Below are 72089 nucleotides of genomic sequence, written 5' to 3' on the forward strand. Positions count from 1 at the left end.
GATCACCGAGCGTGTTTTCACAATAAGATGTCCAAATGGGTCAGATTTGTTCTCCAGTCCTTCAATGCAACTTTCGCAGTGAAACTGCGTCTCGCTCGGAACGGGCAATTGCGGAATCAGATAGTGGAACACGCGTGGAGATAATTTTTCTGGAATGTTTAGTTATAAACCGTAAACCGTTGCTAAGAACGGGCTGTGTGAGGGCAGATACTAATAAATTATTTACTCTGCAAAATGTGTATAAATAATGGTTTATCTGCAAGCCAGTAACATTGTACTGGCACTGTATAAATGTCCAAATAGGCTGACAAAAATCGTTAAAAAAAAGTGCAAATGCACCCACACATACCTATTAGAATGCAGCCATCAATAGATCTACACATGCAGACATTAATATGTGTGTGCGTGCAGACACACTTAAAACACACAAGACCCGAGCATGTAGACGAATGTGTGCATGTGTGCCTATGATTTTACACATTCAATCTGAGTGACCTCAGATGTTCCTTCAACAATTAATAAGGCCCAAATGCATGACTTTAACTGTAGCGAAGATATGGGATGACAAAAGTTCAGCGATTCTCACAGCTCGCTTTCCAGTGTTCCTTTATTTCGTAATATTCTGAAGAATAAAGAGAAAAACAACACAAGTCTCTATTGTTGCGCGTTGCATTAGACGGGAAATGTAAACCTTGATTTTATTTCCCTTGACAAGTATTTAAGACATTTTCATGGTGTGTGTGTGTAACGGTGTATTTTTGAAAGATGAAGGGTCAGGTAAGACGGTTGGAGGGGTTGCACTTTCGATCTGTTTTCACTGTGTTGAGGCTAGTTACCGTTCTAATGAAGGTATCCAGCCAGAAGCAGAAAGTTGATTTTTCTACCTGACTGAACCCATTCAATAAACAGAACCGAGAACCAATGGATCAATGTTTACTTTATTGGTGACTTCGGACTAAATCACGGAGAGACGGGCCGTAGACCTGAGGTGAATGATAAATTATATCAAGCAATTACTAGTCCTGGCAAATGTTTTCCCACTTAATGTCAGGCAGTGGGATTTAATTGCGTGAATAATTGTTATATGAGGTCTGGTGTCTAATACTTCACACCAGATAAACATCACTTTCTTTGCACTGTTGTACATGTATACCACAAAACACCCTCAGAAATATTAAATAGGACAATATACTGAGAGAAAAGAATCGGCTGTTGGAGAATTGCAGTATTACTTTAAATTGTACGATTCTTGCAGAATAAATGCAGGATTCAGTACACACGGTGCCTATCATTGAAATATCGCCATGGTGTAATTTTGCAAAATTAGCTGCTCCCGTTTATATGATCTATCAGATATAGATTTTGAGACATATTTGCATATTCATATATTTATATAATGATGACTGAATCCATTATGCTGCCGCTGTGCCATCAACACCAATCTGAGTCAGAACTATGAAAACTTTATTGGAGTCTACTTGCAATGTTGCTTTAGGATAAATAGCCATATAAGGAAAACAACACGAGGCCACTCTTTTCTTAAAGGGGGCATTATAAGTTTGGCATAAAATAATACTCAATGTTCACTGAGTGCTTCCGGTCTTTCTATATTTCACAACACAGCGCTTCTTTAACGGGAGGAGGGTGAGTGAGGGGGGTGAGGGGGAATGAGGGGGTGGGGGGGGGGACCATTTCAAAACATAAGGAAATCTCCACTTGAAATGAGGCCGGCGCTAGGCCCGGCGTTAAGTGCAGCCCCTGTGTTTGCACAGGGTGTCATTGCGTCACGCAGTCGCCTGGCCCAATCAGCGCCGAGCTGGCACTGATATTAAGGGGGAAAGTTTGTGTTTGAACGAAAAGCCGTCCCATAGTCCCGGTGACATTTAAACTCTGAGTGAGAGCCCAATGTGAAAATAAGGCGACCAAAACCTCCCAGGGTTCTTTCTCAGCGACCGGACTGGGAGACATAAATTAATGTGTTGAATCAGCAACAGAGTGCGGCTTAAATCAGGTACTGTAGCTCCCGCTTCGTTCTTACCTTACCGCTGCTCTCCGTTGTAGCTTACCTTCTCTATCTGTTTGCCTCTCCTTATTCACCTTGTGTGAGCAGAATCTCTGCCAATTTGCGTTTTATCCTTTTATCCCTATTTCCCTTTTCTCCCCTAACATTTTTGCTGTACAGTGACATGTCTGCACCCGGTTTATTTGTGTGGCTCATAGACCTCTTTTGAGAGAATCTTTGCCTTTTGAGGTCGCTTCGACGAATCGCACTGGTTCGTACCTATTGCATCTATTGCAACGGGCAGCCAATTGTCATTACATAATTAAAAACTATACTGCCACAGGGAGCCACAACTGCTCATTTTTGTGTGGTGGGGGTAAAGGGGAAGACGGTCTGTGGGATTGCAGGAAAGTTGCTGTCCGCATCTGTTAACAGGTGGCGCGGGAACAGACCAAACCTTTTTGTAGTTGTCAGCTGCCTATCTGGGATAGGGAGAAATGAAAAGACGGTGAGTTAGTAATTTTGTATCCCCGCCCCCACCCCATCACCCAGGAAATGTTGATTGTGGTGTGAGGGAGAAGTGGATGGCTATGTTTCTCTTTCGAAGTTGCCCGCGTTTAGCTCATCTCTAAAAAATGTCAGTGCAGAACAATGTGCTTCACGCCATATTACAGTCGTGTCAAATCCCAGGAACTTGTTTGATTTTTGCTCGCCGTTTGAACGGCGTATAATTAACGCTATTCAGCAAGGTAAAGCATCGGCTTCATGTTACACCAATCCCTGTCACACCCTTGTGTGCGTCAGGAGGCTGCAGAAGTCGGGGCGATCTTAGGGGAGATTAAGTATTAAGTTTACTCACGGACATCAAGCATGGTCGTGTCACATTAAGAATGCATAAAAAAAAGGAAATTCAAAGGAAACTTCTCAGAGGGGAAACCATCAGCGGGTATATTAAGGAGGGATTTCTTCCTTTTCACTAGTCGGGGTAATTGCACTGTAGTCACCGACCCAGAGCTACCTGTGTGGGAATCAAGGTTAGAATTTAGAAACCCTTTTTAAGAATCTTGATGGAAATATGGTTTCGTTTTTAAAATTTAAAGACCAACTCACCTTAAGCGGCTCCACTTTGCATTGTGCATTCCATTTTCTCCCTCGTCTAAGGATCAGTGTAATATTCCGAGCTAGCTCTTCTGGGTATGGCTGGAGCTAGGTATTAGGTGGAGGTACTACTGTACATGGGGCACACCGGTAGTGGACCATACCTCGGGAATAAATCAAGCGCCTTGCAATACAGACCCTCCTCCCTAATTAGAGATGTTTATCAGAGATAGTGTTTATTCAGCTGTCATGTCGAGATAGGCCTGTAACATAATTGCCCTGACTAGAAGCCCTTTGCCTGATTAACCCCCATTCCAGACCAATGTACGTTTAAATCTAATACATTTCGCCTAGAATATTTTAAAAACCGATTCTCATATTAACCTTTTGAGACGACTGCTAATCTAGCAGAGTTTTCTAGGTGTTTATAAAACACATGTATCCTCCACCTGTGATAAGATTGAGAGGTTGGTAAAATGGTGGACCATTTCCGCTCAGAGGTGCTTATATAGATTTAGTTTTTTTTTTGTAGCCTAGTCTGAGTGACACTAGAAAATTAACGAGCAAGGAGACACTGCGAAGACTCTCCCAGAGTGCAGACGGAGAGTATTATCTCAGTTTGTGTCGGTATGATAGCTTAAAATACATTTTGTGTTCAATACACAGACAGGCATAAAGTATCCGCAAGGCACGGGCGCTGGGATAAGTTGTCAGAAATCGTGCATCTCCACCATCTACCGACTGGACTAGACAAGAGGACTTTAAGTATTCTGTGGATTGTGAAAGGTTCTTGGTAGTTTGGTTGGCTAATACAAGAAGACGGGGTCAGTTTTTGCACTAGGTGCGGTTAAGTGATTTAGACTTCTTGAGGCTGAGTAGGGTGTTTGTGTGTTGGGGGGTGGGGGGGGGGGGGTGGTCAGGTTTAAAACGTTAATTTGCCAACTTATTAGCTCTTCTGAAATCGAATATATTCAACGCGGCCTTGGGAGAGCAAGTTCTCGAAATCAGGCGACCTTACAATGTACGCCAATGATACGGAATCCGAGACAGACATAAACTGTGATTGTCATAAGACCTGTTCAAACGAATTGCACAGATGGTTTAATATACTTTTCGACAAGGTAATTTTCGGGGTTTTGTATACAGTCTATGAGCTGACACAACCTCTGCCATTATGCCTGTACAAATAAACGAAGCATGTTTTATAGTAATTGCTTTAATTGAGTGATTTTGCGCGTTATTTTCCAGGCAGCAAGTATTTTAATGGTACAGTACTGCACCAACCTGTGTTAACGGTAACGATTAATTTCATTAAACCACAGGCAAGAGATTCCTGGTGTGGAGCCATTGGCTCTTGTCATCTAATTCCTTATTGATTTTTTTTAAAAAGCAAAAAAAAATAATTTAAACTGCCACAGTAAAACAAAGTTTAGTTTAGCAAGTTTATATAAGGAACATGAGCGAGTAGTTTTAAGCGGGGCACGCACATTGTTCTAGATATTATTTGATGTTCCTTGTGGACAATATAAATAGGAACATGTGTGTGTCTGTACTGGGGGTTTTATTCTCCCTTGGGGACGGATAAGATTTAAGATCTGGTAATTTTCTCAGTCTTGTCTGAGCAAGAAACGAGGTTTTATTTTATTCCAGATAGAAGAACAGAGAAAGTTTCAGAACATAGTATAACCCCGCAATAAAATGCAAACCTCATATCACTTAATTGTGCGTCCAAAATTATTACGGTAACAACAAGCATTGCACAAAATATCCTTTCACCATATTGCTGTCATTTTCATTCAGATATGACGCAAGCTTTTGTTCAAACGCTTTAATTTTGAAATGTTGGATAAAGTTTATTTCAGCTTCCGGATTTCAGTAATTGGTTTTCTCTGTTTTGTGCAGTCTCGTCCAATATCAACTTTCCAATGTTCATTTTCCTTCATTTTGTATCCTGGAGATGGAGGGTTGGAGAAAGCCTTTTGGGTTCATCGCTCATAACAACACAGGAGCTTTGGACAAGTTCATTGTCCATTTTTTTCTCCAAGTTATTCTATTTCACACAACACGTTTGATATTCAAATTTAAAAGTCCACCAATTAATTCGGCCCTGCTGCCTAAAAATCACAGCAGCAATCGCCAAACCCCCGTTCCTTCTGCTGTGAGTTTGTGCCCGTGGTAAATAAAACAAAACTTGAGCGTGAAATTCCCATTTTAATTATTTTATAAAAAGCCCCCCTGTGCTTTGCATAAATTTGAATCCAAACTCGGATCATACTGGTACCTATCAGTTGTATTTTTAAAAAAATGTCATTTCGCACAATGCAATCCGGCAGCAGGATAGCCCTGAACAGTACAAGTTAAAAGACTCATTAAAGCTCACTTTTCTCTCTTTGAAAGGCTGGGGAGAGCAATGTTCATTAAAAATGGCGTCACTCCGTTCCTCTTACCAAACTCAAGAGAGAGAGTGGGAGGGAATTTTTTTTTCTTTTGTAGGGACCCCCTAACCCCTCCCCCGATAGGAAAAGCTGTCGATCAGGTGAGCCCCTGATAACTTTTCCTGTAAATATTTTAGAGAGTGAACTTGGGCAGAGAAAGTAACAGAACTTCCAAACAGGTCATTTTGTTTTCTTTGAATATATATATATTAACCGTGCAATGGGTTCTCAAGTCTTAAACTTCAACGAGGAATTGTAGACCCCGAACAATTAGGGAATTATTGTAATGATAAACCTTGGCTGGTGCGCTTCCCCATTGGCTACAGGCGCCTGTTCCTAACTCCTTGATAAATCAATGGCAGCCAATGTATCTCAGTCTCTTTTGGCGATGCGCTTTAATAAACCCCTTTCGCTCGGAGCATGACGTCAGTTGCATTCAGTATTTCCCTCTCTTCGCATGATTTTTTTTTTGTGTGTGTTGTGTGTGTTTAAAACTTTTTTTTTCGCGGGGCCCACAAAGAACACTTTGCCCCGGGGGGAAATAGCGACAAGATTAAGGTCTTCTGGCCCGTATTAGTGGGTGCTAATCCGAAGTGCGCTAATTGATCTTGCAGCGAAAGAGAGAGAAAAAAATTCACCATCGCCGCCTGCGGATTTATGAAGGCACCCAACTTTACTGCTTCAAATTTTGTTTGTTGAGAAGAAGCGCTTTTATTTCCAAAAAAAAAACTACAATCCAACTAGTTACAGAGAGAATTGATCCGAAGAGCCGAGCATACGTTAAACCGCCCACAAAAAAAGTGGAGATTCATTTTAAATTGCCTTCTTTAAAAAAAGAACGGCGGGGCGGATTCTCTCATAAATAAGCAGACTAATGCACAATTGTTTCTAGCTAATTTGCAAAGCTTTTCGAGGCCACACCTTCCGTCAGCCAAAGGACAAGGAAACGGGTTTGTACATTTAAAAAAAAATCAAGTACATTAATTTTGCTGCGACTGTGGAATTTCTGCTTGAAGTGCAGTGCGAAACTTGGAAGAGTTTTTTGTTGTTGTGTGTATTTCTCTCCTCGTTTGGAATAAATTACCAACTCGACAAGTTTCTGTGCGGTGTAGTCAAGGCCTTTTTATTTCATCGCTGACTATTCCCAGACGTGCTCACGGTTAGCGAGGAAATAGTTACAGATTTGAATTGTGAGAGTTCATTTTAATACAAGACCAACTTTTTTTTAAACTCCTGCAGTTTACCGAATCTAGTTGCAGACGTTAATATATTCACTGCGTCTATATCCTCCTTCTGTTTTAGTGGTTGTTTGCGATTTAAAGCCGCACTTTAGGAAAGCAAGAGGCGATGCTCCCGCTCCGCGCCGTGTGATACAAGCGCTATTTTTGCAACAGAAAAGGAGCCTTTTTTCTTGTGTATGTGGAACTGTAAGGCGAGCGATGTCCTCTTCGCCATAATAGAGCGGACAAAACTCTCGACTTTAAGCAGTTAAAAGCGACCCCCACCCAGCACCATCTCTCTTTAGACAGTTGCTGTAATAGGGCCACGTTCCCATGCTAACTCTGTACTCGGTCACAGCGTGACCTGTAACTCCCCTTAAAAAAATGCATTTTTTTTCCTATTTCCCACCGCCCACCCCCTCTCCCGAAGTGCAAATCTCCTGGAATATATCAAGATAGACGTTCAAAAAAATATACCAGTAGGATCCAGGAATATTGACGCTAGGTGAAGGGAAAAGATAGAAGTGAGTTGGATGGATATGAAGAGAGTGGCAGCTCTCGCCAGGACTCGAGATGACAGTGCATGACGGTCTGGGCAGCTCATTATCCAGCTCCTATTGAGGCGTCCTTTTCAGTCAGATGCAAAGTATTTGGCAGAGTCGTTTGTCTCCGCATTGTACTTTAGTTAGGAATGCAATGGTTGTCAGTGCTCTTATTCACTTTCAAGATACTTTATTGATGAGCTCTGACTTTTAGCACTTTTCACATGTCAAGAGAAGTCAAGTGTATGCATCCACGACTTCATTTTATGCTTTGCGCGTTTCTGAGACAACCCCCCCCCCCCTCCCACACACACACACACACCCGCCCCTCCCCCCCCCCCCCCAACACACACACACACACACAACCAACCCCCACCCCGCCGCCCTTTTTTCCCTTCTGGTTGTTTTTTTTTTCTCTCTCTCTCACACACACATACGCTCTATTCCAATGGGATAAATAATGGAGACACCCTGAGCCGAGACTGGTGCTACCTATGTAACCTCAAACCAGGCGCTGAGGGGTTGCTTTGGAGTTTACTGAGGTGTGCATTAATAGTCGGGCATTCAACAAATGTAGTTCTGGTGTGTGGTCAGCTGCGAGTTCATTTTCTTCCTTTCCCTGCGATTTTCTGGCAGCCAGTGAAGTGGCACAGCCTATTGGAAATGATCAATTAAAATTAATAGAGCTTGCACTAAGCTGCCGTAAAACAGGCGCACAAGCTGCTTGCGGAGGATGTTAAATATGCTTTCTCTTTCTCTCTCTGTCTCTCTCTCCAAACGTTGGCGCATCTCCTTCAGAAAAGTTGAGGTTTAACTTATTACTGCCTCAAGAAAAGCTAATAACAGACATCGGGCAAACAAAGGGCGCGTGGGAGAGGTTTGTGAATGTTTTCTGTGCAGACACTTCAGGCCTATTTACCAGAGCCTCGAATCCACAAAGTAAATGTGTATTTAATCAGCGCTGTCAAGAGGATGGAAGCTCTCCTCTTTACTTAGAACATTACTAGAGATAGGTAATTTGTATAAATTCATCATAGACCTAATTGTCTGTGAATTTCCCTAAAAATAAAGTTTAAATAATGGAATATATATTATATACCGTAGTTATTTAAAGTGACTACTTTCCAAAGGTCATCTTAATGTGGAGATGAAAAATCAATTTAAATTAGTTCCATCCATCTCATAACTATGATTGTCAAAGCCATTGGTTCCTGAAATTTTAATATTTTAGTCATTTCCAACTCCGGCAAAATCTTCTCCTGAATGAGCAAAACGATTCTTAAAGTGTTCAATTGACGTACAATTACACTGCGAAATTTGGGAGCATTTTATCATATGTATATATAGCCTACATGGCCAGGAACATTACCCTGGAGTTATTTTACCGAATCCTGCGATAAAACTTTTATACACGCTAGTGTATCAGTAAAATCTTCCCTTGCAGGCACGGAAGGCGAATGCAGCAGTGAGGAATGTCGCTTGTGCCCGGTTGCCCGGCATGCTCGCCATCCCCCTTGCTTTGCATAAGGAAATATTTATTTGTGTGTATTTGCATGTGGTGCATAAAACCGTGTGGAGTGATTAGTGAGTTTGAAAGAGTGGATTTCCCGCGCTGCTGAGGCGCAGGGAGGAAGTGTTTTTGCTTGCGGATGATGACAAAGGTCACCCTCTGCTAATGGGCCAGTGAAGTGAAGTGGAGGCGAGGCGAACGCACCTCCTGAATTCAGACATACATTAATACAACTAGCACCATCAGCAATCAACTAGGTGTGCTCTCTCGCTCTCTCTGTCTCTCCTCTCTTGTCTTTCTCCCCTCTCTCTTGTCTCTCCCCTCTCCGCGTGTTTCAACAACTCCTCTCCTTAGTGACAGCAGATTTTATTGTCAATCTCTGTCTCCTTCGCAGGAATTTGCCCTATCTCTCTCTCTGTGTGGAGAAACTATAATTCACTGGCAAGACTAAAAAAAAGTCGCGCATCATATCCCATCTTTACTGTTTGCTGGACGTGTTGACAGCGACGCAGAATGCCCCATAAAGGTGAGTTTATTTGCTTTTCCTATATTTTATTTAGTGCAATTTTGGGCACCTTATTTAACATTTCTTAATCGCAAGGGAAAGATAAGTTTCGTAAGCTTCCATTTATGATTTATTGCCTAACTCCGATTTAGTGCAACACGATTATACATTTTAACGAGATTTTCATCATTTGTGGGTTATTTTAAAATACTGCATTGAACAAACGGCTAATTCTTAAGAGGGCACATATATAGTTGGACAATCTTTAGGAAATTCAATGGAAATCAACTAAATTCTCGGCCGTTGTATTAAACCATTCGCCAGTTTTAACTTGTGGATTGCTTTTTTATTCCTATCAAGCCGTTTACTCTCTGCTTGACTTGTATTAATGGCCACAGATTAATTTTAATCGGATTCCGCGGACACGCATCAGTTTATTTTAACATTAAGATAAATAATTTTCTGAACGATGCACCAGAGAATTTAGTAAAACCCCATTATTTGCCCTCCAGGCAAATGTAACTCTGGCGTTTCTGGGAGACGACGTGAAATGTGTTTGAGATGCTGTAACGTGGGCTTGTCTAATGTCATTTCTTCTGCATGTTTATAAGTAGTTGATGTTTATTAATGATAAGAAAGAGTAAAATAAGTCACTTTAGGCCAAAGCTTGCTGTTTGATGAAGATGCAATGACCCGATGATGCATAGTGTCAGTTTGAATTAAGCAATCAGCCGATTCATTAGTGCCGTTTGCACAGTGTTTCTAACTCATCATAACTCTGTACAAGCGTTAGGGCTTTTTTCAAAAAAAAAAATCCCAGCTCTTAAGGTGCTTTACCGTCTCGAGAATTCATGGGTTTCAGCGATTTCGAACCAAACTGTATGGTGTCCCTGTTAAAACGGAGATTAATTGAAAGGAGAGCTCCTTACTCGGCTCCAGTTCCAAGCATTCATCCCATCAATATTTTCCCTCCGCTTCAAACCGGATTCTTCTGTTTTTTAAATTTTATAGAAACATTAAATTTATAGCCAAGGCCTGACGAGAAAACCAAGCATTGCAGTCTGTGATGTATATATATATATATATATATTTAGATTGGGGGAGGGGAAGAACATAATACGCATTCGCAATTTAGAGCGAAAATATTGCACCAAATTCCGCTTCAACTAGAAACATTAATAAGACATTTAACATTTAAGAACAGACGTATACAGATCTGTCTCTGTAAGATTTAAACTGCCTACTCGATTTTACAGTAAATTATTGAGCGCTCAGTCGAGCTGTTCCCCGCCTCACCTTGTTCTAAATAGCTCTTCAAATTCTGGTCGTAAAAAAGAAATCAATGCAGATTTCTCCCTATTATGGGTATAAGTGTTCTTAACGCAGACTGCACGCATCTTAACAGTCAGAAACTGGGAAATATCCGCGCAGGTGGGAATAATATATAATTCCTACATTTGTTTAAATGCACAGAAGTTTTTTTTTGTAGAAATTCCGAATGTGGAAGTTAAAAGATAGAAAAATATAAAAGCCAGAAAATGAAATATGTAATGGCCGCTTTATTGTGAGATTTACGGGTGTGTTTTAATATATAATCCAATACTTCATAAACATGTACTCTCGGCCAACGTTGAGAGAAGGCTGGGCAGTGCAAAAGGGAAACAGTTTGACTTGAAATCGGCAGTAAGATACAATAAGATAACATTCGGCGAATTTGACGTCCGCTGTTAGACTATATATTTATATCTATATATGTATATATATAAAGGGCGGTACAGTATCCTCTCCCAGGCTGGGCCTTTGAGAAACAATTGCTAGTTCAGCACTTGTTTTTATCTCTGTGCCGAGCAGACAATAGTAAACAGTGTGTTTAAAATTCTAGCCCTGAAATATATCAGGACGCTATCAGCTGCTGATTTCTTTTTTTAATTATTGCAAAAAGACATCTTAATAAGGCAGTAAAACGACATGTGAACTTTTCAGAAAGTGATAAATTGCTTTTTGCAATCCGAGTAATTTGGAAAACATTTCCGATGGCGCGGTTAAAAAAAAGTCACAGACAAAAGAAAGCATTTTTGAAATTTAAAAAAAAAAGATGGTGCAAATGTTACGGTCCTTTCTTAAAGTGAAAAAGCACAAATTATCTCACGAACAGCGATGGCTTCCTCTGGCTGCAATTAAACGCGCGGCCATCTCCTGCTCTCTCAGTTCTCTGGATAATCAGGTAGCCACCCTTGGCTGTTGTAAATATTTACGCAGGGAAGTCTGCATGCTGGGAGAAAGTGTTTGTTTGAAGTTTATTTTTTGTGTGTGCAGGAATAGATAACAAAGCTAGTCTATAAATTATTTTCCGGTGGTGTGTGATGAATAGAAAGAAGAGGGGAGGGAGGGAAAGCGAGAGTCCTGGAATTTAGGTTCAGATGTAATAGTGAGGTGAGGTGGGGAGGGGGGGGGGGTGCATTATGCGTTATACTTATGGTGGCAAAAGGGAACAGAATGAAGTATTTCGAGAAAGAGGTAAAAAGAAAATGAAAGCTGGTCCATTTCGTTATTGTACCCCTCTTTTGCTAAACCCCGTGAATAGACTCTTTATTGTAATTGTCTCCTCGCAATTGAGCGCCCCACGGAGCTGTTGTGTCTTTTTACAACCCTTAACAATCCAATACCAGCAACATAATTACCTCCAGATACTCATAACAGAAATTACTTGTTTTATTTCGGGAGTGAGGTGGGTGAGTGAAGGAGAAAAATAGCAAAACAAAACTAAAGAAAAATTCTACACAGTCACTGTTCGATGTTGAAGAAAGTTTTTTTCCCCCCTCTACCTTGAATGAGTGTGAGTTGAAGAGTGCGCTGCGTTTAGCTGGGCGCTGTGTTGCTGGTTGGGGAGCCTGGGGAGGGGGGGGGGGGGGGGCGGTGGTGGTGTGGGGGGGTGGGGGGGGGGGGTTGGTGCTTTCTGGGTTTGGGCTGTAAGCAGAATAGAAAGCATTGTTCACTTTCTGTAGCCTTTGTCGATCAGTTCTGACCCCCTCCCGTTAGTACTTTTTAAGCACTGAGGCGAGCTAGACAGCGTGTGTCAGAATACCTAAGTATAAAAGAAGATCTAAAGACCAGGGAAAAAAGTTAATCAAGAGTAACTAAGTTCAAAAGTACGTTATAGAGTACAGTGCGCTAAGAAGTTCTTTTTGGGAGAAAACCAAGTCTGTTGATGGCCCCATAAAACCCCTACTGAAGTCCTGAGCTATCCAAATTATGCAGTGCAGAATAATATACAGTATTTTCAACGGTGAAACACCACGGAGCTTTCCAACAAGGCGCGTCCACCCAAACCAAACACGAAATATCTGAGTTTAAATATATTTACCAAGTGTTAAAAATGAGACCAATTCTTGCGCGTACTCGCGGCATTCTGAGACAGTAATCTGCACTGGGCAGAATCACCAGTAAGAATCTGAAGTTATAAAACCGGCGAGCGCTACAGTCACTTTACAACGTGAGAAACAGGAAAGCCGTGCGAGTAGGCAACGCACTTTTGGATGAGGATCTGTCGAAGTTCCTGAGTTCAATAAAATGGGTGTTTTCACTGTGGGCGATGTGAGATAGAATTCGAGTGAAAATTCTTAGCGCCTCGTCAAAGCATGTGATAGGGGGGAAAAAACACTTTGCACAAGATGGGTACACTGATTTAAAAGGACCGGCCCCGTTGTTATGCTTGTGCAACCTTTACGCGACCCATAAGCAAGGCCAAATACCTTTAAACGGTCAGATTGTTACCGAGTCATCTGATGCATATTCTGGTCTAAATAGGGTAATTTAAGAAACTGCGCCAATAATATATATATAAAACTCCCACCAGGTTGCCATAATAAACTTTTTTGTTTGCTTTTTCCATAGAGGGAAGACTTTAACTAGTGTCAAACAGATGTCTGTGGTCACAGACTGTCAACACAGGTTTCAGGCAAGTTTCAAATATTATTGCATTCGGGCAGCATTTAAATATCCAAAATTCCAACCAGCTTTTAACACCAGAAAGCCATAGGTTTGCCTTAAAGGTACATATAATTTGGCCGCCTACGGCTTCTGCGTAACATACATGTTTTGTTTTTAATCAATTCTTTTAAAATAGTTCCCTTTAAAGAATATTTTAGAGTCAGATTTCTCAGAGATTGTAGATGTATCCATGGTTGTCTGTGACTGCCCTGATTAACGCATAGTTTTATTACTATTAGAATACAATAAACAAGCCACGTGGGACTCTGGTGTAACAATTCAACATGCAGAACAGTAAGTGATGCTTCGTGTACTTTCTGAATCATCGAGAAATGTCAAATATTAACGTGTGTCAGGAATAGCTCGCTCTCCCCAAATAAGGCCAAATATTGCAGGTTCCAGAATTAATTATAAAAACATGTTTGCTTTCGCTGCGCAGTCAGACCTTCGCTGGGAATTTGTGTAAGATTAGAATTGCTGGGATGTAACCGTTGTGACTGTCAGACAGGGACCGTGTAAGAAGTGTTACAGCAATTTGTTGTTAATAAATGTGGTGCTAAACACCAACAAAAACGTCTACCTGAATTTACTAACTACTTGAATGGAAAAGAATACACGATCACCTCAATTACCTATGTTTCCTTATTTTGTAAATGCACTTCATTATCTCTTGTATCTCCGGACTCCACTGCAACATTGAGTCTGGAGCTTTATGAACGCACAAGTTCTTTGTTCCTTTCTAATCACTGTTGCTTTCTACCTGATTATTTATAATATTTAATCTCAGGCATTTGCTCCAAATTTTACGCCCCCAAAATTAAAAAAATCTCCGATTATTTTCGTCTTTTGGAAAATACATTTAGTTGCTAAAGCAAATTAAAACCTCCCCAAAGTAGATCACTGAGAAAGAAAGATGTAAATAAAAGTTCGGATACTTGCACTTAATCTTAATGGGATTAATTGAAATGGGATGTGTGTGTGTGTGTGTGTGTATGATCGAGTAAGCTGTGATGCGAATTGCTGAGGAGATATCATTCGGGTGAAGCCTTTAGTTTGTTTAAAGGTCGTGGCGGGCTCTGCGGGCTTTGTGCTAATAACTCCTGGGTGTATATGCTGCATAACATCCAAATTGCCACCATATGTTTTCGTATTAGATGACTCGCAATAGAATACAGGGCGCATAATCATTGCCACTGGGCGATTCCTCCACGCCTCAGTATAGAGACTCATACAGTGATTAAGATGTACCTCATTTCCTAAAAGAAAGTGTTGCTTCTACATATCCCTCTCCTAAAAAAAAATTGCACCCGGAAATCTGCACGTGGAAGTGTGGGGGAGGGGCGGTCTGGGGTGCAGTAATGGCCCTTGCATTTGTTAGCCAGTGTAAGGTGTACTGCTAAACGTACAGTGAGTCTTTTGATAGGGAACTCGATACTCCCACACGTAGCTGGGCGTCAATGCTCCAGCTACCTGGTCTGACGGTTTTGTTTAAAAGATTCACACCTATTGCTGCTGTTTGAGAATGCCAAGCTTCTTTCAGAACTGATGTCCTGTTTGGGTGTGTGGTATGTGAATTAATGCTTTTCTTAAAAAAAAATCATACTTGAACAATCATATTTCACATTTGTGAGAAAGTGGGTCCTAGACTTTAATAGATTATCCAAAAAACTGCGTATGTCTCATTAGTTTGTTTTTTACATGAATGCCCAGGTGTAAAGTGGGATTAAGAGAGTTAAAGTGGAATTGTATACTCGTGGTGCTAATCAACAAATAACTTCTAAAACACACAAAAGATAATGGGCTATAAATATGTACTGCATGTGTTTTTAAAATGTTAAATGGCCTAGCATTTGATTTGAAAAAAAAAACATTAAATGACTGGCGTTTTTGCATCTTGAAACAGGATTGAATTAAGTAGGGCGCGCGTCCCCGGTATCGTGATCGCGCCTAGCCCCCAGGCAACCTTAAAATGAAGCCTTCCTTTAAGGGTAATGAGTATAGTGCACGGCAGTATGAATGATATACAAATGCGGACAGAAAGGGACGTTTTATCATGCTACTATTTGTCGTGACGATGCGATTTTCAAAATAGAACAGTGTCATAAAGTGACATGTCTGCCACAAGTGTTTGGGACTGATCTTTTCAATTATCCTTCCGTGCTCTATCCAGGGAGACTTCCGCTTATTTCTCGAAATTAAGCTCAAAGTTGACGTGCAGCTAGCTTGATTTTCAAGACAAATGTCAGCAAAGCTCATCATTTTCCCTCCTTCTATATTCGGAGCTTATTTATGGCTAAGTGGCTGGGCTTTTTGGAGCCAATTTAGCAGGCGCTCCTAGGGAGAGGAGAACAGGTTCTCTAGAAGCTGGGAGCTTCCTCCAGGGACACGGTTTAACAGCCTGAGTTTCAGGTTCGGAGTCTCCATAAGATAACAATTACTGCCCTTTTCCTGTTTTTAATAAGGAAAGAGAATGACTTGTTTTGGTGTATTGGACATCTGTTGTAATTTCGGGATGATAACGTGTTATTTGTAATATTGGATTCAGTTGGTTTTGCATTTGTCAGTTCAAGAGGAATTGTTAGTTGCTCGATTAAGGCGAGCTCTCATTCGGTTTAGCGAAACAAAAATCTTGCTTTTTGTTGGCCTTCTGTGCTTCAATGTCCAGGTCGAGTGCTCGATTGCATTAATTTCGGTTTGGAGATTTGTTAGCGCACCGACGCTCTGGTTGCTCGAAAGGTACTCTGTTTTGATTGGCAGTTTTCGTGTTTAGAGCAAAAGAGCACGTTTATGGGTCAATTTCTGTTTTGCATTTGGGATCTCGAGCGGGATTAACGACCTGCGCTGTGAGCAGCGGACTTAGCTGAATTTACCACTTCGCCTCGGCCCTTGAATATGTTCGCTGTTGCTTTACCCCTAGGTCACAGTGGAGTGAACCAGCTCGGCGGTGTGTTTGTTAATGGTCGACCGTTGCCTGATTCGACCAGACAAAAAATCGTGGAACTTGCTCACAGTGGTGCCAGACCCTGCGATATTTCCAGGATCCTTCAGGTAACATTATACCAGCCCGTCGTTAATAAGTATATCTTTATATCATAGCAAATCGACCTAAAACGCATGTAAGATGTCACAGTGTGTTACTATTGCATATGCAATCAGCTTATTGAATCATTTTCTAGAAGGGGTTTTCTACAATCCAAAAATGCTTCCTAAAAATTGCATTCGTACCTTCAAAGTAATTTCTTTCAAAATTGGCAAAAAAAAAAGCAAGAAATTATCTTGAAATGATTGAGAAATGGTAAGATTTCCCCCTGCCATTTAAGGGTTTATTTTTGTATTGTAGACCCAATGTTGATGCAAAAATAAAATTAAGTTTGAAACTTTTTAAAATAACTTTGGCACGCGCCAGAAATTCTCTTGAAATCGATGCAATATTGGTACCTTTCCCATTGCCATTTAAGGTATATTTTTGTATTGTAGACCCATGCTGATGCAAAAGTCCAAGTAGTGGATAATCGAAAAGTAAGCTCAACATTGTTTAACTATATTTATATACTTATATAAATATATATTATCAAACAAAAAGAGCCATTTTATTTGTAAAACGTTTTTTGATAGAATTGCTTTCTTTTTATATACGTATAGGTTTCCAACGGTTGTGTCAGTAAAATCCTGGGCAGGTATTATGAAACTGGATCCATTAGACCCAGGGCAATCGGAGGGAGTAAACCAAGGGTAGCGACTCCTGAAGTTGTGTCCAAGATCGCTCAGTACAAACGCGAGTGCCCGTCGATCTTCGCTTGGGAAATTCGAGACAGATTGCTCTCCGAGGGGGTCTGTACTAACGACAATATACCAAGTGTGAGTAAAACATTTAATTAACTTTTAACGGAAGGAAGGGTTTATTTATTAGCACTAACGACTGCACACAGAAAGAACGCCCTATTTACTCATACATTTTTTTAAAAACCATATGTGTGATTTCATTAACAAGACCGCAGCGAAGGAGACAAAAAGTATTTGCCGCAGACATCGACTTTTCATCAAGTTAACACTTCCTGCGAATTTTAACTCATAGATACTGGCCATTTAGGAAGGAATTTAAAATAAATGCTGCTATCTTCTCCGATAGATGAATATGCAATGATATAAAGTGAAATTATTTAACTCCAGCGGAAATGTGAATCTTTTGTCATCCTGATTGCAGTGATTATTTTAAAGATTATTTTTGAATTTGGCAGTGATTGAAGCAGGTGTGTAAAAACCTGGCTGTTCACCATTTAACTTAGTGCAGTGCACGGAATCAATTAGTGTAGATTCAGTCACAACGTGTATATGTATTAATTCAACCAGATCATTGACGTTTGCGATTAATTTTATTTTGCGCTGTTTATTGATATAAATGCAGGTGAAAGGATATATAGTCAAATCTTTACGTATATGCTTCACTTAACAAACATAGAGACTGAACATTATATAAAATGTATCTCATAGATCAAATTAATATCAATTAGGTACGCATAGTTCACGTATATTTAGTTAGACTTTATCTCAGCTAGACCACTTTATGGCCTAATCGCGCACATTTGTGAATTTCAACATTCAACTGTTCACTTTAAGAGCGGAAAGATATTTAAGAAGACTGGCTGATTGGCTTTCAGGTGTCATCGATTAACCGAGTCCTTCGCAACCTGGCGAGCGAAAAGCAACAGATGGGAGCAGATGGGATGTATGATAAGTTGAGGATGCTGAATGGTCAGACAGGTGCATGGGGTACCCGGCCAGGCTGGTATCCGGGCAGTTCGGTGCCAGGGCAGCCAAACCAAGGTAAGGGCTACACTTACAAAGGCCAGCCTTTAACTGGCCGACGGATAACTCAATCTAATACGTTCCTGAATGTGTAGATAGATGGATGGATAGAGGTGCTCAGATACAGGGCTATATTGGGCAGGTGTTCAGCAAGTGGTCCACACCACGTTGTGAACATTTAAGTAAATGGCAGTTCAGGTACATCTCTTATCCAACATGATCATTTTATGATAGATCAATGGTATATTTGGTATTTGTCAACTGTTCCCAAAGCCAAGAGTCAGTGGCCTTCTGCTATCACTGCCTTTTTCTTTCTTTTTCGTTCAAGAGGCCAATTTATTGCAGTCGACAATTATGTTCAGTGTAATGTCTAAAAACAGTAAAACAGTTTCAGAAAATCATTGTGAGAGGAGAAAGTCAGGCCATCAAGCAATAGAGATGAAATTAAAGGATGCCTTTTCTGTGCGAAGTACCCAATGGCGTTACGCAGAGGAACGCTTGAAGGCATTTTGCCTATTTCAAGATTTAATTCGTGTCAGAACGTTTTGAGCACAAACAGCCCAATGCGTATAGCGGGCAAATCACCTACGTGCCCACTATAAGCGGTAGGAACTGCATCACTATAAAGACATTAAGGCCAACAAGAACTTGAATTTATATTTCACATTTAACGGGAAACCCATCCCCAGGTACTTAGCAGATTAACAGTTAATTCCTTTAAGGTGAATTGCTCAAATCATCTCACTCATGCTGTCCTGTTGCATCATTCCCATCTCCAAGTTCAGACAAGAAGTGTGGACGTTCATGCATGTTGCTATTATATTGGTCCGGAACACTACAGAGTGGGTGTGAGGCCAGTGTTCGAATTGTCTTTCCATTCAGTTGGCCAAATTATTACTCCCACTGCCCTGATTTTTAAATACGACTATGTTAGCCATTATACATACCTACACATTTATAATGAAACTTCATCATTGTGCTAAATGCTAATATTAAGGAACCAGTTAATTAGAAGAGTATCTTAAGTTTCATCTTTTTATATATCAATGGAAAAACAATCACCTGCAATTAAAACCAAGCTTAAACTGTGTGGCGGCGCTGATCTTATGTCAGAAAATCGCATGTGGCTTAAATAGTACGGCCTTTATCTACCCATCGGTAGAATAATGAATGTAAACGGGTTAAACGGCGCAGTGAAACTTTCAGATGCGAAGCCCCGGAGAGGTATATAGAAAGTACTAATTCTTGAAAAATACATTCTGATCATTGGTCAATGGCTTTTTCCTTGAACTCTTTGGCTGAAGGTTAGAAAAGGCCCCAAGTATGGTTAGCGAGGGCAAGAGAAAGGAGGCCCGGCGCAAATTTATTTAAGTGACCTTTTCTGTTAACTACACAACTACTCTGTTGACAGCACGAGAACCAAACAGCTCAGAACACATATAATTCCAGCGTCAGTCATTTTGAGAAATAAATCTATATTCCTATCTAGTTAAAAAAACACAGTGCTTGGTATAATATACTTTTATGTAAACCATATTCCAATAATACAAGAATACAAGTGGAAGTGGTTCTAAGACCTTACATTATTATGTATAATCTTCGCTTTATATTAACTGACTAGCTGACGTCGTACATGTTTAAGGTTAGCCCATGTTTATTATCGCGATAGCAGCGAGATAATTTGCAGTGTAATTGGATGTGATGTTACTGGCTGGGGTGGGGGAGAGACCGACAAGTGAATCATTTTCTGTATCCTGTGTGTCATTAGTGAGCCTGTGCGTGACAGTCATCAGCCGAGGGAGGAGGTGTCCCATCCACAACCTGCTTTTTATTCGCAGAATCAGCAACAGTGTGCGGAATATATTGTACAAAGGATGTTTCAGCCACACGCAAGAATTTGTTATGGGAACAATTCTGTCGCTATGTAATTGCTCATTAGAGAACGTTTTGTTTCTCATTAAGCAACATGAATAAGCGTCTAGTTCTAGGAGACAGCTGTAGAAATGTTACACATGAGACCCCTGGACACCATATCGCACCACTTGCCAATTAGACATGTCAGCTTTCTGAGAAGCAAACAATATAAGAAGGGCACTAGAAAGATACACAGCAGCGCATTGCTTTCTGTAAGATATCCCCAGCTTGTTATAGCACTCTTAATGAAGCCATCGACACAACTAACAACGAGTGTATTGCAACACAAGGGCGCTTTAAAAGTCCAAACTTCTAAACAACTTTAACTCTCCACTCATCACAGTAAGAGTACAAACAAACCTGGGAATGCAACCATTGCTGAGAGATTGAGTAACCGAGTGACAATGTAAAACTACAGGCATTTCCTTCTGGGTGCTTTGAATAGACCTATATATTAAGTTTAGGGGAGATATCAATATTAACTAAATAGCTGAAACTTGCATCCAATGCATTTTTATTTCAAAAGTGTTTAGTTTAATCTTTTGAATGTATTATATTTACTGTATACCCGCTGTGAATTAAATGTGGCAATTACAGAAGTCACTGCTCTGCTGTAATTTGGATATTATGTTGGATAAGGCAGTTAAAAGTGATGTTTTAAGTTACGACAATCGCTTAAATGCAAAAGACGAGCCAAAATGGTATTTATTCTATCGATTTAAATAACGGACAAAATCATTTCAATATTTTATTTCATTTCATGCTGTGTTTTTAGCCTGGTTTGGGCCTGTTTCATTTGGCTCGTAACCCGAAGTGACTGTTAAGGCTGTCTGGATATTTTAGGTGAATTGTGTAGATTGGAATCCCGAGGGAAAGCGAGGGAAATCCAAACTTGTTTACTGCAATTATACGGTAATGATGTTGGTGGAGGTGGGATTTTCTTGACAGTTGCTTTGAGCGGTTAGGACCGTGCAAGCCACGGGCGGAATCATGTCGAGCTTTGACTGCTCTACATTCGGATCCTTGATTGTTATTTAATAAATGCACAGTCTCCGGCAGACCTGAATAAGCGCGACTGTCAATTCGAGCCATAGAACGTACTGTATACTGCTTGGGATCAAAATAAAATTCAGAACAAGAACTATCTGCAGACACGACATTGTAGAACCATAGATCAAATAGCAAAGAAGGCGGCCATTCATCCCATCGTGCTCAGTCTGTGCTATTTGAATGAAGAATTCGATTGGTCCATTTCACCCACTCTTTTCCCAGGGCGCTGTAAATGTTCCCTTTCTAATTGTGTTTCTTGCTAACTTTATTTTAAACAATATTATGCAACATTACATTACAATCAACATCACTTGATGTGGCTGTTAGCACATTGCTGTTTGTGGGAGCTTGCTGTGCGCAAATTGGCTGCCACGTGTCTAACATTCTAACAATGACCACACTTCAAAAGTACTTCATTGGCTGTAAAGAGCCTTGGGACAGCTTGGGGCCGTGACAGGCGCTATATAAGTGCGGGTCTTTGCTTTATTGGATTAAATATACGTTCACCTGATCATGGATTGTAATCATTTCTTTCACATCAAACAGAGGGATAGTTTTTCCAGCGAATGCTGTGTTGTATCTGAGCAATTTTCATCAGAAATCCCTTCTGTTCTGAAGTCATTTCTCAATCGAAACATAAGGTATCATTTAGGCGGGGTTATAGAAAACCTAAAGTCATTAAATTAAAAAAATCTCAATCTTAATCTGGTTATCAATTTCTACCTCAACTTTCCTTCTGCATAGACTGATTGTAACACCGATATCAAACGTGTAATGACACATTCTTCAAGCAGCAATTGCCTCTGCTAAATAGTCTGAGAAAGAGGGCGAGGAAAGTTGTAATCTGACCTATTACCTGCGACTAAAGTGACATTGCAATAAACGAAATATACAAAATTGTAAACATTTAGCTAATAAAAATACCAAGTAACTTCGTATCGTTTTATGATTATTAAATATTTTATGCACTGTCCCTCTAATCGGTTTATTTTGCCTGCATTTCGAAGAAATCTGAATTTGTATAACACGTGGATAGAAATATAATTTGTTACGTTTGAATGCCAGACGCTGACCAATGCACAGCACGTTAAGAACCAAAATAACCTTTTTCGCTACATGTTGCGGTAAATAAAACGCAAACAGACTTTTAAAAGAAGCCACGATGAGTTAAGGGGGCTTCTTTAAAATTTTATTTAAATTAGCTTTAAAAAAAACATGCAAGCGTTATTACTGGAAATAGAAGAACGTCTCATTTAATTCTGTGTGTCGTTTTAAGCATATGGAATAACACGAGGACACAATATGTGCTTTAATATCCAAGTTCGAACTAGCTGCTGTTCTTTATCTAACTGGTCTATGGCCTTTGTATCTTTGACCAATAAAACGGCGTGGAGCAGATGTGGCCCCCAAATAATAAGCGGGACTCCCTTCCCAACATCCACATTGCTCGTTCATTCTCCCCATCCACCTCCTCACCACCCCTCCGCTCCCCTGATTCCCCCCATACCCCCTCCCTCCCAACCTGGTGCCGGGACATTTGAGCAGATTTCTAAAAGTCCATTACTCGAAGCACAAGTCAGGGTTAGGTCTCATAGGGGGAATATGGTTTCAAGCTGATTCATGTCAGCGAGCTGTGGAAAAGAAATAGCAGTATCAAGCCTGACAATAGTCTAAGGGAGACATCTCTATCAGTCGGGGGAATGGGGCATTCTGCAGCGAATTAGGGTTTAAGGATCGCTGTGACAGGTTTTTTTCTTATCTTTTTTTCTCTTATATAGCTAAAGCCTTCTATAGGATTTAGACACTTTCCCTTTCACAAGATTTATAGTGAAGGACAGAGCATTTGAGTTTGGTACGCTGAAAAAGTGCCGCAATTCGTTTGCTATCTTCTTGCTTGTTTTCCGCGTGAATGATTAAGACACTAAGAAACTAAGGAATGATTTGATTTCCCAGCGCCTTATTGTAGAAAACAAATCCTAACCCCAGCGTCAGTTGGTCTGGCTGTGGGATAATAGGACACACATTTATCCTTCTTTTTACGGATTAGGAGTAACCGGGGTATTCAATTGGTTCTTTAGGAGATTTCAAACAGCCCTTCCCTAAAATAGACATAAAAGAAAGATAACTTAATTGTCTATCGTTTGGTTTGTGTGTGTTTTTTTTAAAATTCCTGTACACTCTCTATATCAAAGACAACCAGGAATAATAGGTTTATACCTGAAACAATTGACAACATTGTTAGGTTTCCAATCACCTGTATTCAAATATAGCATTATGGCGTTGTTAAATATAACTTTAAACGCAAGATTTGATATTGTATTCAACTTGGACTAAAGGTTGGCAGCGCTTGTCATTACTGTTTCATTTGTTTAAAAGCAGTTTTTGACGATTGGACTTCGACAGCGTTCGTTTATAGATCGCTTCCGTATGCGGTTAGAAATGAAGCAAAGACGCGAGTGGAAATGTAGCCACGGCACAAACGAGAATGTTTAAATACAGCGAATACTCCCCGAATGAGTTATAGGAAATACGGCATTTGGGGAAAGTGGTTTGAAATTCGTTGAAGATCAGAACTGTGCCCAACTTCCTGTAGTCAGTTCAATGGGAAGGAAAATAATTCAAGATAATATCGTTTAAATCGGGTCTTCGATAATGTGTAGGCTCCAAATTCAACCACCAAAATTGTGCATAGCCTTCAGAGGGCTACTGCGTTAAAGATGGAAACAAATGAATTCAGATAACTGCATCGATGCAAATATTAGTCAAAAGCCATAACATGACAGAGATTAGCTCCGGAGAAAAGTGCAGTGGAAGGTGCAGCGGAGTATTACACAGAAAGTGGTTATAAAACAATGTTTCAAAGGGGGAACAGTACATCAATATGTGTGAAGATTTTATTTTCTAATCTTAGCTGAGTGTGATTTTCTTTTCCTGTTGAATAAACAGGTCAGTGCATACAGTCCCATTCACACTACTTTCCCAAATGCTTCGTCCCATTCTCCTCCTATAGAATGTTTAAGCCTAAATGGCGTTGAACAGTCCAACTCACAGGACAGTGATTAATGATAGCATCGCACAAAGGTTAACATACTTCACTGAAAAGTCTGTTGACTGCGATCGTTGTGCGACAATGTGGAGCACTGCCTGCTTGAAGAGAATCCTTTTGTTGTCTTCCCGCGATAACCAGCGATTGTATTCTCAAAATTCTGCCCACGAAAATTTGCCAACCTTCTGGCCTGGGACTGTAATAGTTTCCGTCCTCTGCTGGCATTGTACGGCTGAATGGCTATTCAAGTGTTGGCGGCCATTGCAATAGACATGAAAAAAACCCGCCCATATGGTGGTTAGAAAGATAGACAAAAATCTCTATTTTAAGGAAAATTCCTTAATCTTCAGAGTGTAGCTTTGCTAGTACAATACAGCTGACAAACAGATTTCTGTAAATTCCTAACGGGCCACGTTTTCAATACAAGTAGAACAGAGCCAGATCGTTTCTATTAATTTACAAGAGTCTGGAAAAAGAAATCGGGGGAATATCGTAAAGCATTGATTTTGAGGGAGACTTGATACAAGCATTCTCATTGGGTTTCAACCCGAATCGCGCTTTAAAAGGATTCGATCAACCATGAATCATATGAAAATTGTTATCTCATAAACCTCGCAAAAATGTTACTGAGCAGTAATATTGACAGATGTTTACAGGATTGTGCTTGCATTGTTGCAAGAGTTTAATAATGTGGAGTGTTTGCTGACAGTTACTCCCCTGCAGATCTGTTTAGTTGTTTACCCGTTCTTTACCCATCGCTTTGCCCTTTTAGTAACAGATATGAATCTGGAGAATCGAGTCTGCCTCGGTTAACCAAAGTGTTAAGGCATCAGCTATGATATTAGAGCACTCGTCACAAATTCTGTTTTTTTAAGTACTTATGTATCACAAGTAGTGAACAGTGGTTTCTTCTAAATATAAGAAAATTATAGGCTGTTATTACTGATGATATAATTGCACCCGTGCTTAGCAACTAGAGGCCAAGATTATGAGCTTTCATACAACGTTCTGGTTAAATCAACGAATGGAGAAATTCTGGAGTTCGAACCTCTGGAATGCACAGTCTATGAAGTTAAAATAACTTGGCAGGGAAGCTTTTGATAAGAAAAACTGCAATAGGAAATACAGACCAATTATTATGAATAACTAGGACTGAGAGGAAATTCTAGGGTCACCCATGTACTTTAGATGCAAGTTTCAAGTCGTTGCTTGCATAATATCGGAATAGTGCCGTGGCCAGGCCGGAGTTAGACTGCTGGTTGCCCCTCCCCCATTGAGATCAGTAGCAAAGGACTTCAACGCTAACGTTTAATGCAAAGCAGATTAGCGTCCTCCTAACACCAAAGACGATTCTATGCTAAACTTAGTAAGTTGTTAGAAGGTCCAAAAAGGCTTGGCTATTTTTAAAACGTGACTTTGCACTGAGTTTGCAGTGATACCATACCCAAGCAAAGTGTTGTGAGCCTACCTGCTCCAAATAGTTTCACACCTGACTCCAGTAATCAGGTGGCCTCTTAACCTGCGAGAATACCGCCGGGTCCACACACTGGTACAAAGATACTGGTGCCCCAAGAAGCATGCCCGATTCGTTATGAATGCTTGAAGTTTTATCTTCCCCTTCTATCTTTCAATTTCGGGTAACTTTCATTAAGGGAAATCCAGACAGCTATTTGTTTGTTGGTTAATTGAGAATTGCAGAGAATATATATCACAGAGACGGGTCATTCGATCTAACTAGTCTATGCTGGTGAGAGATGGCCTGAGTTGGAGGTGGGGGGGGGGGGGGGGGGGGTAGTGATTATAATGAAATATAATTAAAAGTAATAACAGGAAAGGAATTTATGGGGATGAATTATTTCAAGAAATTCAAACACTTTCATCTTTTTGAACGTTTAGATGTAGATAAAAGGAACCACAAGAGGGGTTGGACTATTAAGTCAAGGGTGCATTTGTACAGACTGCATAGTTACAATCTGAGATGCAAGTATCATTTGAGAAATGCTTTTATTCGAGCATACTCATGAAGGAAGCTGCTACTTATGCTGTGGGGCTGTGGGTCGTTATTGAGACCAATATTCCTCCTGACCTCGCGCTATAGTCCGCATAGGAAGCCGAGTGCCTTTAAATTTGTTGTTGCTTCCTCCGTTATTGCTCCAGATGGTTGTCAGCAACAGGAAGGAGGCGGCGAAAATACAAACTCCATCAACTCAAACAGCGACGATTCGGACGAGGCGCAGATGAGACTCCAGCTCAAAAGGAAACTGCAGAGGAACAGAACATCTTTCACCCAGGAGCAGATCGAGGCCTTAGAGAAAGGTAAGAATACGTGGAGAGAGAGAGTGAGAGAGAACGTGAATGAGAAGGGGAGTGACTTTGAGAGTGAGAAAGAGCGAGAATGGGAGAGAGTGAGTGAGAGAATGAGGACGAGGGAGATGAGAAACATGCGACCCTCTACCACTTTCGCTGTTGGACGAGCTTTCTGTTTCTTATTTTGCTATAATCCGCAAACAAACGAGAATTTTCTTTTTCCAGAATTCGAAAGAACTCATTATCCTGATGTGTTTGCCAGAGAACGGTTAGCGGCCAAAATCGATCTCCCAGAAGCTCGGATACAGGTAAACCAAAACCTTATTTCTGAACGTCTCACAACCACTTAAACTGACAGCATTGCAAAAAGTAAAACACTTGAAGGTCTTTGGGATGTTTCTGAGAGGCGTTAGAAAAATGCAAGTCTTTTTGGTAATTACTTGTCACTAAGACTTCAATAACCGTTGGCCCATGCCAATTTTAGTCGGTGATTTGCACAAAGGAATGGTATTTCTCTCTAATTGAGCCAGAATATTGGATGGAAATTTCAATCCCGTACCTTCCAAAGAGGGAGTGCCTCTTAAATATATTGCACAGGCAGAAATCCAACTTCAAATATCTAAACAAAGAACCATTCTGACATTTTAGCTTTTTTCAAACACTGTGCACTTTATATGTTTATGTTTTGTGTTGCACTTAAGTCAGGCATGACGTTGGCAGCGCTCTCACCTCTGCTAAGAAAGACTTGCATTTCTATAGCACCTTTCTTGATCACAGGACCTCCCAAAACATTTTACAGCCAATGGAGTACTTTTGGATTCAGTCATTGTTTCAATATTGGAACACGGCAGCCGATTGCACACAGCAAGCTCTCTCAAACAGTAGTGAGATAATGGCCAGATAATCTATTTTGGTGATGTCAGTTGAGGTATCATACATTGGCCAGGACACCAGGGGGACTTCATTACTGTTCTTCAAAATAATGCCATGGGATCGTTTACGCCCACCTTAGAAAGCATATGGGTTTCTTTAAGATCTAACCCGAAAGACAGCACCTCCTCACTATCACGCTCAAGTGTCAACCTAGATTTTTGTGCTCCAATCTCTGGAGTAGTATTTGAATCCCCAACCTTGTAACTCAATTGGGCCACAGCTAACACGTCAAAGAGTTCAGTCACTCTGAGACTGAATGCTGTGGGTTCAAATCCCCCACAACAGACTTCAGCACAACCTTTAGGCTGATACTTCAATGCAGCACTGAGGGCGTGCTGCAGTGTCTGAGGTGCCATCTTTTAGATGAGATGATAAACTGAGGCCTGATCTTCCCCACTGGTGAATGTAAAAGATTCTATGGTACTATTTGAAAGAAGAGCAGGGAAGTTTCGTCCAGTGTCCTGACCCTTCAACCATCTCTAAAAAATGATTGTCTGGTAATTAGCACATTGCTGTTTGTGGGAGCTTGCTGTGCATAAACTGGTGTTTACTACATTGCAGCAGTGACTTCATTGGCTGTGGCTGAGTGGGTAGCACTTTACTCTCTGAGTGACAAAGTTGTGGGTTCAAGTCCTGCTCCAGGACTTAAGCACAAAAATCAAAACTGACACTCCAGTGTACTACTGAGGGAGTGCCACACTGTTGCAGAGGTGCCTTCTTTCGGATAAGCCACTAACCTAAGGCACTGTCTGCCCTCTTAGGTCTAAATGATTCCACGGTGCTATTTTGAAGAGCAGGGTAGTCCCCCCTGGTGGACTGCCCAATATTTATCCCTCAACTAACATCACAAAAACAGATTATCTGGTCATTATCATTGCTGTTTGTGGGAGCTTGCTGTGTGCAAATTGGCTGCCCCTTTCCATCATTACAACAGTGACTACACTTTAAAAGTACTTCGTTGGCTGTAAAGGTATTGGGACATCCTGAGGTGGTGAAAGGCGCCATATAAATGCAAATCTTTCTTTTCTTCCCCTGAGTTTGCCATTCATTCACCTCTCTCCCATTTCACTCTTTTGCAGGTTTGGTTCTCCAACAGAAGAGCAAAGTGGAGGCGGGAGGAAAAGCTGAGGAATCAAAGACGACAGGCCAGCAACACCCCGAGCCACATCCCCATCAGCAGCAGCTTCAGCACCAGTGTTTATCAGCCCATCCCACAGCCCACGACTCCCGGTGAGGACAATATGCCAAGTTACAACCGTGCGTTATTCTAGGCTGCAAAACAGCAAGATAGTCAAAGCTGCCTCGGGCGGCCTTTACTGAAACCAGCACATGATCAATCACTGAATTACAAAAAAAAAAGAGCCCGGAAAGAATAGTGCAAAGTCATTAAAGGACGGAATGAGTTAAGAGAACCAGAAAGTTTAACATCACCAGCACTTTTTCCCGATATATTGTCGCTAATGTTTTATTAATTGACAAATCAATGCACGTTTAATATGAACGTCATGAACAGAACGACACGCACACATTTGTAATAAATTGAGTATTCAGACTCGGTAATTATGATTTCCCGAGAACTGAAAAGTGCAGTGATTACAATAAGAGAACATGTTAAAATGTTATCTGCTTTTGCGGCCCATTTGTCCCCAGACCCCCGAGGGCATCGTAAGAATAGAAATATGTTCTACATGGAATTGAAGTCTTAATTGGGTCAGGGCTAATAGGATACATTCCTTTGCAGCAAGAATGTTCCCAGTATGTTTAAACAGCGACTGATGGGTTCTCCATAATAGAGGGACTATCTGGTAAAAATAGACTTTAAAAAAATTTCTATCAAAGTAATTGGCGTTAGTTGCGTTAGGGTGATGATATGAACGTACAATCAAGTCGTGTAACGTGGAAAGGAAGGGTTATTAATAAATATGGAATAATGTTGTGCCTTAAAATTCTATGCAATTAATTATGATAGGTTGCTTAAATCCATCGTGTCACTGTCAATGTTTCAGAGAGTCAGTCCGCCACCACCACCCCCCCCCCCCCCCCCCCACCCCGCCAATAGTTCAATAGCTAAATCAGTTGAGTATTATAACTCAGAATTCCACAGGTCAGAATGGTGCCCAGTTGCATCACTAATCTACCGGGCGATCACAATTCCGGCGGTGCGTTAATATCGCTGGTCAGGAGATGGCAAGCATCGTCCAAATTTCCTACACCCTCACCACTGTCCAGCTGCACCTGTTAGGAGTGCATTTGAATAGATGTCAGGTGAGATCAGCCTGGCCAAGATGTGACAGACCCCACGTTCAACAGCAGAGCCCCATGTGGCTGTGGGGTAGGGTCACTTGGGCAAGTACTGGAGGAAGGGAAACTATGGTATCAACCTTCAACATAATGACGATCGAAGGAATTGATATGGTAGACAGAGAAATTATTTCCCCTGGTGGGGAAAGTCCAAAACAAGACGAGTCGAGAAGGCTATTCAGGGTGGTGTCAGGAACACAAAGGGTAGTGGAAATCTGAAACACTCTCCCCTAAAGAGCTGACCAGGCACATGGTGAGGGCAATTGAAAATGTTAAAACTGAGAATGATAAATTGATAGATCTTTGTTAGGTAAGGGTAAGTGTCATAGAACAAAGGTGGGTAAAGGGAATTAAGATACAGGTCAGTCATGGTCTAACTGAATGGCAGAATAGGCTCGAGGGGCTGAATGGCCACACTGTTATTCCTGCGATTGGACTTGTTCAGCAGGAGAGGTGTAGAGAGACCCTCAACAGAGACAACTGAGTGGCGGGGGTGTGCGTGGCGGGAAATGATCAAATGACCTAATTCCTCTCCTTAACATAATACTTGATTCAATGAGTTAAATAGAATTGAATTCATGCATTGGCTTATCAGTATGTTATTACGTCCCAAGCTAACATAGTTTCGTTTCCTCTATTTTCAGTTTCCTCCTTTACCACAGGTGCAATGCTGGGTCGAGCAGACACATCCCTTACAAACACTTATAGCGCCCTGCCACCGATGCCCAGTTTCAGCATGGCAAATAACCTGTCTATGCAAGTAAGTATGGAGCAGAGCAAACAGAATCAACAGCCATTAAATGCTTTCTCTACGGCATGCACAAACGGATCTTGTGTTTTCCATTTGTTTTTCGACAAGTCGCCAGTGTCCAGCCAAACGCCGACTTACTCCTGTATGCTGCCCAACAGCCCATCAGTTAATGGACGCAGTTACGACACATACACGCCGCCTCATATGCAGTCACATATGAACCCCCAGTCCATGGGCACCTCGGGGGCCACATCCACAGGTAAGACTCTCGAGAAGAGGCACCGAAAATCCTTCCCACCTTATATATCAGCACCATATTTGGTATTTCCAGCAATTTCTGTTTTTATTCCAGTTATATTTTGCTCACCCCAGTTCTCACTGAACCAATCCCTGTAAAGAGCATTCTTACTAACCACTCATTTAGACCTTTTAAAATCTCAGCTTTTCCCTCAATGAGTATTTTTGAAAGACACATAAACAGATACCAAGAATTAATAATCAATGAATATTAATAGATTTTGTGCTTGACGCATATATAAACGAACTAACTGGTTTTTTGAATTTGGAGATTGCAAAATATTTCGTTTTATGAATACAATGTGACAATCGGATCATCACTTCTCAAAATGTGCTTCATAAGCATTTGAGGTTAAAGTGAAGGAACACTGGTGAAACACTAAGTCAAAAATAAACTATTTCAATTGCCTGAGTTAATTGTGTGTACTGCTTAAAATAGCACAGATTTTAGCACAAGTGTGGCAAACATTATTAAAGATCCCCAATTCTCTGAGGACTGGAGCACTGAAGTCATATAATAAACAAGTTATTTTCTTTTGGAATTGTTTGGGGAATTATGAGTCCTTGGTAATAAATAAATACTTCTGTTTTTCTTCTGATTTTGTTTTGTAGGATTTCAAAATTATCCCGTAGCACAACATCATTGTTATTGTTGTAAAATTAGATTTTTAAAAATAACACAATGATCGCGTGCAAAATAAAAGCAGTGGATTAAGAGCTGAGAGGATTTTTTTTGTGTGTGTGTGTATGTGTATTTTAATAGTTTTGATTTGATTTCCCCAGGACTTATTTCCCCTGGAGTGTCTGTACCTGTTCAAGTGCCAGGAAGCGAACCGGACATGTCTCAGTACTGGCCCCGATTGCAGTAAAAGGGAGAATGGAAAGAGACTGTGGAGAGTCGGCTGCCCAGCAGTATTTGTTTCTGAGGAGACTCTGAAGGTATCTTTGTTCTGGGACTGCGCCCGTTGCGCTCACTTTGAGAAGACTCACGTGGACTTGTGTGGTGCCAGGCGTGTGAAGTCAACGGAACAAAACGTTCCTTCCCCCACCCCCCTGAAATTCTTCACTTGGTGTATTATTTGTAAATGGGCATTTCTGTGTTTAAAACAAGAACAACTAGACTCGATGGATACTTGGTACACGTTCGTCATGGAATGATTACAAGACGTCATGGGCAACGTAGCGGCCACCAATATCGAGTACTTCTGCCGCTACATTTCTAGACTTATGGACTTTGATGTTACCAACTCGTACCATTGCATTACACTAAATTTTATTTTGGGGTTTGGGGGGAGGGGGAGGGGCTGGGGTGGGGGAAGGGAAGCCAACTTAGTTGTGTATAAGCGAACTGTATCTGTTTGGTTTCGCCCAAGGTCGTTGACAGATAAGTTTGTGTGCAAAGATAACAGACCTTCAAGGAAGTGGACAATTTGGTAGATAAAGGTAGATTGTGTCTTCGATATACTCCAATTTGTTATGTCGAAATGTAAGTATTTGTCTTCCCTAGAAATCTCCCAGAATGATTTCTATAATAAAGTTAATTTCATTTATATTCACCCGAATACGCTAGAGATGATTTATATCCACCCATGCATCTTTATAGCCAACAACTTTCTATTTTTCTTCGTTAACTCCGTGCAAGCTAATTGTTCTGATATTTGTATATAGGTAGCTGTCACGTTCAAACTTTTATTTCTCGTGCAAGTAAAACGATGTTTCATACAAAATTAAAATGATTATCAAGAGTTTTAAAACATTAAGTGTTTCAGTTATGTTCGATTGCATATCAAAGCTTCAGTCAAGAATGATTTCCAAGAGATACCAAAGCATACTTTTCAGTTACTACCTGCCTGTTTTTAAACACAGTATTGTGTTAATTTCTTTTGTCAATAAATTCGGAGGGAGTTAGTCTTTGGATTTATGGTGAACCAATCGCTTGCTTTCGAAAAACTACCTTTACCTGTTTAACTGACTTAATTTTTTAAATGGAAAAGTAAAATAAACGTTATGTCAATGGACTTATCATGGAATTCCTAAAATGATCTTACATGTCAACATTAGACTTTTAATCATTCTTGGATGGGTGAGTTGATAAACGTAACTGGTGATATTCACGTTATAGATGCAGTAAGCATTTTTTAAAGTTCTGGCTTAAACACTGTAATTTTTGTTGTTTACACAGAATACAGCTACTAGCGGAAACAAACAACTTGTAAAAATGTACATATTTTGTACAAGTATTAAAATGTCGATTGAAGGGTGACACCCCCTAAATTATCAATTATGAATAATGTCGTTCTTTACGCAATAGCTAAAGTCATCCATTCCTATTGCATGAGGTCAAGTCCCTTGCTGTTGCAGCAAGATCCCACATAACATTGGTTAGAAACATCGTCAAGTTATTTAAATGAAGGAAACTAGGCGGAACAAGCATAAATGCTACCAACTTTAAAATGTTTTCTCCATCTCATTCTTCATTTCTCTGTAAATAATCAACCACAGCTTACAGCAGAAGGCAGGAAATATGCATGCTCCGGTTTGCAATAAAGGAAACCCAGTTAATTCTTCCAATGATGTTGACGCTAATCAGCTGAAAATTTAAAAGCTGAGCTCGGTAGATTTTTGTTAGGTCAGGGTTAGAAGAACGAAAGCGGTTAGATTTAATTAAGATGCAAATCAGTCACGATCTAACTGAATGGCGGAACAAGCTCGAGGGGCTGAATGGCCTACTTCTGTTCCAGAACTAAATGGTAAGTAGTGTGGAGTAAATTTATAATTTTCATCAGGCAAAACTTCGCTTATAATAAGCGTTTGTCAGAATTTACTCAGCAAAGTAATAGAGGCAAAACTATTAGGGTTATTAAAAGTTAAGGCATAATTCTACCGCCATTCTGTTCTGTATGCAAAACAGTTTGGGAATTGCGTGGAATAGCCAGTACAGTTCGGGAATCTGATGCTCACCTGATTCTCAGTTGTACTAAAACCAAATGCTGTGAAAACTCATCCAAGGGAGCAACTTGCACCAGGTGCAGTATAACTCCGATCCAGTGCAAAGAAACATGGGAAGTTACAAAAGTGCTCAAGTTTGGACATCCTCAACACTTTGCAAATGTATTTTTTTCCAGCATTTTTAATCTTAGGACAAGTCAAATGCTCCCATCCTCACTCAGACAAAGCTTGCTTCTTCAAGGAATTCAAGCAACCTTTCTGTCCTTATGCTCCAAATATGTACCGTTCAGCCAAGACATGTTCCAAGTGTTCTTTACTAAGGTCTACTTCACAACGGAGCCCTCATTAATTGGGTCAAATCACACAGAAGAAAAACATAATTCCCAAATGTTTACAAATCTAAAATTTCCTGTCTTACTGGAGGTATTGAGCTTAAACATGTCTCAACCTTTAATTTACAAAAAACCCAAAATACTGCGGAAAATAAAAATCACAAATGAAAAAAAAAACTAGAAATACCCAGCAGCTCAAGCAGCATCTATGGAGATAAAGCGTTAACGTTTCAGAAAGATCATCAACGGAAAAGTTAATTTGTTTCTCTCGTCACAGATGCTGCCCGGCCTGACTGTCTCTAGCTTTCTCAGCTGTTATTTCAACCTTTAATAAGAATGATTTTTCTTTCGGGAGTAAGCTCTCCGCGAGCTGAACGTCACCTTTCTGTGGCCCGCTTTCTGTCAGATTATATCTGCAGAAATTTAGTTAATGCAGCAAGTGTATTGAATATTAGGAAACAGACCATTTTTAAGTTCAGTTAATTCGTTCTATAACCCATAGTTATTGAATCATGTTACTGGTGGCATTGTTTCCTGGAAATTGTAAATTGTGTCTGTATTGGAAGTGTGAAGCAGTTTAATGATTCAGAGCGAAAACTTAATTGGGTCCAAACAGAGTGGGTTCCTTAGAGGAGGAAGTCTCCGCTTGTCAAGTTGGACCCTGATATGTGTGACGACACTTAGTCTTCAATCGTGCCAGTTTAAAACTCTCACGCGTATGCCCTTCATTTATTGAGACCATTTATTAAAAGTACAGATGGTAGGATGTGAATAGGAATTTAGGTTGCAGAAATGCTGCCAGTTTCACGTGAATATAAAGTAGTGTAGGGTGTGCATGGGGGCGACACGTCTGCGCACTAAAACCAAGCGTGAGATCATCCTCCTCCCCCACTTTAACTTCACTCCAGTCAAGAGTGTAACTTCAGCCAGTGCAAAGATGCATTTCAAAAATACCCGTGCTGTCGGATGGACCTCTTGAGACCTTTTAATGGGATGCTTTAATTAGGAAGGAAGTAGACACTTTTCTAGCCTACCATTAGAAAAATAGCTGCTGGGAGATTAGATCTCGGCTCCATTGTCAGTGCAGTTGGACTGGGGTCAATGTGAACCATATTAATATAAAAGCAAAATACTGCAGATGCTGGAAATCTGAAATAAAACAAGAAATGCTGGAAATACTCAGCAGGTTTGGCAGCATCTGTGGAGAGAGAAGCAGAGTTAACGTTTCAGGTCAGTGATCTTTCATCAGAACACGTGTTCCCTGCAACCAGTGGATGCTGGCTGCAATGTAAAAATATTTATATAGCACCCCAAAGAGCTTTACAGCCAATGAAGTACTTTTGAAGTGTAGTTCCACAACAAGGGACCCAGAAACAGCAATGAGATAAAGGCCAGACGAACGATTTCAGCGATTTTGGTTGAGGGATAAATATTTCCAAGGACACTTGGGGAGAATTCATGGGTAACCATTATTTTTAGAAACACGTCATGTCTAAGGAACTTCGCATGTTATATTTTTTTAAAATCCTTCGAACAGCATTACCTGAACCTGCTAGGTGCCTTTTGAAAGAATAATCACAAATCACGAGTATATATTTTCATGCTAAAATTAAATAAAATCAAAAAAGTGAGAAAAATGCACACTACAAGGATCAATATTTGGGCAGGGGGAGATTACATTGGTACCCAACCCTAACATCCTCCAACGTTTCATTTTGCCTCAGTATAAGATGTTAAAAGACAAAGCTTAGTTTAATAAATTTTCCTTTATTCATTGGTGTCATCTTCTTCCCAGAATGTTGACTGCCATGGATCTCCACCTTTGTCTGTCCTGTGCTGCCCTTACACATTCCGCATCGGCCAACCGCATCCAGTCCATTATATCTGTATCCATTTTCTTCTCTGCTTCCCTATTTTATGTTTTCCATCGATCGTTCCTTCCTATAATTGTCTCTACCTTCTGCTCTAATGATGTGACATTGTATCTTTTTCTCCTTGATGTTATGCACTAACCTCCTCTTTTCTCCAGCCATTTCCACCACTTCCTCATTGGTCTTTCTGTCTGTGTAAGTTAAGTAGAACATCCTCTGATATGTCCACATCTCAAATGCATTCAACTTATCAATAGTCTCTTTACTTGTTGTCCATGTCTTCGAGGCATATAACAAAGATGACAAAATGTAACACCTCAGCATTCTATTCCTAAGATTCAGGGTTAGTTTCTTTGATGTTAACAAGTACTTCCTTCTGACAAAGAGGGTCTTGGCGATCTCAGTTCTCCTTTTATTCTTTCTTTAAATTCACAGCCCAGTTTGGTACAACCTATAACTATAATTCATTTGGGAATTATGATTGAGTGGGGTCCACTAAAATGATACAAAAACACTTGGAACAAAGGATTTGAAACAAATTGTGAAATTTACATTTACAGTACAACATAAGCACCTGGCTGATGTGCTGAATAACTCGAATAATGGTAGAGCTACTCATTAACTTGGATATTTGGTTTAAGGTTATATTTCCCTGGCATTGGCTATATTTATTTTGCTAATAACTTTTCAGAATGTTATTCAACAATATTAAAATACTGTATCACTGTAAGGACTGGTGTGAGGGCACCAGAGCTGAGTTGCACTTTAGAATTATCTGTCGAAAAGAGCACATTTGAAACAATATAGAATGCAATTTTCGATGGTTATTCTCCAATAATTTAATAATGATGCTGTTGTCCCTTGATTGGTAGAGATGTGTGATAATTATCTTAATTAAATGATTTTGAAACTTAAAACATTTTACATTCATGGTAGAAAGCTTCATCCAACTGTTCCCAGTTTTTCTCATTGCCACTGCACATATTTCAGAACATCAATTGAAATACATAGGGAGAGGGTGCAAGAAAGTCTTATATTAGAAACTACATGATCAAATGCAGTCTTCAGGTGAAGCAGGGTTGGCGGTGGTGGTGGGCAGTGGGCGGGGGGGGGGGGCGGGGGGGTGGTGAGGGGTGGTTGGTGGAGATGTAGGTAATCGGATTGGGATGTGCAGATATAATTCAGTCCCCATTTTAAAGCCAGTGCTTCCAATGGGGGATCAGGGTAACAAAGGTAGATCCTATCATACGTATGGAGATAGGATGTAGAATGGTAAAAGTAAGATGAAAAAAAATTGTAAGTTAGCGTGGCTAAAACACACCAATTCCTTTTTACCACCTGAACCATTTTGCTGCCATTTTATCCAACACCTCTGTGAAGTGCCTTTATTCCATATTGATGGCCATACCCTCAGCTGTCTAGTCCCTCAGCTCTGGAAATCCCTCCCTAAACCTCTCTCCCCCTCCATCTCTCTCTCTCTCTCCACCTCCTTCTCCTCCTTTAAAATGTTCTTTAATTTCTACTTCCATGGCCAAGTTTTTGGTCACCTGTTTGATATCTCTTTATGGGGCTCAGTGTCAAACTCTGTCTGATAATGGTCCTGTGTTGCACATTGGTTCATTGATACCATGTTTAGTATTGTATAAATTTAAGTTGTTATCGTATGTTAAAGGCACTGTAAATGCAAGTTATTGCTGAGATTTTTTGTGTTAAATTTCTTGGTTACAAAAATACAGTTCATCACTTATATTTAGAGATGGTTTTGTAATTATTAATGAACATCAGTCAGACTAGCAACAATACCTGAAACTTTTATAAAGCTGCTGAAGAAGACGTGAGGTAGATGATCATGTAAAACGACCACAAAATAATACAGAATGACCATTTCTGGGTCCTTGTTAGAATCTTATTTTAAAACATAATTTGAGAATCCAAGCTAAGTGGTTAAAAGACAGTGAGAAGAAAAAAAAAATCTTCACGCAAAAGGTTGTGACAATGTGCAATGCATTCTATCCTGTAACACTATAGATGTAGAATCTATTAATGTGCTTAAAATTGAGTTAGATGCTTACTTTAGATTGAAGGGATATAAAGAATTGGAGGGTTGGAATTAAAAAGATGCCAAGGAAGCATTGCTTCAATGAGCCAAATGGTTTACTCCTGTTCTATCCAAAACCAACACAATATTCTCACTATTACCTGGGTTCAACTGAAACTAGTATGAAAATTCAATTTGTAAGGTGACAGCATGTACTTGGCAGAGCTCAGGGTAGCAATAATATACTTTGAGATGATGCATGTAATCTTGATTTTTAATAACAAATGGTATACCTTTCATGTAGTAGCAAGTTAACTGTTCAAAGGTTCAGTCAGTTTTAGATGATGCAGTGATCTGACTTTCATCAAGACATTTTTTTAAATAGTTTTTCTGTTTGGCAACCATTTTTATTCCTCGTCATCTTCTCAAAAGCTTCTATAATTCTGGTGAATGATATTCAACCTTAAATATCTTAATCTTTTTCAAATTCATTTCAGGTAATTTGACCAATCATAGCAAATAAATTCACTGTTACCAATCAAATTATAATTTATCTAGAAGAAAGTCTGCAAAATTTAAGATGCCAAATAAGCTACTATATTAGTTAGTGATTATTTTTATTTCAAGAGGAGAGTAGGATTAGTTTAGGATTGTACCAGGACAGAATCAGCACAAACACAATGGGCTAAATGGCCTCAGCATATGTTGTAATCTTTTACAGTTCTATGATTTTACTACACCTGGTTATGAGCTTCAAGGCCAGGGAGAAAATCCTCTTTCATTTGTCTTGAATTGAACGAGGCAATTGCATCAATAACTTTACCTATCACATCAGCATTTATCTATATAGACTTTAATGCTGTTGGTTACATGACCAGGGAGAATAAATCCCCATCTTTCACTGAGGCGCGCGCGCGCACACACACACACACCCTTGAAAATAATCCCATCGTATCCATTTTATCTAAATATTCACTGCTACAATTTTTAGGCAAACACAGATAAAACAAAGCCTTTTATTTATTTGGCTTGTTCCTCATCTTCATTCAGCAATATCTACACTACGCCACCAAAATTAATTTGGGAGAATTAGTGTAATGTACCCTAAAATTTGACTTTTAGTTCCTACGATTCATTTGGGTTGTTTTTACAATGCCTAATCATTAAAAGTAATTTATGACAAAAGGTAATGCAATTTCCCAACTGCAGTCTTCGAGAAACTTAATTTTTTCTTAGACAATATTGGGATAAAGTGCTTGATTAGAGTTCCTACTTTGTGTTTTGAGTAGCTTGTGCATCACATTTCATAGGAAGATATGAACATACATACGAACATACAAATTAGGAGCAGGAATAGGCCACTTGGCCTCTCGAGCCTGCTCCGCCTTTCAATAAGTTCATGGCTGAACTGATTTCTCTACATTACCACCTACCCCTGATAATCTTTCACCCCTTGCTTATCAAGAATCTATCTACCTCTGCCTTAAACATATTCAAATACTCTGCTCCACTGTCTTTTGAGGAAGAGAATTCCAAAGTCTCACGACCCTCTGAGAGAAAACATTTCTCCTCATCTCTGTCTTAAATGGGCGACCCCTTATTTTTAAACAGTGACACCTAGTTCTAGATTGTCCCACAAGAGGAAATAACCTTTCCACATCCACCCTCAGGATCTTATATATTTCAATCAAGTCACCTCTTACGCTTCTAAATTCCAATGGATACAAGCCTAGCCTGTCCAATCTTTTCTCATAAGACAGCCCGCCCATTCCAGATAGCAGTCTAGTAAACCTTCTTTGAACTGCTTCTAAAGCATTTATATTCTTCCTTAAATAAGGAGACCAGTACTGTATACAGTACTCCAGATGTGGTCTCGCCAATGCCCTGTATAGCTGAAGCATAACCTCCCTACTTTTGCATTCAATTCCCATCGCGATAAATTATAACATTCTATTAGCTTTCCTAATTATGTGTTGTACCTGCATACTAACCTTTTGCGATTCATGCCCGAGGACACCCAGATCCCTCTGCATCTCAGAGCTCTGCAATCTCTCACCATTTAGATAATATGCTTCTTTGTTATTCTTCCTGCCAAAATGGACAACTTCGCATTTTCCCACATTATATTCCATCTGCCAGATTTTTGTCCACTCACTTAACCTATCTATATCCCTTTGTAGCCTCCTTATGTCTTCTTCACAACCTACATTCCTGCCTATCTTTGTGTCATCAGAAAATTTAGCAATCATACCTTCGGTCCCTTCATCTAAGTCATTTATATATGTTGTAAAAAGTTGAGGCCCCAACACTGATCTCTGTGGCACACCACTCGTTACATCTTGCCAGCCTTTATTTATGCCTACTCTCTGTTTCCTGTTAGCTAGCCAATCTTCTATCCATGCCAATATGTTACCCCCTACACCATGAGCTTTTATTTTTTGCAATAACCTTTTATGTGGCACCTTATCAAATGCCTTCTGGAAATCTAAGTACAATACATCCACCGGATCCCCTTCATCCACAGCACATGTAACTCTCTCAAAGAACTCCAATAAATTGGTTAAACATGATCTCCCTTCACCAAAACCATGTTTACTCTACCTGATTACCTTGAATTTTTCTAAATACCCTGCTATAACGTCTATAATAATAGCTTCTAACATTTTCCCTAAGACAGATGTTAAACTGACTGGCCTGTAGTTTCCTGCTACAACAAAAACAAGAAATGCTGGAATCACTCAGCAGGTCTGGCAGCATCTGTGGAAAGAGGGTGTAGTTTCCTGCTTTCTGTCTTCCTCCCTTTTTGAATAAAGGAGCACATTCGCTATTTTCCAGTCTAGCGGAACCTTCCCGAATTTAGGTAATTTTGGAAAATTAAAACTAAAGCATTAACTATCTCACTAGCCACTACTTTTAACACCCTAGGATGAAGTCCATAAGGACCCAGGGACTTGTCAGCCCACAGCTCCAACAATTTGTTCAGTATCACTTCCCTGGTGATTGTAATTTTCTTGAGTTCCTCCCTCCCTTCCATTTCCTGACTTACAGCTAATTCTGGGATGTTACTTGTATCCTCTGTAGTGAAGACCGATGCAAAATACCTGTTCAATTCATCTGCCATCTCCTTATTATCCCTTATTAATTCCCCCGACTCACTTTCTATAGGACCAATGTTCACTTTGTTAACTCTTTTCTTTTTAAAATATCTATAGAAACTCTTACTATCTGTCTTTATATTTCTAGCTAGCTACTCTATTTTTACCTTCCTTATCAATCTTTTAGTCTTTGCTGTTTTTTATATTCTGTCCAATCTTCTGACCTGCCACCTATCTTTGTGCAATTATATGCTTTTTCTTTAAGTTTGATACTATCTTTAATGTTTTAATTAACCATGGAAGGCGAGACCTGCATTTGGAATTTTTCTTTCTCATTGGAATGTATCTATTCTGTATATTCTGAAAAGTCCCCTTAACTGTCTGCCACTGCATCTCTATTGACGTATCCCTTAACCTAATTTGCCAGTTCACTTCAACGAGCTCTGCTTTCATGCCCTCATAATTGCCTTTATTTAAGATTAAAATACTGGTCTTGGACCCACTCTTTTCTCCCTCAACCTGGATGTAAAATTCAATCATATAATGATCGCTGCTACCTAGGGGCACCTTAACTATGAGGTCATTAATTAATCCTATCTCATTGCACAATACCAGGTTCAGTATAGCCTGCCCTCTGGTTGGCTCCAGAATGTACTGTTTCAAGAAATTACCCCAAAAACATTCATCTAAGCTACCACTGCCCATCTGATTTTTCCAGTCTATATGTAGGTTAAAATCCCCCATGATTATTGATTAGATTAGATTAGAGATACAGCACTGAAACAGGCCCTTCGGCCCACCGAGTCTGTGCCGAACATCAACCACCCATTTTTATACTAATGCTACACTAATCCCATATTCCTACCAAACATCCCCACCTGTCCCTACATTCCCTACCACCTACCTATACTAGTGACAATTTATACTGGCCAATTTACCTATCAACCTGCAAGTCTTTTGGCTTGTGGGAGGAAACCGGAGCACCCGGAGAAAACCCACGCAGACACAGGGAGAACTTGCAAACTCCACACAGGCAGTACCCGGAATCGAACCCGGGTCCCTGGAGCTGTGAGGCTGCAGTGCTAACCACTGCGCCACTGTGCCGCCCCTTCCCTTGCTGTACCTTTCTGACAAGCTTGCCATTATTTCTTCCTTTATACCCCGTCCAACAGTGTGGTTAATGTTAGGTGGCCTGTACACCACTCCCACAAGTGACTTCTTGCCTTTATGATTTCTCATCTCTACCCAAACTGCTTCTACACCCTGGTCTCCTGAACTTAGGTCATCCCTTTCTATTGCGCTGATACCATCATTAATTAACAGAGCTACCCCTCCACCTTTTCCTAGCTTCCTGTCCTTCCTAAATGCCATGTACCCTTTAATATTCAGGTCCCAATCTATGTCATTCTGCAGCCATGTCTCTGTAATGGCTATCAGATCGTACTTATTTATTTCTATCTGTGTTCTCAGTTCATCTGTTTTGTTTCAAATGCTACGTGTATTCAGATACACAGCCTTTAGCTTTGTCCTTTTATTATTTTTGTAACCTCTAGCCTTATCTGTTGATTTACTCTTAGATTTGTATGCTCTCTCCCTTCCTGTCATAATCCGTTTATCATTTCCCATATTAATACCTTTCTCTCTTGCCTTGTCTCTACTCCTTGTTTTACCATATCTTCCAAAATTTGATCCCTTGCCCCCACTATTCAGTTTAAAACCCTCTCTACTTCCCTAGTTATGTGGCTCACTGGAACACTGGCCCCAGCAGGGTTCAGGTGCAGACCATCCCAACGGTACAGCCACCACTTTCCCCAGTACTGGTGCCAGTGCCCTACGAACCGGAACCCACTTCTACCACACCAGTCTTTGAGCTACGCATTAGTTTCTCTAATCTTATTTGCCCTATGCCAATTTGCACATGGCTCAGGTAATAATCCAGAGATTATTACCTTTGAGGTTCTGTTTCTTAATTTAGGGCCTAATTCCTCATACTGACTATGCAGAACCTCTTTCCTTGTCCTGCCTATGTCGTTGGTACCTACATAGACCACAACAACTGGATCTTCCCCCTCCCACTGTGAGTTCCTCTCCAGCCATGAGTAGAAGTCCTGAACCCTGGCACCGGGCAGGCATCACAGCCTTCTGGACTCTCGCTCTTTGCTGCAGAGAACAGTGTCAATCCCCTGAACTATACTGTCCCTTACTACCACTACTTTCCTTTTTTCGCCCTCCACTTGAATGGCTTCCTGTACCATAGTGCCATGGTCAGGTTGCTAATCCACCCTGCAGCCCCCACCCTCATTCAAACAAGCTGAAAGAACCTCAAACCTGTTGGACAACTGAAAAGGCTGAGGCTCCTGCACTCCTGCCCTCTGGGTCCCCTTACCTGCCTCAGCTGCAGCCACACTCCCCTGTCCCTGACCACCGACCAAACCAGAAGACCCTATCCTTAGGGGTGTGACCGCCTCCTGGTACAAAGTGTCCAGGTAACTTACCCCCTCCCTGATGTGTCGCAATGTCTGCAGCTCGGACTCCAGTTCAATGACACTGAGCAGAAGCTCTTTGAGCCACAAACACTTACTGCAGACGTGTTTGCCCTGGATCACACTGGCATCCAGGAGCTCCCACATGCTGCAGCCGTGGCACATCACCTGTCCTGCCATCCTTAATGTGTTTCAATTAACTACTTAATTATTTTATTCAATTATAAACCTTGCAGAAGGCATTACTATGGATACCTGCCACCCATGGGAGCCGTATAACCAAGTGACCCAGTAATACTTTCCAGACAAGCATTATTTAATTTTTAACTTCTACAATATCTGTAGGGAGTAGTTGAAGAGACTTATAATTGACATTCTTAGGAAATTAAGACAGAGTATTCAGTTTTAAATGCTTTCAATGTTTACAAATGTTGACAGTAAGGACAGTTTACTGTTAAAAAGTAGGAAAGAGTTACTTTGTCATGGGGCAGATAGTTGCTCTTTTCAATTGAAAGATAATTATTCTTACAAAATAAAAATAGAAGACAGTTTAAATGCACAACAGATTGAGGCTGGAGGTCAATTGAAAATTCCAAAACTGAGATTGATGGATTTTTATTAGGCAAGGGTATTAACGGGTTACGGAACAAGGATGGGTAGATGGAGTTAAGCTACAGATCAGTCATGATCTAATTGAATGGTGGAGCAGGCTAAAGGGAGTACTCTGTTCCTATGTTGGTAACCATCTGAAGGAGAAAGATAGGTTAACATTTCATGTGCAACAATGGGTATGTTCTCTTTTCCACTATTCAAGTTTTTAAAATTCCAATATCATTGTTGCATTCTGTAACAAATGAATATATTCCTCAATGGGTTGATTGGCAATAATTTCAAAGCATCAATTTTGTTCTTTGTTAATTAGTTTGGGAGCAGGCTGAATCCAGGGTAGTTCACTTATGCACCTTCGTTTACATTACTTAAAAGTTATTGATATCTATTTGATTCACTTTGTCTACAAAATGTCCCTACCAGCAGATAATTTTACACTGTTGTATTACTATATGGACAAAAGGTTTCACTTGAAACTATCTGTCTAATCTTTTGTTGAAACAGTTTGAATGTCAAGCATAATTGTTGCTGGTTGGTTTCGTGCAGTTTGTCTCTATACCAAGAATGTGTTATTTGGCATGCACAACTAAAAGTATCTGATTGAAATATTAACAGGAAAACATATTACTCCCCATTGATAAACATCCCATTAGACCCTGCAGACTAATCACAAAGAGAAATCTATCATTCAACAGTAATATTTACCAGATGGACTGCAGTGGTTCAAGAAGGCAGCTCACCACCACATTCTCAAGGGCAATTAGAGATGGGCAACAAATGCTGGCCTGGCCAGCGACGCCCACATCCCATGAAACGAAAAAAAAAGAGTAAATGAGGATTCTGTCACTTCTTCCAAGGATTGGGGGAGGGTAACATTTCTTTTTCCAGATAAAGTTTGATGAAAAGTGAACAAACCTATCATCCTGTGGCAAGTTAGCTAGATCTGAACTCTGTACCATAAGCACAGAAAATGAGTATGTCACTCTTACAATGCTGAATTTCATCTTTACTTTTAATTAGCAATAATATAACAAAACACATCAAAGGTGAAACCAATACAGTACATTTAAACTATGGAAAATGGGGGGAATTCATAGTTAGAGATGAAATTTACTGTCCATAATACATCCAAATAAAATGGCTGCAAAATTCAATGCAAAGTTTTTAAATGATCATCTCCTAAAACTACTATTTGCCTGTTTGAATGCTAAGTGCTCCCTTGAGGAGAATTTGGAGATTATTGTCATTAAATAAAAAAAACGTGCTTTATCTATCTGGTGAGCTGGTTACTAGGGAGCAGTGTAAAATGTATTAAATACACATTGGAGGCAGCAATAAATTTTACTATTTCCCCCAAGACAGGTGGTTAGGTTTGCTATAGCAGATCTTTTGTTGCATTAACTTTTCTTTACAGAAGGTCATATGACAAACTGCATTTGTGTTTCTCTCAATAAAAAATACCGCACTTCAAGTGTTGGTTGTGATTTTTTCTCGGCTCATTTCCCTGAAATAGCATCTGTGTTATATAATTATAACATTGTCATATTCATTTTAAAAGGATAGCAAATAATATGGCACTTACAACCTTTTATTCTAACCTTATTATCCATATTGCAAGCTAGTGACTTGAGGAAAGCTAAACATGGCAGGAATGTTAATGTATGTGTCAGAACGTCACGGAGCATCTGGAGAAAAGACTTTTCACCTCATCACACGAGATGAAGAAGTCTGTTCAGCTCACTTGATCTCACCGCTCCAGAATACACCAGCTACTTGTATTTGCCTTAAAGAAATTTGCCTTTAACATAGTAAAATGTCTCAAGGTGCTTCACGGGAGTGTAATCACAAAAGATTGACACTGAGCGAAAGCAGGTGATATTAGGGCATCTTACCAAAAGCTTGATTAAAGAGGTAGGTTTTAAGGACAGTCTTAAAGCAGAAGAGAAAGACGTTTAGAGAGGAAATTCCAAAGCTTGGGCCCTAGACAGCTGAAGACACGGCCACCAATGGTGAAGTGAAGGAAGTGGGAGATGCACAAGAATACCAATCATCTTCCCATCACACGTCAACATCCAACTGTTCCCTAAATGAGTTCAATGCTCTGTAACCACCCTTCCTAACAACCCTTGTCAGCTGTTGATCACCCTTTGGGGAAAAAAACTTCCTGAGGTCTGTCCTCAATTTGGCCTTCTGTACAGACATGGTATCACATTACTGGTACAATCCCTGTTTCAGTTATCAATAATAATAGATATTTTTTCAAGTTTTCAACAAGGTTGCCATATGTGCCATCTAGAACTGGTTTGTGCTTTTACATAACGTAGTTGTCCTAGATGGACATGTAACCTTTAAATTTTCACACTTCAGAATTGCCACCTTGCTATTCAATATCTTATTTAGTGTTATAGAGTTCTTCCCCCATTGAAGCGTCATTTAGATGTGCAAATAATGATAGTTTTCATTGTACAGTGCCATTGTTTTAACTTAGAAACCTCATTTGCTGGAGAAATTCTTTACAAATATTTCCTGATGTTTTCTTCTCTGTACTAGGTAACAATACAGCATTTGTGCCTTGTGGCATAAGCATGATAAAAAACAGTTGGAAGATAACAGGTTTGTTGTCAGTCCTATGTGCTTTACTGTTATTTTATTTTTAAAATGACCTAGCCTTGATAATAGGTAGTGTACAAATTTCAAGCTTCTCTATGACAAAACGATTTAGAATCATAATCATTTCTGATGTTTTGAAATGGAATTCTGATATGAATTTTTTATATATATAGTAAGGACAGGAGAATTCCATTAACTTAGAAAGAGCCGATCTCAATACTGATGACTTCATTCATTACAGAAATGATTTAGACTTTGCTTGCTTCACTTTGTATTTCAGGTTATCTTCTAGGTCATCCCGTCAATTGGAAGCAATGCAAAACTGAGCTTTAAATATAGAGATATCAAAGTTACAACATGCTTTAAAATATACAATGTATGCAAAAATAGCTAAAAAGATTGTTCTGTGTACAAACCATTTTGTAAATAAAGAAAACTGACTTTTACAGTATGTTTTGAAAGTGATTGTTTTTTGTTAAAAATATTTTTAAAGGAATTTATGGTTAAGCTGAACAAATGTGGGACCAAGTTTTTTTTTAAAAAGGAAGCCATCAAGAGGATTCTGAGAGAACCAGATTAGCAACAGTGTTGCTGGTTGTCACATGGCTCAAGTTGGAGATGGAGCAGAAACCCTGGTAACAGGGGCAGAGAAGTGACAAGCAGTCCTTTGATTGGACATGCCCAGTAGTAACAGAGAGCACCTGGAAGGGCAGAAAACCTGACAAGTTTTCTGGTTGTGTGTCAGAGTGTGTGTATTTTACCTTTTGGAAGGAAATAAAGTCAAGTCTGAAGAAAATGTCAAGAAAGAGAAGACCATAACCCAGCTCGCTTTCCAGAAACTCTCAAGAAAAAGACCCTATGAAGTCCACTGTGTCAATTCATCTTAGAACCATAGAAAAATTACAACACAGAAGGAGGCCATTCAGCCCATCGTGTTTCCTGTATTTCAAGAAAGTCTGCTAAAAATAATTCTCAACGCTGCATGAAGAGAACTGTTCTAAAGATTTCAGTGACCTGCCTGCGTGTGCTCAGAAGGTAGACTGTATGCCATTTTTGGAACAACATATCTCGTCTGCTGTTTCCTTCAAAAACAAGCAAGTAGTTAACCCAAATGCTTTTTGTCTGTAACAGAGCTCTGAACGAAAAATCTCTTTTTATTTTTTGGTTTTTCGGTATATGTATGTATGTGTGAGGGTGAAGGGACTAAGGCAAAAAGGGACTTTAAAATTTGGTTCAGGTAGAAAGGCGACTTTTAAAGTTTAATGTTGGATTTTTAAACATTTGATTTGTGTGAAATTGTTTTACTTCATTACTAGTTAAGCCTTGTCTTATAATAAACTGTTAATTTTGTTGCTCAGTAAAGAAACCTGGTTAGTGTGTTCTATTCTGGGGAAAATAGTGCATCTGATTGACTGTTTCAGTAAGTGGGAAAATTTTAAAAAATTTCTTGTGACCTATGGAGAAATGAGACTGAATTAACAGTGCACTCCTCCCGCCTCAGTCTTAACAAGTCTTATTTACTAAAATAAAAGGGAGCATTCTCACAATCCTAGAAATATAATTCCTCACCCAAAACGTAAAAGGACTGGAACTAGTTTCTTCAATTAATGTCTTAGTGCCCTTTGCTGTAAAACTTAAGTTATATTATTGTCTGATTTTAATTATTCTTTTATTGTGCTCAAATGGTTTACTTAACTCTTACATTATAAGAATATCTACATGTGGCTTGTGCATTGCATTGTATTTTTTGAAATTTTTATATTTGGATAAATACTTGAAGGGAAATATTTGCAGGGCTTGTGGGGATAGGGTAGGGGAATGGGACTAATTGGATTGCTCTTTCAAAGAGCCAGCACAGGCACAATGGGCTGAATGGCCTCCTTCGGTAGAGTATTTTCTATGATTCTATGAACTTACCATTCCTTAAGAGTTGCAATAATATTGTTTTGATCATTTACTGCTGAATTAAAACAAAAAGTAATTATTAAAGTAGCAACAGGGTACAACACCTGCATTAGGTTATAACAAGCATCATCTCTGCTTAAATAAAGAGCAATGCTAACTGATAGGCATACAGAAACAGCTAATGACGGACAGTTTTGACTTGGCTTGCTAGCAAAAATGACAGTTATAGCTAGCACACTGATCTGGAGAGGATTCTGAATGACAGTGATGCCCATCGCGCCACCGAACGGGGCTAATAATGGATATGGTGAGATACAGGAAAAGGATTTTGGCATAACATTTTGCATTTTATTGTTAGAAAATGGTGCCATCTGCATTTTGAAGATAGCTAAGACTAAATAAAGTATTTGGATTCATAAATTCGCATTTGAATTCATAAATTTGCAAAAAAAAATGTGAATGCTTAAGTCATAACATTTAGCCTGGAAATAGATCACTGGAGCCATTAAAACAGTATAGCCTAGCAGTAGACCACACTAGGGCCTGAATGATTGTTTAAACATTTATGATATATATATATATTTGTTACTACTAGCAAATGATATCATTCTGAATTAACAGGCTATTAACTAAAAATTTTGTTTTCAAATGCTCCTGTGAAGAGCGTTGGGATGTTTTACTATGTTCTTCTTCTTCTCCTTTGGCCCCCTTGTCTCGGGAGACAATGGGTAAGCGCCTAGAGGTGGTCAGTGGTTTGTGAAGCACCGCCTGGAGTGGCTATAAAGGCCAATTCTAGAGTGACAGACTCTTCCACAGGTGCTTGAGATAAAATTGGTTGTCGGGGCTGTTACACAGTTGGCTCTCCCCTTGCGCTTCTGTTTTTTTTCCTGCCAACTGCTAAGTCTCTTCGACTCGCCACACTTTATGGCTGCCCACCAGTTCTGGCGATCACTGGCAACTGACTCCCAAGACTTGTGATCAATGTCACAGGACTTCATGTCGTGTTTGCAGACGTCTTTAAAGCGGAGACATGGACGGCCGGTGGGCCTGATACCAGTGACGAGCTCGCTGTACAATGTGTCCTTGGGGATCCTGCCATCTTCCATGCGGCGCACATGGCCAAGCCATCTCAAGCGCCGCTGACTCAGTAGTGTGTATAAGCTGGGGATGTTGGCCGCCTCGAGGACTTCTGTGTTGGAGATACGGTCCTGCCACCTGATGCTAAGGATTCTCCGGAGGCAGCGAAGATGGAATGAATTGAGACGTCGCTCTTGGCTGACATACGTTGTCCAGGCCTCGCTGCCATAGAGCAAGGTACTGAGGACACAGGCTTGATACACTCGGACTTTTGTGTTCCGTGTCAGTGCGCCATTTTCCCACACTCTCTTGGCCAGTCTGAACATAGCAGTGGAAGCCTTTCCCATACGCTTGTTGATTTCTGCATCTAGAGACAGGTTACTGATGATAGTTCAGCCTAGGTAGGCGAACTCTTGAACCACTTCCAGAGCGTGATCGCCGATATTGATGGATGGAGCATTTCTGACGTCCTGTCCCATGATGTTCGTTTTCTTGAGGCTGATGGTTAGGCCAAATTCGTTGCAGGCAGCCGCAATCCTGTTGATGAGTCTCTGCAGACACTCTTCAGTGTGAGATGTTAAAGCAGCTTCGTCAGCAAAGAGGAGTTCCCTGATGAGGACTTTCTGTACTTTGGTCTGCACTCTTAGACGGGCAAGGTTGAACAACCTGCCACCTGATCTTGTGTGGAGGAAAATTCCTTCTTCTGAAGACTTGAATGCATGTGAGAGCAGCAGGGAGAAGAAGATCCCAAACAGTGTAGGTGCGAGAACACAGCCCTGTTTTATGCCACTCAGGATAGGAAAGGGGTCTGATTAGGCAACGCTATACTGAATTGTGCCTTTCATATTGTCATGGAATGAGGTGATGATACTTAGTAGCTTTGGTGGACATCCAATCTTTTCTAGTAGTCTGAAGAGACCATGTCTGCTGACGAGGTGAAAGGCTTTGGTGAGATCAATGAAAGCAATGTAGAGGGGCATCTGTTGTTCACGGCATTTCTCCTGTAGCTGGCGAAGGGAGAACAGCATGTCAACGGTGGATCTCTCTGCTCGAAAACCACACTGTGCCTCAGGGTAGACATGCTCAGCCAGCTTCTGGAGCCTGTTTAAAGCGACTCGAGCAAAGACTTTCTCCACTTTGCTGAGCAGGGAGATTCCACGGTAGTTGTTGCAGTCACCGCGATCACCCTTGTTCTTATAGAGGGTGATGATATTGACATCGCGCATGTCCTGTGCTCCCTCGTCCCAGCACAGGCATAGCAGTTCATGGAGTGCTGAAAGTATAGCAGGCTTGGCACTCTTGATTATTTCAGGGGTGATAGATTTACTATTTTAAAGGCATCATATATATGCAAGTTGTTGTTGTAGCCATTTAATGTTATTTGGTTAAGTAGACCATGCCAAATATATGAATATTTCAACAATCAATTTAGCTGCAAATAAGAAAACAGAAAAATGCATGAGAAACACTGTAAAAGATTAAAAGCAGATCTACATATGATTTGAAATGCATTTTTCTTTCTATTACTGTAACATCTGATTGAATTTCATGAATATCAGCAAAACATTAGGTGTACGCGCTGATACATTGTAAAAGGAGCCCCTCTCCCCCATCTCCTCCACCCTCACCTCCAACAATGTATGAGGAGCTCATGCACTTCTTTGTCACTAAGATCAAGAACATCCGATCAGTTGCTTCTGCCGTGTCCCTCCCTTCCACTAGCCCACTGGGCCAAACTTCCCCTGAAGTTCCCCACTGCCCTAGCCCTGAACTTGCATATTTCTCTAGTTTCTGTCCTATCTTACTTTATGCCATCTCTGAGCTCATCATGTCCATGAGACCCACCTCCTGCTCCATGACCCTATTTCCACTAAACTGCTGATCACCCAGCTTCCCCTCCTGGTCCCCATGTTTTTTTTAGCCGATATTGTTAACGATTCTCTCTTTTCAGGTGTTGTACCTCTCTCCTTTAAATATGCCATCATGACCCTCTCCTCAAAAAACCCTTCACCCCCATCGTCCTTGCAAACTACCATCCCATCACCATCAATGCTTCTCTTCACACTCCCACACTGTTACCTCTGACCCCCTCCTATTTCTCATCTATACGCTGTTCCTCAGCGGCATCATCAGAGAGCATAGCATTAGTTTTCGCATGTACATTGACGACACTCAGCTCTACCTCACTACCACCTCTCTCAACCCCTCCACTGTTGCTAAATTATCAGACTGCTTATCATTAATTAACAGAGCTACCCCTCCACCTTTTCCTAGCTTCCTGTCCTTCCTAAATGCCATGTATCATCAATATTCAGGTCCCAATCTATGTCATCCTGCAGTCATGTCTCTGTAATGGCTATCAGATCGTACTTATTTATTTCTATTTGCCCTCTCAGTTCATTTGTTTTGTTTTGAATGCTTCGTGCCTTCAGATACAGAGCCTTTAGTTTTGTCCTTTTATTATTTTTGTAACCTCTATCCTTATCTTTAATTTACTCTTAGATTTGTATGCTCTCTCCCTTCCTGTCACAGTCTGTTTATCATTTCCCACATTAAGACCTTTCTCTCTTGCCTTGTCTCTACTCCTTGATTTACCATCTCTTCCCAAGTTTGATCCCTTGCCCCACTATTCAGTTTGAAACCCTCTCTACTTCCCTAGTTATGCAGCTCACTAGAACACCGGCCCCAGCATGGTTCAGGTGTAGACTGTCCCAACGGTACAGCTATCACTTTCCACAGTACTGGTGTCAGTGCCCCACAAACCTGAACCCACTTCTACCACACCAGTCTTTGAGCCATGCATTAATTTCTCTAATCTTATTTGCCCTATGCCAATTTGCACATGGTTCAGGTAATAATCCAGAGATTATTACCTTTGAGGTTCTGCTTCTTAATTTTGTGCCTAGCTCCTCATACTGACTATGCATAACCTCTTTCCTTGTCCTGCCTATGTTGTTGGTACCTACTTGGACCACGACGACTGGATCCTCCCCCTCCTACTGTAAGTTCCTCTCCAGCCCTGAGTAGATGTCCCGAACCCTGGCACTGAGCGGGCAACACAGCCTTCTGGACTCTCGCTGTTTGCTGCAGAGAACAGTGTCAATTCCCCTAACTATACTGTCCCCTACTACCACTGCATGGTTGGCTTCTCCCTCCACTTGAATGGCTTCCTGTATGATGGTGCCATGGTTAGGTTGCTCATCCACCCTGCAGCCCCCACTCTCATCCAACAAGCTGAAAGAACCTCAAATCTGTTGGACAATCGCAAAGGCTGAGGCTCCTGCACTCCTGCCCTCTGGGTCCCCTTACCTGCCTCAGCTGCAGCCACACTCTCCTGTCCCTGACCACTGACCAAATCAGAAGACCCTATCCTAAGGGGTGTGACCGCCTCCTGGTACAAAGTGTCCAGGTAACTTTTCCCCTCCCTGATGTATCGCAGTGTCCACAGCTCAGACTCCAGTTCAATCACTCTGAGCCGAAGATCTTCGAGCCACAAACACTTACTACAGACGTGTTTGCCCTGGATCACAGTGGCATCCAGGAGCTCCCACATGCTGCAGCCATGACACATCACCTGTCCTGCCATCCTTAATGTGTTTTAATTAGCTACTTAATTATTTTATACAAATATTTATTTTATTTTCCTTTTTTTATATATTTTATTAAGCTTACCACTAGTTCCTTTACTATTTTAAACATTACGATTAGAATGGACCTTAATCACTTACCAGATACTCAACAAACAGGTAGCTTCTTCCCAAACCGATCACCTACCTGCTTGCCTGTGATGTCACAGCTTACCAGGTACTCACCAAACAGCTCCTTCCACTGCACCAAAGCAAAAACCAAATACTGGCGGTTAAAAGAGTGCAACAAAAAAGGAAAAATGGAGCACCTCTGCCCCTTCACCGAACTCGCCACTCACCAAACTCGAATCTCCACATTCAGCTTTTAATCTGCACTCCATGAATCGAATAGACATTACCAATGATAATAAAGCTTTGCCAATACTAATAAATCATACCACTATTGGTCAACCTTACAAATATTGATAAACCCTAATGATACTTCTGATACAGCTGATGTATTACGTTGTCCTAATCTGAACTAATACACTCACAACTGGTCTCTCTCTCTCTCACTCTGTATTATAAATTATAAAATTCACTTTAGTTTTTAGTTTATATACTAATAAATCGATCAAGTGTAATGCTATGTTTGATTTAAATTAAATTAAAAGCTTACCTGTATACTCACCCCAGTGGCTCTCTGTTTTCCTGCTCTCACTGTCAATTGTGGCGTCACTCTGATGTCACTTTTCGATTTTTCCCTGCTCCGCTCTCTCTCGCTCTGTCTCCGGTCTCTGACTCTGGGCTTTTGCTGCACTTTTTAAATCTCTGCTCCCGCCATGCTCCTCTCTCTCACTCTGTCTGTCTCCGGTCTCCTAGAAAGGCAAATGGCATGTTGGCCTTTATTGCCAATGGATTGGAATACAGGAACCGGCATACAGAAAGTCTTGCCACAACAGGGTTTTGGTGAGACCACATCTGGCGTAATGTGTGCAGTTTTGGTCTCCACATTTAAGAAAGGATATATTTGCATTGGAGGCAGTACAGCGAAGGTTCACTAAATTGGCCTCTGTGATGAGGGGGTTGTCCTATGATGAGAGGCTGAGTAAATTGGGCCTATACTCTCTGGAGTTTAGAAGAATGAGAGGTGATCTCATTCAAACATACAAGATTCTGAAGGGGCTGGATAGGGTAGACATTGAGAGATTATTTCCACTGTCAGGGAATCTAAAATGTGGGGCACAGTCTCAGAATAAGAGGCCAACCAATTAGGACTGAGATGAGGAAATATTACTTCACTCAAAGGGTTGTGAATCTTTGGAATTCTCTACCCCAGAGGGTTGTGGATGCTCCATTGTTGAATATATTTAAGGCTGGGATTTCAGACTTTTGGTTTCTCAGGGAATCAAGGGATATGGGGAGCGGGCGGGAAAGTGGAATTGAAGTCTAAGATCAGCCATGATCGTATTGAATGGTGGAGCAGGCTTGATGGGCCATATGGTCTACTCCTGCTCATATTTCTTGTGTTCATGTGGGAACTTAAGAGTTTAGGGCCTTGACAGCTGAAGACACAGCCACCAATAGTGGAGCGATTAAAATTGGGGATGCTCAAGAGGTCAGAATTAGATGAGCGCAGATATCTCAGAGGTTTGTGGAGCTGTAGGAGATTACAGAGATAGGGAGGGGTGAGGCCATGGAGGGATTTCAAAACAAGGATGAGAATTTTAAAATCAAGATGTTGCTTGACCGGGAGCCAGTGTAAGTCAGCGAGCACAGGGGTGATAGATGAATGGGACTTGGTGCGAGTTAAGGGCAGCAGAGTTTTGAATGTACTCAAGTTAATGGAGGATAGAATGTGGGAGACCAGCCAGGAGTGCATTGGAATAGCCAAGTCTAGAGGTAAAAAAGGCATGAGTGAGGGTTTCAGCAGCAGAGGAGCTGAGATGGGCAATGTTACAGAGGTAGAAATAGGTGGTCTTAGTGATGGCACGAATAGGAGGTCAGAAGCTCATGTCGGGGTCAAATATGACACCAAGGTTAGGAACAGGCTGGTTAATCTCAAACTTTTGCCAGGGAGAGGGATGGAATTGGTAGCTAGGGAACGGAGTCTTAAGCAGATATCAAAAACACTGGCTTCAGTTATCCCAATATTTAATTGGAGGAAATCTCTGCTCATCCAGTATTGGATGTCAGATGGTATTAGCGCAATAGAGAGGGATGAATTAAGTTCAGGAGACCAGGAAGTAGAAACAGTTTGGGTAGAGATGAGAAATCACAAAGGCAAGAAGTCACTTGTGGGAGTGGTGTACGGGCCACCTAACATTAACCACACTGTAGGATGGGGTATAAAGGAAGAAATAATGGCAGCTTGTCAGAAAGATACAGGGATAATTATGGGGGATTTTAACATACAAATAGACTGGAAAAATCAGATGAGCAAAGTTAGCCTAGATGAGGAGTACATAGCATGTTTTTGGGATAATTTCTTGGAACAATATGTTCTGGAGCCAACCAGAGAGCAGGCTATACTAGACCTGGTATTGTGCAATGAGATAGGATTAATTAATGACCTCATAGTTAAGGGACCTGTAGGTATCAGCGATCATAATATGTTTGAATTTTACATTCAGTTTGAGGCAGAGAAGAGTGGGTCCAAGACTAGTATTTTAAACTTAAATGAGGGCAATTATGACGGCATGAAAGCAGAGCTAGCTAAAATGAACTGGCAAATTAGGTTAAGGGGTAGGTTAATATAGATTCAGTGGCAGACATTTAAGGGGATATTTTAGAGTTCACAGAATAGATACATTTCAATGAGAAAGAAAAACTTCAAGGGTGGGTTCCACCATCTATGGTTAACTAAAATGGTTAAAGATAGTATCAAACTTAATGAAAAAGCCTATATTTGGACAAAGATGGGAGGCAGATCAGAAGATTGGACAGAATATAAAAAGCAGCAAAGAATGACAAAAAGATTGATAAAGAAGGTAAAATTGAGTATGAGAGAAAACTAGCTAGAAATATAAAGGCAGATAGTGTTGTGACTTTTAGTGTTATGGCTTTTATTTTAGTGTTATGACTGACCGCTCCAGTCAAAGCCCGCAATCAAAATATACAATTCTGATTGTGGTGGAACCGACGACGCACTGTTAATTCAATCCCGCCCCACCACAGAGTAGCTAACATAGATTTAAACTTTCCAAATTAAAGAAAGACCCTGCCAAATTGTACCATCTATTAACCCCCGAATGAGGCTAACCAAACTAGGTGTCTTTAAATTGACAAATTAACTTGTCAATTAGAAGAACTAAATTCTTAAACACTATGAAGATATAAACAACATTTAAAATAGAAAAATTAGAGTCCTTGCAAATTTACAGTCCAATGTTGCTTGACGTCCTGACAGAATGTTGCTTGAAGTCCTTACAGAATGTTGTTTGAAGTCCTCCCGGAATGTTGCTTTCCTTCTCCAGTGAATTTCAACAATTAACAACTTGCAAATTCTTTCAATGGAATCAAGCTGACTTTAGAGTTTTTGAGGGATAAAAGATTGTCACAGTCTAACATCCCTTTCTTCAATTTAAATTCCCAGAGATCCCTGTTTTGGCTTGACTTTTTCTTAGAATTTTGAGAGATAATAATTAAACAGACTAAAAATCCTATTCCTTCAGTTTAAATGGTTGAGAGCACTTTTTCCAGGCGCTGTCATCACAGCTGTGTCATCTGTCTGTGTCTGTTAGAACAAATTGTCTTCAACTCAAAGCCAGTTCAAAACTAAATTGTAACAAATGTATCACATGAGACTCACTCCCAGTGGCTGTTTCTATGGTAATGAGAATGTACCCTTTGAATCGCAGTCTCCAAATGGCTGTTTCTCAGGCAACAAAAATGCACCTTCCTGTAACTCCTGAGGCTCGCTGGTTCTTAAAGCAATACTGATCCCTTGCAAGCCTTAAAGGCAAACCGCATCTTCCCAGAAAAAAAACTACAGGACCATGACACCTCCGTCCCTAGCACAATGAAACGCCATTCCTGAAATGCGTTTCATTACAATGGGTAAAAAAAATACGAATTGAAAAACGCTAACAATTTTTTTCACGCATTTACAGATATACACATTTCTAAAAGAAAAAATGCTTAGACTACAGCTTTAATTTTCAAAAGGTTGTTCCAATTAACCCATTTCAAATTTACAAGCATAGTCTTCCAATTGTTTTGTGTTTTTCTTCCAAGTGTCCCGATTGTCCATCACCTCAGCCAGGTGAGCTGCACAGCGAGCAGCACTGACCACTAATCGGTTCACTGTTCTCTGAGAAGTTTCTCAAGTACCCCTTAACCTATGTGGCATCACTTGACACTGGAAAATCCTGTCCAGTGTAATAGAAGCTGATTTTTTCTCACCTTGGGGTGTCAAAGGAATTTGACAGTGTCCTTCCAACACATCTGTCTCTTTAAGACAGATGGTGTTGCCCACTCTGAACCTACGGTCCTTTAAATGAAAATTTGGTAGGAGTCTGCCTTCTTTACCACAGTTACTTTTCTAGACTCTATGCAAGTTTGAGCTGACCCATCAGGTTTAGTCATCAAGACCGTCTGCGAATTCCAGCTGTCCTGACTAGGTTCAACTAAGCTGCCCTTCAGCATGCATTGTACCTCTGCTTCCACTTGGGCCTGTCTGTCTGGACCTAAGCAACAAGGACATCATTTTAAAGGAATGGTTTCCCCTGTACCCACATCATGTGTGGCTAAGGTTGTACATCCTAGCTTATCCCTACAATCTTTTTGAAACATTGTGAAAACCCTTGTTAGGACTTCACGCTGTTTTGCCTCTAAGTGTAAAAGCCTATTGTTTAATTTTCCTAGCCATTCTGCATTCACTGATTGGATAGTTGGAGATTCAATCAGAGAATTTCCTAGGCCTACTTCTGCCTCATCCTCACGATCCTTTTCCTTCTCCACAGTCCCGATTACCTCACATACCTGTACTGGCTTATCCTGCTCCCTGCGGTAATATGGTTTGAGCAAATTAACATGACACAATCGGTTCGTCTTCCAGCTATCAGGAGTGTCAATCAAGTAATCTACCTTACCCATTCTTTTGATCACACTATATGGGCCACTGAACATTGCTTTCACTGGTTCTCCCTGTGATGGTTACAACACTAATACCTCATCCCCTGGTTTTATGGTAGGTTGTGGTTTTCCCACTGTTTGACAGGTGTGGCATGCCCTACAAAATTGTCTCACATCCTTTGTAAGACCCGGCCAGTAATAATGTTTGCTTATGTGTGATTTGGTCTTCCAAATTCCCCTATGTCCTGAAAAAGGAATGTCATGTGCTAACCTTAATAATCCGTGGCGATGTTTAGGTGGTACCACTATCTGTTCAACAACTGTCCAGTCTTCGTCGGCAGGTCTACGAGGCGGTCTCCATTTCCTCCTCAAAACCCTGTTTGCCATATAATAGCCTTCCGGAACTCCTTTCACCTCAGCTTCCGACAGAGCCATCTGAGCTATTTGGTAGCTCTCTGGATCAGCTTGCTGTGCTGCATTGATAGATGATCTGTTAAACCTCTCATTTGGATTATCTAAATCCCCAAATAAGGTTTCAGATGCCTGATTATCTATTTGTGGTGCCCCTTTTACCTCCGACAATGGATCCTGTTTAGCCATTGATCAGGTGACTATACACACAGGAAATATTCTTGGGACTTTCTCCTTTAATTACTCCATTTCCTTAATTTCATATGGTTCCTCTGTAACCCTAGGAGAAACTGATATTTTTGATCCAGCCAAATCATTTCCTAGGAGTAGATCAATTCCCTTTACTGGTAAACTGTGGATAACACCTACAGTTACTACCCCAGTTATTAAGTCACTCTCTAGGCGTACTTTATACAAAGGTGCGGGTATACACACCCCGCCAATTCCATTAACTAAAACTTTAGCATTCAAGGTGCTCTCTGGTGGAAACCTCATATCTTTTCCAGCAAGAGTGTTTGGGTTGCTCCTGTGTCCCTGAGCATAGTGATAGGTTTTCCTGCCTCACTTACAGGATATGGAGTTACTCTCCCCTTTGACAAAAATTCATTAAACTCTCAGGTATTTTATTCTTAACCGCTACACTCCTTTTAGTTTTAGTATCTGGTTTCACATTCACAGCTGTCGTTAAAGCTATAGCCTGGTCTGCTATGCTCTCACACAGAGTCTTTTCCTCTGTACTAACTTTGCGTATCCCAACAAATCCTATGGATTTACCTTGCAATTTCCAGCACTCTGAACGAAGATGACCCGTTTTGTTGCAATGATAACACTTTGGCTTGCGAACCTCACTTCTACCCTCAACACCTTCCTTTCTGACCTGAGGAGGTGATATTGGGGCATTCCCAGCTGTAATTACTTGTCCCTGGCTACTTGCCTTCCTTTCACTCTCCCACTTTCTATCTTTCTCGGGTTTATGGCGGTGACAGAGAAAATAGGTTGGCTTATTCACAAGCTCAAAATCATCAGCAGTCTCTGCTGCTTGCCTAACTTCCAAATCTTTCAGGTTATCTGTATGAGTTCTCACTACTGAAGGAACGGAGATTTTAAACTCTTTAAAGAGAATCAATTCTCGAAGGTTCTCATATGTGGTTTCTATCTTGAATGCCCGTATCCAACGGTCAAAATTTATTTGCTTCACCTTCTCAAATTCTAAATATGTCTGCCCAGTCAATCTCTATAAGTTCCGAAACTTCTGACGGTAAGCTTCAGGGACTAACTCATACGCAGCGAGAATAGCCTTTTTTGCCATCTCATAATCTGCAGAAGCCTCTTCAGGAAGCATGGCATAAGCTTCATGAGCTCTGCCTACCAGCCTGCCCTGCATGAGCAATGTCCAGCTTTCTTTCGGCCATTTAATCTGTTTGGCTATTTTTTCAAAAGATATGAAAAATCCCTCTAAGTCCCTTTCCTCAAACTTAGGAAGAGCCTGTATATATTTAAACAACTTCTTGCTGGGCCCTGATCTAAATTCAGATTCTTCCTGACCTAAATTTTCCTGGATTCAAGACTACCCTTTTATCTTAGTTCCATCACTTTTAACCTAAATTCCCTCTCTTCTCTTTCACTCTCTCTCTGAAATGTTTTCTCTTTCTCCCTTTCCTCTTTTTCCAATTCAAGTTTTCTCGATTCTTTTTCCTGCTGAAGTTCCAGTCTTTTCATTTCTAACTGAATCCTAGCCAATGCCACTGCATCCATCTCGGACCTATTACCTTCATGTCTCTTGTATTCCCTTTCTTGTTCCTCATATTGCCCTTCATCTGTATCATTATCATCATCATCTTCTACTAATTCCAAATGTTCGGCTATTATTTCAATTATCTCTGTTTTTTTGGCACCTGATTTCAATTCCAACCCCAATTATACTGCCAATTATTTTAATTTGTTCTTAATTAAATTTATCTAGTCACTCAGGGAAACATGCTGCTTTCCCCAAAACTCTGCTACAACCACTAATGCCATAACAATGGTATAGATTGTACCTTATTATACAAGACTCCTGGTTCTTTTCTTTGTAATTGATGTCAGATTTAGATTCCAACAATCAAGTTTCCCATTGATAAGATCCCAGACTCAAGAGCAATTAATATGCTGCCAAATGCAAGACCCCAATTTAAATATGTTATCCCACAGATGAGTAATTACTATGATTCCAAATGCGAGCCCCCCAAATTTGTCTGATTCTGATCCCAGACACGAGCCGCCAAATTAAATATGATTCAACTGCGAGCGAGTCCCCAATTAAGATATGATTCAAATCCAGAAACCCAATTAATATGTGATTCAAATCTTGAGTAAGCCCCCAATTAATATGTTATTCAAATCGCGGACGAGCCCCCAATAAATATGTTACCACCGACCGCTCCAATCAAAGCCCCCAATCAATATATACGATTTTGATTGTGGTGGGACCGACACAGTGGTAATTCAATCCCGTCACTCCAAAGATCAGCTAACATATCATTTAAACTTTCCAAACTAAAGAAAGACCCTGCCAAATTGTACCATCTATTAACCCCTGAATGAGGCTAACCAAACCAGGTGTCTTTAAATCAACAAATTAACTCTTTAGTTAGAAGAACTAAATTCTTAAACACTATGAAGATATAAACAACATTTAAAATAGAAAAATTAGAGTCCTTGCAAATTTACAGTCCAATGATGCTTGAAGTCCTCACAGAATGTTGCTTGAAGTCCTTACGGAATGTTGCTTTCCTTGTCCAGCGAATTTCAACAATTAACAACTTGCAAACTCTTTCAATGGAATCAAGCTGACTTTAGAGTTTTTGAGGGATAAAAGATTGTCACAGTCTAACGTCCCATTCTTCAATTTAAATTACCAGAGATCCCTGTTTTGGCTTGACTTTTTCTTAGAATTTTGAGAGATAATAATTAAACAGACTAAAAATCCTATTTCTTCAGTTTAAATGGTTGAGAGCTCTTTTTCCAAGTGCTGTCATCATAACTATGTCATCTGTCTGTGTCTGTTAGAACAAACTGTCTTCAACTCAAAGCCAGTTCAAAAGTGAATTGTAACAAATGTATCGCATGAGACTCACTCCCAGTGGCTGTTTCTATGGTAATGAGAGTGCACCCTTTGAATTGCAGGCTCCAAATGGCTGTTTCTAAGGCAACAAAAATGCACCTTCCTATAACTCCTGAGGCTTGCTGGTTCTTAACGCAATACCAATCCCTTGCAAGCCTTAAAGGCAAACCACATCTTCCCGGGAAAAAAAACTACAGGACCTTGACAATAGTAAGAGTTTCTATAGATATTTAAAAAGGAAGAGTTAACAAAGTGAGCATTGGTCCTATAGAAAGTGAGTCTGGGGAATTAATAATGGATAATAAGGAGATGGCAGATGAATTGAAGAGATATTTTGCATCGGTCTTCACTATAGAGGATACAAGTAACATCCCATATTAGCTGTAAGTCAGGAAATGGAAGGGAGGGAGGAACTCAAGAAAATTACAATCACCAGAGAAGTGGTACTGAACAAATTGTTCGCGCTGCGGGCTGACAAGTCCTCGGGTCCTGATGGACTTCATCCTAGGGTGTTAAAAGAAGTGACTAGTGAGATAGTTGCGATAGTTTTAATTTTCCAAAATTCCCTAGATTTGGAGAAGGTTCCATTAGATTAGAAAATAGCCAATGGATCTCCTTTATTCAAAAAGGGAGGGAGACAGATAACAGGAAACTACAGGCCAGTTAGCTTAACATCTATCTTAGGAAAAATGTTAGAAGCTATTATTAAAGATGTTATAGCAGGGCATTTAGATAATTAGGTAATCAGGCAGAGTCAACATGGATTTGTGAAAGGGAAATCATGTTTAGCCAATTTATTGGAGTTCTTTGAGAGAGTTACATGTGCTGTGGATAAAGGGTATCTGGTGGATGTATTGTACTTAGATTTCCAGAAGGCATTTGATAAGGTGCCACATCAAAGTTTGTTGCAGAAAATAAAAGCTCATGGTGTAGGGGGTAACATATTTGCATGGATAGTAGATTGGCTAGCTAACAGGAAACAGACAGTAGGCATAAATGAGTCATTTTCTGGCTGGCAAGATGTAATGTGTGGTGTGCCACAGGGATCTGTGCTGGGGCCTCAACTTTTTACAATTTATATAAATGACTTGGATGAAGGGACCGAAGGTATGGTTGCTAAATTTGCTGATGACACAAAGATAGGTAAGAAAGTGAGTTGTGAAGAGGACATAAGGGGGCTACAAAAGGATATAGATAGGTTAAGTGAGTGGGCAAAGACCTGGCAAATGGAGTATAATGTGGAAATGTGTGAATTGTCCACTTTGGCAGGAAGAATAAAAAAGAAGCATATAATCTAAATGGTAAGAGATTGCAGAGCTCTGAGATGCAGAGGGATCTGGGTGTCCTAGTGCATGAATCGCAAAAGGTTAGTATGCAGGTACAGCATATAATCAGGAAAGCTAATAGAATGTTATCATTTATCACGAGGGGAATTAAATACAAAAGTAGGGAGGTTATGCTTCAGCTATATAGGTGAGACCACATCTGGAGTACTGTGTACAGTACTGGTCTCCTTGTTTAAGGAAGGATGTAAATGCGTTGGTGGCAGTACAGACAAGGTTTACTCGACCAATACCTGGAATGAGCGGGCTGTCATATGAGGAAAGATTGAACAGACTAGGCTTGTATCTGCTGGAATTTAGAACAGTAAGAGGCGACTTGATTGAAACATATAAGGTCCTGATGGGGTAGATGTGGAAAGGATGTTTCCCCTTGTGGGACAATCTGGAACTAGGGGGGTCACTGTTTAAAAATAAGGGGTCGTCCATTTAAGACAGAGATGAGGAGAAATTTTTTCTCTCAAAGGGTCGTGAGTCTTTGGAATTCTCTTCCTCAAAAGGCAGTGGAAGCAGAGTCTTTGAATATTTTTAAGGCAGAGGTAGATAGATTCTTGATAAGCAAGGGGGTGGAAGGTTATCGGGGGTAGGTGGAAATGTGGAGTAATCAATTCAGACATGAACTTATTGAATGGTGGAGCAGGCTTAAAGGGCTGAATGGCCTACACCTATCGTATGTTTGTATGTAATTGCTGGCTGTCACTGCATGCTAACTTTCTGAGTTTCTTGTACAAGCACATCCAAGTCTCCTGGAACATTGACACTTACAACTTTCACACCTTATAAAATATATTCAGCTTTTCTATTCTTACGACTGAATTATACTCCAACTGCCATTTTGTTGCCCACTCACTTAACCTGTCTATATCTCTTTGCAGCCTCTCTGTGTCCTCCACGCATCTTACCTTTCCAGCTACCTTTGTATCATCAGCAAATTTAGATACATTACTCTGTCTCTTCATCCAAGTCATTAATATAGATTGTAAATAGCTGAGGCCCCAGCACTGATCATAGCCGCTCTCCACTATTCACTGCTTACCAACTTGACAATGCCCTGTTTCTGCCCACTGTTTGCTTCCTGCCCGTTAACCAACTCTCTATCCATGTTAATATATTACCCCCAAGTCTGTGAGCCCTTATCTCGCCTATTAACCTTTTGTGTGGCACCTTATCAAATGCCTTTTGGAAATCCAGGTGTATTACTTCTACTAGTTCCCCTTTATCTACCCTACTAGTTACATCCTCAACAAACTCTAATAAATTTGTCAAACAGGATTTCCCTTTAATAAAACCATGTTGACTTATCTTAATCATACTGTGCTTTTCTAAGTGCATTGTTGAGACTTCCTTAATAATAGATTCCAGCATTTTCCCAATGACTGATGTCAGAATAACTGGCCTGCAGTTCACTGTTTTCTCTCTCCCTCCTTTCTTGAAAAGCAGTGTAACATTTGCCAACTTCCAATTTGAAGGGACTGTTCCTGAATCCAAGGAATTTTGGAAAATCATAGCTAGCTCATCCACTATCTCTGCAGCTATCTCTTTTAGAACCCTAGGGTGTAGGCCATCAGGTCCTGGAGATTTGTCAGATTTTAGTCCTTTAAGTTTCTCCAATACTTGTTCTCTGTTGATACTAATTTCCTTAATTTCCTCACTTTTTTAGCTCCTAGCTTACTGTCTATTTCTGGTATGAAACTTGTGTCTGTCTTCACAGAAGACAGACACAAAATATTTGTTCAATGCCTCTGCCATTTCCTCATTCCGCATGATAATTTCTCCTGTCTCTGCTTCTAAGGGACCAATGTTTACTTTAGCTACTCTCATCCTTTTTATACACTTATAAAAACTCTTACAATCCATTTTTCTATATTTCTGAATTTACTCTCATTCTATTTTATCCTTTTTTATCAACTTTTTGGTGGCCCTTTGCTGATTTCTAAAACACTCCCAATTCTCAGACTTGCTAAATTTTTTTTTGCAACATTGCAAGCCTCTTCTTTTAATCTAATATGAACATACAAATTAGGAGCAGAAGTAAGCCATTTGACCCCTCTAGCCTGCTCCACCATTCAATAAGATCATGGCTGATTTGTTTGTGTTTCAAATTCCACACGCCCATTTACCCTCAATACCCTTGATTCCCTTGCTTAACAAGAATCTACTACCTCCGCCTTAAAAATATTCAATGACCCCGCCTCCACCACCTTCTGAGACAGAGAGTTCCAAAGTTGCACAACCCTCTGAGAGAAAAAAATTCTTCTCATCTCTGTCCTAAAAGGGCAACCCCTAATTTTAAAACAGTGCCCCCTAGTTCTGGACTCACCCACAAAAGGAAACATCCTTTCCACATCCACCTTGTTAAGACGGTTCAGGAACTTATAAACTTCAAACAAGTCTCCCTCACTCTTCTAAACTCCAGTGAAAACAAGCCCAGTCTGTCCAACCTTTCCTCATAGGACAAGCCGCTCATTCCAGGTATCAATCCTGTAAACCTCCTCTGAACCGCCTCCGACGCATTTATATCCTTCCTTAAATAAGGAGACCAAAACTGCACATAGTCTCACCAATGCCCTGTATAACTGAAGTATAACATCCTTACTTTTATTTTCAATTCTTCTTGTAATAAAGGATAGCATTCCATTAGTCTTCTTTATTACTTGCTGTACCTGCATACTAACCTTTTGTGACTCCTGCACTAGAACACCTAAATACCTCTGCACCTCGGAATTCTGCAGTAGTTCTCCGTTTAAGTAATACACTGCTTTTTTATTCTTCCTACCAAAGTGATAAACTTCACATTTTCCCACATTATACTCCATCTGCTAGATTTTTGCCCACTCACTCAACCTATCTATATTGGTCTGCAAGCTCCTTATGTCCTCTTCACAACATACTTTCCTACCTATCTTTGTGTCATCTGCAAATTTAGCTACCATACCATCACTCCCCTCATCTCAGTCGTTGATATAAATTGTAAAAAGTTGAAGCCCCAGCACAGACCCCTGCGGGCCTCAACTCATCACATCCTGCCAGTCAGAAAAGGACCCACTTATGCAAACTCTGTGTTTTCTGCCAGCCAGCCAATCTTCTATCCATGCTTATATGTTACCCCCTACACCATGAGCTCCTACTTTGTGCAATAACCTTTTATGCGGCACCTTGTCAAATGCCTTCTGGAAATCCAAGTACAGTACATGAACAGGCACATCCATGGCACATGTCACTCCTTCAAAGAACTCCAACAAATTGGTTAAACATGATTTCCCTTTCACAAAACCATGCTGACTATTCCCGATTACCTTGAGTTTTTATAAGTGCCCAGCTACAACCTTCTTAATGATTGATTCTAACACCTTCCCCATGACAGACATCAAGCTAACTGGCCTATAGTTATCTGTTTTCTGCCTCCCCCCACCTTCTTGATTAGAGGGGTTATATTTGCTACTTTCCAGTCTGATGGAACCTTTCCCGAATCTAGCGAATTTTGAAAAATTAACACCAATGCATCTACTACCTCATTAGCCACCTCTTTTAAGACCCTAGGATGAAGTCCATCAGACCCAGGGACTTGTCAGCCCGAAGCTCCATCAGTTTGCTCAGTACCACTTCCCTGGTGATTGTAATTTCACCAAGTTCCTCTCTTCCTTCCACCGCCTGGCTTACACCTATTGCTGGAATGTTTTTGTATCCTCTATAGTGAAGACAGAAGCAAAGTATTTGTTCATTGCATCCACCATTTCCTTATTATCTACTATTAGCTCCCCATTCTCACTCTCTGGAGGACCAACACTCACTTTACTTACTCTTTTCCTTTTTAATTACCTGTAGAAATTGTTGCTATCTGTTTTTACATTTCTAGCTTTCTCTGATACTCTAATTTCTTTCTCCTGATTAACCCTTTAGTAATTTTCTGCCATTCTTTATATTCTGACCAATTATCTCAACTGCCACTTTTCTTTGTGCAATTATATGCCTTTTTCTTAAGTTTGATATTTTCCTTAACTTCTTTAGTTAACCACGGACAGTGGGTCCTCCCCATAGAATTTTTCTTTACAGTAGGAATATACTTACTCTGAGTATTCTGAAATATCCCCTTAAATGTCTGCTACCGCTTCTCTATTGATCTATCTCCAAGCCTAGTAAGCCAATTCTCTTCAGCTCACTCAGCTTTCATGCCCACATAGTTGCCCTCATTCAAGTTTAGAATATGAATCTTAGACCCACTCTCCTCTCTATCAAACTGAATGTAAAATTCAATCATATTGTGGTTGCTGTTACCTGGAGGTGCCTTTACTCTGAGGTCATTAATTAATCCTGTCACATTACACAATACCAAGTATAATATAAGCTGCTTTCTGGTTGGTTCCAGAACGTGCTGCTCTAAGAAACTATCTCAAAAGCATTCCATGATCTCCTCATCCAGGCTACTATTGCCAATCTGATTTTTCCAGTTTATATGTAGATTAAAATCACCCATGATTATTGCCATCCCTTTATCACAAGCACCCAATATTTCTTCTTGTATACTTCATCCTACACTGTTCAGGGGCCTGTAGACCACTCCCACTAGTGACTTCTTTCCTTGAGTATTCCTCATCTCCACTCAAACCGATTCTACATCCTGATCTTCTGAACCTAGGTCATCTCTAACTATTGCACCAATGCCATCCTTGATTAACAGTGCTACCCTTCTACCTTTACCCAGCTTCCTATTCTTCTTGAATGTCATATACTCCATAATATTCAGGACTCAATCCTAGTCATTCTGCAGCCACATCTCCATAATGGCTATCAGGTCATATTTATTTACTTCAATCTGCACTATCAGTTTGTCTACTTTGTTATGAATGCTCCGTGCATTCAGATACAGAGCCTTTAGTTTTGCCTTTTTGTTATCTTTGTAACATCTAATCTCGACTGCTGGTGTGTTCTTAGGTTTTTTCTCTCTGCCCCTTCTTTCTCTGGTCTTCATTTCCCATATTACTATTCTTCTCTCCTGCCTTGACCCTACCCTTTGGTTTGCTACATCATTTCACTAATCTTATTTGCCCTCTGCCAATTGGCACATAGCTTAGGTAATAATCCAGAGATTATTACCCTCGAGGTCTGCTCTTCAATTTGGTGCCTCACTCCTCATACTGACTAAGCAGAACCTCTTTCCTAGTCCTACATATGTCATTGGTACCTACGTGGATCACAACAACTGGATCCTCCTCCTCCCACTCCAAGTTTCTGTCCAGCCCTGAGCAGATGTCCCAAACCCTGGCACTGGGCAGGCAACACAGCCTTCTGGACTCACGCTCTCGGCTGCACAGAACAGTGTTAATCCCTCTAACTATACTATCCCCTACTTCCACTACATTCCTTTTTGCTCCCACCACTTGAATGGCTTCCTGTACCACAGTGCCATGGCCAGTCTGCTCATCCACCTTGCAGACCTCGCTTTCATCCACACAGGTTGAGAGCTCCTCAAACCTGTTTGACAATTACAAAGTCTGAGGCCTCCTCCACTACTGTCTGCTTGGTCCCATTACCTGCCTCACTCACGGTCACACCCTCCTGTCCCTCACTGCTGACCGAAACAGATGACCCTGTTCTAAGTGGTGTGACCATCGTCTGGAACAAATGTCCAGGTATTTCTCTCCCTCCCTTATGTTACGCAGTGTTTGCAGTTCAGCTTCCAGATCAATAATCCTGATCCAGAATTCCTCTAGCTGCTTACACTTTCTACAGACGTGTTTGCCCTGGATCACCTTGGCATCCAAAAGCTCCCACATACCACAGCTACAACATAACACCTGGCCTGTCACTGTTACTTATGCTATTGGTTAATTTACTTTAATTACTTTCTTAATTAACTTAGAATAATTCCTATGTATAGTAGAATTTACTGTGCTTATTAAGGGCTGGTACCTCCTACAACTAAAGTTATACTTTTCTTAATTACACAGATACGTGTTTTAGGCATTTATTTGAATTATTTTATCTTTTATTTATTTTATTTTAAAGTGTTAGTTCTTTTTCTAGATCTACCTTAACTCTAGTGTCCTAACCTAGCTATTCACACACTGTCCCTTATACGAAGCTCTTACTGGCCAATCAACTTACTAGTTTCCTGTGATGTCAGTTTTTTTTTCACTCAGTTTCCCAGCAGCTGAAATGGCTCCGGGCAACTGCCTCAGCTCCGCTCCAGGTAGGAAAGGCCGTGCTCCAATCCCGTGCTCTATTTATGGCGCTCCCGACTGCCTCTGCTCTGTTCCAGGTAGGTATCCTTAACTTCCTGAGTGAGCCATGAGTCTTTCTTGCTGAGTTTTTATTTTTCAACGGAATTTATTTTTGTTCAACATTTTGAATTGTTTCTTTAAAGGTTTCCCTCTGTTCATTTACCACCATACCTTTTAGTCTATTTACCCAATTTACCGTAGTCAGTTTTGCCCTCATACCTACGTAATTGGCTTTGTTTAAATTGTACTTTGTAGAGGTTGTGAAATGCTGTGGGGGGTGGGGGGGGGGGGGGGGGAGGGGAGGGGGGAGGGTTCAGGTGAAGGCTGATTTAGAAATCCAAAGAGAAAGATTGGGGCATCGGAACAGTATAGCGTTGTATGTCACTTTCAAACTTGGAATTCAATGGTATTATGATCACTATTTCCCAGTGGACCCTTGACTATGACATTACTAATTAACCCTGCTTATTACACAATACTAGACCTAAGATAGCTTTATCCATAGTCGGTTCCACAATGTACTGCTCCAAGAAACTGTTCCAAAAACATTCTACAAACTCATCTTCCAGACCACTCAGAAAGGTAGTGAATTTCTGGAATGTGTCCGGGATAGTTTCCTACAGCAATATGTCCTAGGTGTAACAAGGCGACAGGCAATATTAGATTTAGTTATGAGTAATGAGCCAAATTTAATTAGTAGTCTAATTGTGCGTGAACACTTATCAAATAGCAACCACAACATGATCGAATTCAAGGTAGCGTTTGAAAGTGAAAAGCACGAATCAGCTACTAGAATTTTAGACTTGGGTAAGGCTGACTTTACCGGGATGAGACAGAGACTGTCCACGGTAAACTGGGAAGATCTGTCAATGAGTCAAACGACTGAAGAACAGTGGAGAATATTTAAAGTAACATTTAATGAAATACAGAGCAAGTATATACCTGAGAGAAAAAAGCTCCACTTCACAGAAAAAACAGCCATGGACAACTAAAGAGATTAGGGATAGCATAAAACTAAAAGAAAGGGCTTACAAAAATGCAAAACGCAGCACAGATCCGGCCGAATGGGATAGATACAAAGACCAGCAAAGGGTCACAAAGCAGCTTATAAGAGCTACTAAAAGGGATTATGAAAGGAAACTTGCAAGGGTCATAAAAATCAATAAGAAGAAATTTTATAGTTACATGAAGGGAAAATGGGTGGTCAAGAGCAATAAAAACAAGAAATGCTGGAACCACTCAGCAGGTCTGGCAGCATCTGTGGAAAGAGAAGCAGAGTTAACGTTTCGGGTCAGTGACTCTTCATCGGACCTGGTCAAGAGCAATGTAGGTTCACTAAAAACTGAAACTGGAGATATTGTCATTGATAATGGGGAAATGGCAGACATGTTGAACAATTACTTTGCCTCAGTATTTACAGTTGAAGAGGAGGATAACTTGCCGGAAGTCCCAAAAAAATTAATAGCTGATAGGGGACAGGGACTTAATACAATTAACGTAAGTAAAACATCAGTAACAAGGAAATTAATGAACTAAAGAATGAGAAATCCCCAGGACCTGACAGTTTCCATCCGAGGGTATTAAAGGAAGTAGGGGAGCACATTGTGAGCACATTTCAGAATTCCCTAGATTCATGAGTGGTCCCTCTGGATTGGAAAGTTGCACGCCACGCCACTTTTTAAGAAGGGTGAAAGGGGGAACCAAGGAAATTACAGACCAGTTAGCCTGACATCTGTGGTGGGGAAGTTGCTGGAGTCTATAATCAAGGATAGGGTGACTGAACACCTAGAAAAATTTAAGTTAATCAGGGACAGCCAGCATGATTCATGACGGGAAGGTCATGCTTGACAAATCTCATTGAATTTTTTTGAAGAGGTGACTAAGGTAGTGGACAGGGGAGTGTCCATGGATGTTATTTATATGGACTTCAAGAAGGCATTTGATAAAGTCCCACATAAGAGATTGTTAACTAAGGTAGAAGCCCATGGAGTTGAGGGCAAATTATTGACATGGTTAGGAAATTGTTTGAGTGGTAGGCAACAGAGAGTGGGGATAATGGGTAAGTACTCTGATTGGCAGGATGTGACTAGTGGTGTCCTGCAGGGATCTGTGTTGGGGCCTCAATTATTCACATTATTCATTAACGACTTGGATGATGGCATTGTAAGTCATATATCCAAATTTGCTGATGATACAAAGTTAGGCGGCATTGTATATAGTCTAGATGATAGCATAAAATTGAAAAGAGATATTGACAGACTAGGTGAGTGGGAAAACCTGTGGCAGATGGATTTCAATGTGGGCAAGTGTGAGGTTATCCATTTTGGACCAAAAAAGGAGTAGGGTACTTTCTAAATGGGAAGAGGTTAAGTACAGTGGATGTCCAAAGAGACTTGGGGATTCAGGTGCATAGATCTTTAAAATGCCACCAGCAAATGCAGAAAATAATCAAAAAGGCTAATGGAATGCTAGCCTTTATATCTAGAGGATTGGAGTATAAAGACACAGAGGTTATGCTGCAGCTGTACAAAACCCTGGTTAGACCCCACTTGGAGTACTGTGAGCAGTTCTGGGCACCACACCTTAGGAAGGATATATTGGCCTTGGAGGGAGTGCAACGTAGGTTTACAAGAATGATACCTGGACTACAGGGGTTAAGTTATGAGGAGAGATTACACAAATTAGGCCTGTTTTCG

The 72089-nt window shown here is 40.5% G+C and overlaps 1 protein-coding gene across 8 annotated transcripts; it reads left to right on the top strand.

The window, feature by feature from the left end:
• The first annotated feature begins 13549 nt into the window (after positions 1-13549).
• Positions 13550-31576, top strand: LOC137377351 (paired box protein Pax-6). Of its 8 annotated transcripts, none has more exons than XM_068046943.1 (11): positions 13565-13596; positions 16220-16350; positions 16945-17160; positions 17961-18104; positions 22618-22627; positions 26276-26434; positions 26651-26733; positions 28438-28588; positions 30304-30419; positions 30519-30669; positions 31491-31576. In XM_068046943.1, exons 1-11 carry the CDS (start codon positions 13587-13589, stop codon positions 31574-31576), a joined length of 1257 nt encoding a protein of 418 aa, XP_067903044.1. In that variant the 5' UTR covers positions 13565-13586. The 8 variants fall into 8 exon arrangements, with proteins under 8 accessions (XP_067903043.1, XP_067903044.1, XP_067903037.1 ...); XM_068046936.1 differs by lacking the exon at positions 22618-22627 and adding an exon at positions 16780-16821 and having other exon boundaries at positions 13587-13596; positions 17961-18126; XM_068046938.1 differs by lacking the exon at positions 22618-22627 and adding an exon at positions 16780-16821 and having other exon boundaries at positions 13587-13596; positions 16945-17052; positions 17961-18126.
• Positions 31577-72089: the final 40513 nt, after the last annotated feature.

Source organism: Heterodontus francisci, chromosome 14 (genome assembly GCF_036365525.1).
Source record: "Heterodontus francisci isolate sHetFra1 chromosome 14, sHetFra1.hap1, whole genome shotgun sequence".
NCBI lineage: Eukaryota > Metazoa > Chordata > Chondrichthyes > Heterodontiformes > Heterodontidae > Heterodontus > Heterodontus francisci.

Bases quoted from the DNA above. Each gene is read 5' to 3' on its own strand.
- LOC137377351 (XM_068046936.1), top strand. The intron at 26,734-28,437 runs GTAAACCAAAAC...ACTCTTTTGCAG, and splicing joins TCCCAGAAGCTCGGATACAG to GTTTGGTTCTCCAACAGAAG. The intron at 30,420-30,518 runs GTAAGTATGGAG...TTTTTCGACAAG, and splicing joins CAAATAACCTGTCTATGCAA to TCGCCAGTGTCCAGCCAAAC.